Source organism: Platichthys flesus, chromosome 14 (genome assembly GCF_949316205.1).
Source record: "Platichthys flesus chromosome 14, fPlaFle2.1, whole genome shotgun sequence".
Lineage (NCBI taxonomy): Eukaryota > Metazoa > Chordata > Actinopteri > Pleuronectiformes > Pleuronectidae > Platichthys > Platichthys flesus.
Genome location: NC_084958.1, coordinates 1,652,187 through 1,724,275, shown reverse-complemented (window position 1 = coordinate 1,724,275; position 72,089 = coordinate 1,652,187). Strand labels below are relative to the sequence as shown.

At 41.6% G+C, this 72,089-nt stretch overlaps 3 protein-coding genes across 6 annotated transcripts; all 3 read right to left on the bottom strand.

The window, feature by feature from the left end:
* Nucleotides 1-7,197: 7,197 nt before the first annotated feature.
* On the bottom strand, nt 7,198-10,295 carry LOC133968967 (uncharacterized). The gene is made up of 3 exons (XM_062405240.1): nt 8,921-10,295; nt 8,336-8,435; nt 7,198-8,087 (listed from the first exon to the last, which is right to left on the bottom strand). The coding sequence occupies exons 1-3, from the start codon at nt 9,775-9,777 to the stop codon at nt 7,560-7,562; spliced, it is 1,485 nt and encodes a 494-aa protein (XP_062261224.1). The 5' UTR covers nt 9,778-10,295; the 3' UTR covers nt 7,198-7,559.
* Nucleotides 10,296-15,133: 4,838 nt separating this feature from the next.
* On the bottom strand, nt 15,134-22,679 carry atg10 (ATG10 autophagy related 10 homolog (S. cerevisiae)). 4 transcript variants are annotated; one of them, XM_062404661.1, is made up of 8 exons: nt 22,521-22,677; nt 22,252-22,299; nt 17,538-17,701; nt 17,306-17,440; nt 16,391-16,565; nt 15,883-15,980; nt 15,699-15,796; nt 15,134-15,542 (listed from the first exon to the last, which is right to left on the bottom strand). In XM_062404661.1, the coding sequence occupies exons 1-8, from the start codon at nt 22,549-22,551 to the stop codon at nt 15,455-15,457; spliced, it is 837 nt and encodes a 278-aa protein (XP_062260645.1). In that variant the 5' UTR covers nt 22,552-22,677; the 3' UTR covers nt 15,134-15,454. The 4 variants fall into 4 exon arrangements, with proteins under 4 accessions (XP_062260645.1, XP_062260647.1, XP_062260646.1 ...); XM_062404663.1 differs by having other exon boundaries at nt 17,538-17,653; XM_062404662.1 differs by lacking the exon at nt 22,252-22,299 and having other exon boundaries at nt 22,521-22,679.
* A 26,244-nt stretch (nt 22,680-48,923) lies between these two features.
* Nucleotides 48,924-65,742, bottom strand: fam110b (family with sequence similarity 110 member B). Its single transcript, XM_062405124.1, has 4 exons — nt 65,638-65,742; nt 57,844-58,469; nt 55,375-55,787; nt 48,924-54,113 (listed from the first exon to the last, which is right to left on the bottom strand). The coding sequence occupies exons 2-4, from the start codon at nt 57,964-57,966 to the stop codon at nt 53,207-53,209; spliced, it is 1,443 nt and encodes a 480-aa protein (XP_062261108.1). The 5' UTR covers nt 57,967-58,469; nt 65,638-65,742; the 3' UTR covers nt 48,924-53,206.
* Between the last annotated feature and the right edge of the window lie 6,347 nt (nt 65,743-72,089).

The window sequence follows — 72,089 nt, the reverse complement described above, 5'->3', positions numbered from 1 at the left end:
AAACCTTTATCTTGATGATGTCTCCTTTCCACTTGACATCTATTGCACTTCTGTCTGTTCTTGGAGAAGGATCCCTCACATGTGGATCTCTCTGAGGTTTCTACGTTATTTTTACCCTGTCAAAAGTTTTTTTTTGTAGTTTTTCCTTACTCTTGTTGAGGGTTAAGGGCAGAGGATGTCACACCTTGTTAAAGCCCTTTGAGACAAATGGTGATTTGTGAATATGGTCTATATAAATAAAATTTGATTAATTGATTGATTGATTGATTTAACCCATCCATGCTGTCTCTTGACTCGACTTTCCATTTCGTTGCCTCTGTACCTGTACTCTGTGTAATGACAATAAATTGAATCCAATCCATTCCAACCCAAACTTGAGTTTGCTTACTTCCTCCCATTTTAAACCTATCATACCCAAATGGTTCTCTGCAGCTTTTACAATAATCTGTATCTTTTCAGCTTTAGACATGATCTCACAAGTTCCATTTCCCAGGGATTTCTCCTTTTCCATCCCATTCATTCTTCTTATCATGTTTTTCTTTTGCTGCCACTTGCGCTTTGTCTTATCTTTTTTTCAGCCTGTTTTTTATCACTTCACATCCCCAGTACACCACACTGTTGTTCCCTCCACAATTACAGCACTTGGTCTCACTCCCTCTCCACACTTTCCATATTCATATTCCCCACCGCACTTTGCAAATCTTCTTTTTCCTTTGCACCCTTTGGTCAAATGCCCAAATTCCAAACAGTTAAAGCACTTCATTGGCTTTGGTACTCCGTTACATTGTGTCTTGGAAATCTAAAAGTGTAATTTACTGATTTCTGAAAAAGCCTACAAGTTCTACAAAGCAAGCATTAAAAGTTAACCAATGGTTGTGTTTTTGGTATTAATACTGAACTAATTATATAATAAATTATAATAATTATAATAAAAATGTTAATATCAGTCTGTTCGACAAATTGTAAAAATTGTGTCTATATTGCCAGAGACTGACATTTTTTATTCCAATCCTTAAAAGAACAGTTTATGCTTAATTTTGTTGTAACATTGATATTTGCACTGGGGTTTAAGGAAAAATAAAAGCATTGGCTTGTTGGTTTCAAATTTACATATTTTTTGGCATTTTTACTTCTCCCGCATGCTCCTATCGTTTATATTTCCCTATTTCTCCTAAAGGGGATTTAGGAGATACATCAGACATTCTAAAGATCTCAAGAAGATATCGAAATGAGATCTTTTTACTTAATCCCCAGTGCTCCTTATGTGTATGTAGGAGCAATAAGCAAGCCATAAATTAACTCAAAAACATACAATAAGTAGATCTCCCACTATAATCTCATTCAGGTATCCATTTGTCTCACCGAAGTCTCAAAAAATCAGTCTCCTCCTTGCTCCTAAGGTATTTTTAGGAGCAAATGAATGATATGCACTTGAGATCTTAGTTACTACTCTCTCAAGAGTTTAAGAATAGACCATTCTGAGGCCAATAATTTTCCTCTAGGTCCTTTTGGGATAATCTTTTCTTCAAACTCCACCAGGTCTGTTTCAGCTTCCTCTCTCCCTCTTCTTCCATGACTTGGCTGTTTTATCGTCCACCAGCACTCACACTTGCCTCTCATCAATTGATTGTGATTGTGCCAGGTTTATTTTTATGAATAGCTGCTTCATTGCACATGGTGTTGCTGTCTAAGAACAATAATAGCTTAACATAATTATAGGAATTTTAAATAACCATTGAACATGATAGATGTTGTTTTGTAACTCATACTAGTAGGGGGAGGGTCACCTGGTGCACCTATAACTCACTTGAGTACTTGGTGGGATCGCTTTTGATTTGTAACTTCCGTCAGACACCTGAGACTCTCCCATGTCGAACCAGTTTGAGAGAAAGGTGGGAAATTGAGCTTTCATTCCCTCTTTTTACATAATGTAAAATTCAAACTCACTAGATTACGATAGTAGGGTCGGGTTTTGGAAATGTAAAGCATGACAGACAATGAAAACTGATAAGAGAGAAGAGTTCTTAACAGATGATTTTTAATATTAAAACTGCACAAACCTAATGTTGGTCCATTATGGTTATAGATATTTTAGAGAAACAAATACCAGTATTTGTGGTATTTGCACAGTGAATGACCGAATTCCATGACCACTTATCTCTGCATTGTTGTTTATTACTTACTTGGTAGGAGATTAAAGAGATATTAATAACTATTTTTGAACTATCTTAAAGAACACATAAGAAATCTTGATTTGAATGTGGTACAGAATTGAAATGTTATTGGGGTATACTGCTGCCTCTCAGCTAGTGTAAGTCTTGGAATGGGACTAGTCCTGTTCATGTCTCTCAATTGAAGCAAGATTCACTGTGAGCTCAAAAGCAAATTGTACTCTTTGTAGACACTTAAAGATAAAAAATAATCACATTCCATACCACACATTCTCCACATTCTGCCTTCATATTCTAAACACACAATCCGGGGCATTCCAGTTAACAGTGCCGTCTGTTGAGAGTTTCCACTGAGTGTGTCTTTCAGCAGGATAAGCTATACTCTGGCTGAAAAGCTCAACATCTTCATTCTCTACTTGTCGTAATAATCTGACACACTCCTTCATCTCAATACCGTTAACGTTCACTTGGGCCTGTGTTTGTATGTGTGTGTAAAAAGGATGCAGTGTGCATATGGCCTGAGGACAGTATCCTGTCACGGTCATCAATGTGCTCAACGCGTTCACTAATCTTTTTATGATAAGTGCAACACCATACTCTGTGTGTGTGTGAGACAGAGAGAACATGACAGACAAAGGAGACGATTAAGACACAACATAAAAGAAAGACAGGGAGAACAATATTAAATTATGTCTTAATATATTTGACAGGAGTAATGTTTAAATTTTTTCCCTTTATCCCACAGATTTTTCATCAACTCTTACTGTATCTCCTATATGCTCTAGGCTTGGCCATTTTGTGGACAAACAAAGTCATATTTGCCAACAATGGTATTAACACAGGAGCCAATTGGCCTTGTATAGAAAAAAACAATACTTGTCATGATCTTAATTCAAGGTCTAGCTTCTTCTTGCACACATCTCCATGATAACCGAGGTCCGTTAAAAAATACTGTGTCACACTAAAGCTTCCAAGGCCAGGGTTTCAGCTCTCAGGCTCATCAATACTTTAAAGAGTCACTGACCTTTTTCATGTAATGTATTGATGATAACTAGTTTATAATGCCAGACCTTATAATATCTCACTTTAAATTTCCAGTATGTAAGCTTAATTTTGTTTTGTCTCATCTCATTTTCGTCCGCTTATCCGGGGTCGGGTCGCGGGGGGAGCAGCTCAAGCAGGGGGCCCCAGACTTCCCTTTCCCGGGCCACATTGACCAACTCTGACGGGGGGATCCCGAGGCGTTCCCAGGCCAGTGTTGAGATATAATCTCTCCACCTAGTCCTGGGTCTTCCCCGAGGTCTCCTCCCCACTGGACGTGCCTGAAACACCTCCCAAGGAAGGCGCCCAGTGGGCATCCTTACCAGATGCCCGAACCACCTCAGCTGACTCCTTTCTAAGTAAAGGAGCAGCGGCTCTAATCCGAGTTCCTCACGGATGGCTGAGCTTCTCACCCTATCCCTAAGGGAGACACCAGCCACCCTTCTGAGAAAACTCATCTCGGCCGCTTGTACCCGCGATCTCGCCTTGCGGCTCAGCTCTCTTTTCGTTACAACGGTGCGGTAAAGCGAACGCAATACCGCCCCGCTGCTCCGATTCTCCGGCCAATCTCACGCTCCATAGTACCCTCACTCGCGAACAAGACCCCAAGGTACTTGAACTCCTTCACTTGGGCTAAGGACTCATTTCCTACCCGGAGTAAGCAATCCATCGGTTTCCTGCTAAGAGTCATGGCCTCAGATTTAGCTGTGCTGAACCGCAGCGCTCAGCCGGGGATTTATGAGTATCCCCACACCCGCCCGGCGCCTCACGCCCTTGGCAACTCCGGAGAAGAATAGAGTCGTACCCTTATCCAGGAGTACGGTACCAGAGCTGAGACTGTGCGTGGAGGTAAGCCCCACCAGATCTAACTGATAGCGCTCCACCTCCCTCACAAGCTCCGGTTCCTTTCCCTACAGCGAGGTGACGTTCCAGGTCCCCAGAGCCAGCTTCTGCCGCCCGTGTCTGGTCCGTCGAGACCCCTGACCTTCGCTGCCACCCATGTGGCTGCGCACCCGACCCCAACGGGTCTTCCCACAGGTGGTGGGCCCATGAGATAAAGAGAGGGGGGGTGCCACGTAGTTTGTTCGGGCTATGCCCGACCGGGCTCCATGGCAAACCCGGCCACCAGGCGCTCGCCATCGAGCCCTCCGTCTGGGCCTAGCTCCAGACGGGGGCCCCGGGCTTCCTCCGGGCCGGGTCCGATCTCCTCTTTTTTCGCTATTCATTGAGGCTTTTTGAACCATTCTTAGTCTGGCCCCTCACATGAGACCACTCTGCCATGAGAGACCCTACCAGGAGCACAAGGCTCCAGACAACACAGCCCTCAGGTTCACAGGGACACGCAAACCTCTCCACCACGATAAGGTGACGGTTCCAGGAGAGGGAACCGTCACCTTATGTTTATGTTTTAACTAGTGTGTTTCATCTAAATAGTATGAATTATTGTTTTCTTTAGCCTATATAACCCTAGGGTATATAAGTATATGAGGTATATTTAAATACCTTATATAAACATTAAGAGCAGGTCCTCTTCAGAGGCTGCCATGTTTTTTACAGTAGTCTAGAGTGGAAAAGCACCATTTAAGTTTTTATAAGCGACTGAAGGTTTCCACAGGTCCTCCTCCCTGTTTGGAAGGGGAGGATGGGTTGAGGGATATTTAGCTGCAACATGAAAATTCACCACTAGTTATCCTTAAACTCTACACTCTGAACCTCTACAAAAAACACTATGTTGTAACACTGAAATAGGAAAAAACATATTTGAAATAAATGATAAACAAGCAGCTGGTCAGCCTTAGACAAGCCAAATATGCAGATTTGCAAACACTATCTGCTAAATAACAAAAGCAAGGAATCAGGAAATAGACAGATAAAGCGTCAGTGAGAAAGACACAGACAGACAGACCCAATGGTAAATTGCAGTGTTATATCAGCCACATCAAAGAAATCACAAAAACAATCAGGTTAAGAAATAAATGAAAGATAAATTCTGTACATCAACTACAGTGTGTTTTAATTGTTAATAGTTTGGTGAGCAACTGGCTGGTTGGTTTGATGAGAGTGGTATCAATCAATATGCATACAATTTTATTTGACAAGCCCGTATTCAGAAATCACAAGACCTCAGAGAGTTGCAACTGAGGGCTCCCCCTCCCAATGTCATGTATCCAGGATAGTTGAGGTTTTGTTTTGAGTTCTCCCTCATGTTTCTTGTATTTTGTGTTCCTGATGTATTTTGTAGTACATCTCTTGTCTTGATTCAGGTAACCCCCCATCCTGCTCTCCTGTGTTTCCCACTTCCGTGATTACCTGCTGCTCCTTAATGTGTTACGTCCGTGTCCAATTGTCTCCCCTCCCCTGTGTGTTTAAACCCAATGCTCCCCTCCTGTGCCAGAGAGTCTGTGCTCTTTGTGTCAACGTTCCAGTATTATTCTATCTGTGTATGCCTTGGTATTACGACCTGCTTTCTGTACGGTTTGATGTGTTTTGCTCAGCTGATTTTGAATAAAGCGAAACCTTTTGTAGTTACATGTGATCCTGTCGAGTCGTGCTTATCACACTGACACAAACGGTCCCATTTGTGTCAGTGTGATAAGCAGAATGGACAGAAGGTCAATAGATGTCTTATGTAACAGTACACAAAAACACTATTAAAAACATTTATGTAGACCAGTGGTCGCCAACAATTTTAATTCCAAACCTATGCCGAGATCTACCAACCCAATATCTTCCCAAAAAAAACACTGAGGAGGGTCATAATAGTTATTTTTGCAATTTCTGTTAAAGGATCAATGTACGACCATAAATAAACACAAAGAATGGTTGTTATGTAACTTTATCGATTCAATGCACAATATTCACATTAATATCAATTAATATTAACAGCATTTGTTCATTTCACAATACATAGCTTCTGAGTTCAACAATAAGTTCTGCAGAGGAGCTGCTACGGCAATAGCAGCTAAGTGTTTTTACATATAGACTTTGCTTTGAAAATGGCCACAAATATGACTACTATGCGTTTTGCACCCCTGCAGATATTTCACAATAAAAAAAAAACTTTTTTAAACAAATAAACTGATTTATTTTGAAACAGATACAGAAAGTGGTGCAACCATTTATGTTTGTGATATACATTCATCAGATCAACATTAAAGTTGGGGTGAAAGATAATTTTCTCTGTTTATTCGACAGTGAACCACAATGTTTATCTGTCAGATATGTCAAAAGGCACATATTTCCAACACTTCCCAGACCTGCACTCCAGCATTTCACTTTAATTTTCACTTTTCTGAAGCAAATTCGCTCACTTTACTCACAAAAACATTGCATTAGCCTCCACCTCGTTGATGTGAGGGATGTTTTCACAAGTAGTGACACATATTTTGTGTCTGCATTGTAATGCTAACCAGTGTTAAACAAAAGCACTTTGTTTTGAGCTGGCCATGTGTATGTATTCTTCATAACATCCCCAGGTGTTATCTGTGGAAGATGATTATCTGTTTGTGAAGCTTGTTATTAAAAATGCAATAAAATTAATTTAAGCGAAATGTTGTTAAAACACAAACTCCGCCTCTTTCCCACCGCAGTAAGGTTGAAAGCAGGCTACAAGCCAGTTTTAATCGATATGAGCAGTCTTCAGGGCTGGACACCGAATATTGGTCTCTATGCAGTGGCGGCTCCTGACAAATTTCTCAGGGGGGGCAATTGTTTTGCGATGATGGCTAAGATCCACGGTACAATCAGATTGTTTTCTGCTTACCTCATCGAACAGCTAAATGGCAACATCAGACATCGACTGCATGTTCTATATGATTTTTTTGATACAGCTAAATCAAGTTCATAGTGAATGTTAACATGCTTTTGGCTGATGAATGAACTATCCCACTGTGGTCATCTAACGATACATTTTCATCTACCATTTTGCCTCCTTAAATACCTCGGAAAGTTAAAAGAGACTGCTTTACAATAAATCACAATACTCTTTCTCCATCTGATAACATTTATTTTAAGTGCAGCAGTTGTGTTCTGATTTAACAAAAAAATGGATGTAAGCATAGCCTAGTAATTATAATATTTACAGTTCTCATCACACAACTTGATGACAGCATATATAAAAACTAGTGGCATAGCCTACTCATTGCAATATTTAAAGTATTCCTAAAACAAGAATGATCCAAGGTGATAATCAAAACATTGGGTGCTATTTAACAAGAATTTACCCATAAGAAACATGTACATTACAAAGCAAACAAAAAAATTGGCTAATGATATGCAATTAATACAGCTATTTCCAATTCAACATTTGAGTAGTGCAACAACACAACAACATTAAAACAACATTTCTCACTTGTATTGAAATTTTGCTCGTCTCTCTTTCAAAGCAGCAAAGTGATCAATGACCCTCTCATTAAAATCAGGCATGTTCCTGACTAGTTCCCTCTCCATGGAAAGCATGGCCAGAGCATTGAGACGATCCTGTCCCATTGAGTTTCGCAGGAATGTCTTGATTCTCTTTAAGGTCGAGAAACACCTCTCAGCTTCAGCAGTTGTCATGGGAGTGGTTATGAGGATGTTCAACAGAGCCACAGTCTCAGATAGGGTCTCGTGGAGGTTGTTCCTCTGTAGAACCTGGTAGAGTGCCAATGCACCACTGCAGCCCTTGAAATCTGGACTCTCGTAGATAAGGGACAGTTCAGTCTTGAGCTTCGCCTTATTCAGCATGGGGTATGCCTTGGCAGTGGTGTTCAGAGCCTCATCAGGGAACACATGGCAGTACTGCTCAAACAGGTCTCCTTGTAGCAGCGTTGCACTCACAAGGTGGCTTGTGAAAGAGAACCTCTCGTTTGCATGGCCCAAGATGGTGTCACAGACCTGTCAAAATAAAGAGAGTATATCACAAATTGGAAGTACACTATGAGTTAAAAACACTGCCACCATCCATCCTTGAATGTAACTGTAAATACAGAAGGGGTGATTTTTTAACACTAGGTTCCAGAGGCCTTAAAAAGGAGGTCTGCATGACTTTAGAATACAATACAGTAAGGTATGCAATGAAGTGAAGTGAGAGAAAAATAGAACAAAAAAAGAAAATAAACAAACAAAACTACAAAATCATCTACCTCCTTAGACAGCCTCTGCTTGTCTTGCTCTCCAAAGGCCCTCCTTTTTCCTGTAGTTCCTGCTGCTACTTGCTGCTGCTCTGGAGATGAGCTCTGGTCCCTGAAACAGACAGACAAGGAGAGTGTGTGTTAGTATATGAACGTATACAGTATGTCAATGCAATTACCTACAGTTCCTGTCTTAGAAAACCAGTAATAATAGTATGTTTTGTCCTGTTTTAAGATATCCTATACGAGCCATTACAGAGCCTATATTAAAAGGCAGTTAGGAAAAAGGCAAATAATATAGTTTCCCTGAATATGAAACGCTGCCATCAGGCAGAAGAATGTGTATTAAGATGCAAATCAAATCGCTTAAAATGATCATTTGTTCTGGCATCCATTAAGCTGATGCAATAGAACGTGCAATAGAATAATGTGCAATAAATAGGTAAGTACTTAACTTTAGCACTCATACTTTAGCACCTGCACCTTATTCCCAAGTTCTAGTGCAATAGTTATAGTTAATAGTTTTTAATGAATCAATCATTCACTGTGCCCAAGACAAATTTCCCCATGGTGACAATAAAGTGTAACTTATCTTACCGTATGGCTTGAACACTGCTTGTGAAGCTCTGCAGAGCACGTTTGATGAAGACTGCATCAATTTCCTTCTTCTGCAGCTGTTGGTACATAATGTCAACGTGAGGCATGATTTGATGAAATAGATGCAGGAAAAACTTGAAGTCATCGTCCTGCAGCATCCTCAGGTAGCCAGATGCCTCCCTCACTGTGGTGCAGTCAAATGAGCCGTCTGTGCTGATGGCTTCAAAACACTCTATGAGGTCATCTAGGTTCTCATAGACTGTGTTCACGACCCTGCTGTTGAAGTTCCATCTTGTGGCCGATGCTTTTGGCAGCCTCCGTGCAACAACCTGGTCGAGGATGGTGGTGCGTTTGGGTGACCGACTAAAAAAGCTAGAAATGCCATTCAGATAGAGAAAAAAACCCTCACTGCTGGGACCTGAGAAGTGGCTTGCTGCATGATCAAATTCAGCTGGTGTGCATAGCAATGTAAATAATGTGCATTTTTGTAATGCTCTCGCACTTTTTGCTGCACACCAGCCTTCTCTGATGAGTTTACCCCTCTCTTCCTCGGTGAATAGACTGTTCAGTCTCTCCATAATAGCAGTGGCAATCGAGTCAGCCATTGAAGACGAGAGGGGGACAAACTCAAAAAAACGCTCTTGAACAGCATGGCTCCCATCAATGTATCGCAATACCATGACCATCTGAGTCTGAGTCGAGACGTCCGTTGTTTCGTCAGCTTGTATCGCAACGAAGCTGGCTGACTTCACCTCCTCCGTAATGTTGACGCTCCCAAACGCTGACAGTTTTAAGCAGCTGTCAATGTGGATCCTCGATGTTTCATGCTTTTTTATTTTTTCGGACAGATGATGCATATCTTTGAAACCTGTTGTAGTCCAAGGTGTTTCCGTGGTGCAGCCATCAGGGTGAATGAGGACGCAGGGGTAGCAGAAGAGTCCGTTGGCTAGCTCCTATCCTGCTAGCCAGTTTTTCCTCTCGTACCAGCACCGCGAAAATCCCCTGGTGTACGACTTGCCTCCTTTCTTTGATATTTGTTTTATATTTAAATTTGGTCGGGTTGGTCCTAATTGTTTAACAGCCAATTTTTCCTGATTGCTTCGACGACTAAATGGTAATTCTCTAAATGAAATGATGGAGTTGCTCTGAGCTGTAATATTCGCCATGACGATCGTGAATGTGACTGCGGCGGCAGCAAAGCACCACGTGACATTCACTGAAGTGTACGTATGATATGATGGAATCACGTTAGTGCAAGCACTCCCGGAACCCATAGAGAATGCATTGCAGGGCTTGCAGTTTGAAAAAAAAAGCTTTTACATGAAAGTCAATGAGAGCGCTGGGGGCGATTTCCAGCCAGGCTGAAATCGCCCATAGCGCTCGGTTGGTATGAAACACAACTGCTCAGAGGAAAACATCTTAATTTTTTACAAAATGTATTGGTTAGCATCATTATCACTAAAAAATATATACATATGATATATTATTAAAAAAAAATATTAGGCATATTATCTTTTTTTTTTTTTTTTTTTTTTTCTTTTTTGACTCAAGGAGGGCGGCGCCCTATCGCCCTCTATTGGCCGGCCGCCCCTGTCTCTATGTGCAGCTGGCTGTGAGACATGCGAATGGACTGTCTACAAAGTGCACCACCTTAAAGAGATGTTACAAATTTATTCAATAACCTCACTGTAATACGGTGTATTCTCGCCAAAATTACATTACATATCTAAGATCCAGATACACAGTATTTGAAGGAAATTATTGAATACTTTTCAAAATAAAGAATACTAAAGATTAAGCAAAATCCCATTTTTCCATACTAGGTATTGTAGTATAACCAGCAGGAGACACTGGCTGTGTGATGCGATATGAATGTCAGGGCTTGTGGAGACTTGGATGACAAGAGGAGCAGTATGGACGCATGTTATATATTTTTTCTGTTGTTTTTTTTATGTCTGAAAATAAGCCCCTAATATCTTCAGTTGTATTGGATTCGGCCACTACTCTGTTTACCCCTGAAACTCTAGCAGGGTTTTGTGGACTAAAGCACTTCACCCAGCTCTCCATCGGCATAGGGGTGAGGAAATAATGAGTAAAATGGTAAAATATACTTTCTAGGAGAACTATCCATTTAAGGTTGTGCTTAACACAAAATCTTCTAAAATGTATTTCAGAGCATCGCTGGATACCAATCTGCTGCAGCTTGGTAGTAATATCTGCATGCATCTTGCCAGTTTAAAACAACTCTTTAATTAAATTAGCGTATAGTGCCATGGTGTCGAGACCAATTCAAAGGTTATACAAACGCTGCAAATTTGTTGCAAGTTTATCTCGTGCAACAGAAAAAGACACTGACTTCAGGGTTACACAAATCATATCAATTAAATATCAAATTCAAGTTGGCCTATGACTGTTTTTCATTTCTTATTTTTGATCTGAGCAAAAAATCTAAAGTAGGAAAAACAAACCGTTTTATTTGATTTTTGGTATTAGATTCATAAATTAATAAAATGTTCAGATTTTTCGTTTTCTAATTGAATATGGAAGAACTCCCAAATTCCTGATGGTTTTACTGGTAGCAAGGACAATGTCAAAGGACAATTCCCATATCATTAGATAATGTACATAAGGTGTTTAGAGCCTAGTATTAGAACCTTCTTTTTTTTTTATTTAATTTAGCGGGCGCTTTCATCTGAAGCGACTTCAATTAGTGCATTCTACATCTACGTGGGTCCAAAGGACACTTCAGCATGCAGATGGGGATGACTGAGGATTGAACCAGAGATTAATAGGATAAAATTGTATGTCATCCTGGTTTTCATGTCCTTGAAACATTCTTGAAGTTTAGTTAATCGATTACATTGTTCTGGTTTTATTTACAAGTATAACTGTCAGTGTGTCATGACAATGTTTCCTAGTCGAAAGTATATATAATGAGAATAAAATTGGTCCGGCACAGAACCCTGAGGAACCCTGTGGTTAACTTTGGTGCACACAGATGACTCATCATTCATTTGCACAAACTGGAATAGTTCTGACAAATTTGAATTAGGGGTGGAATTTCTTTAAGTAACTTTGTAGGTATCAATCAATCAATCAAATTTTATTTGTATAGCCCATATTCACAAATTACAATTCGTCTCATAGGGCTTTAACATGGTGAGACATCCTCTATCCTTAACCCTCAGCAAGAGTGAGGAACAACTACTTAAAAACCCTGTTAACAGGGTAAAAATACATAGAAACCTCAGAGAGAGCCACATGTGAGGGATCCCTCTCCCAGGACGGACAGACTTGCAAAAGATGTCGAGTGCAGGAAAACATCAGGTATGGGTTCTAGGATACAAGTTGTGGGTATTGAAGTTGAGATTATTTTGGTCAGCACATCGAAGGTGATCAGTGAGAAGCTGTCTGAATAACTGGTAGGATTCTCAGCTTATCCTGACCTCTGTACCTCTGTCCTTGATGATGTATTAGCATCCACTGAGTGCAGGAGATTGTAGATTATATATTATATTTCTAATAGTTTGAATTGTATCGATAAAGTAGTTTATAACGATATCGCTATTCAGGGTTGGAGGAATACTCGGTTTGATGGAGCTGTGAATCTGTCAGCCTGGCTACAGTGCTGAAGAGAAACCTGGGGTGGTTTTTATTAGGTTGCACTTTGAGGTAGGCTACTGTACCAGTGCCTCCATTATGCAGCAAGTGTCAACGCAGTATTTATATATTTGAAGCAATTGGACTGATTACTTCACACATCAATGGGATCCTAACATCCACTCTGGGATATTATTTGGAAATAGAAGTTTTTCAAAAAAATCTACAGGCTGATTTCTTCCTTTCTATGGGAGGGTAAGACATGGTATAAAGGGCCAAGTCATGTTCTTCTACTTCACTTTAAGACTCACTTTCTTCTTAACTGCCTATATGCCAAACCCAATTCACAAGCAACATTATGGTCTTGTTTACTTTACCAATCTGGTTCCAAATCAGGTTTGCTCATGGACTTCAAGGATTGTCCAATCTCTTTCCACCCCTCAGCAATGATACAGCCTTCCCTGGGAACCTCCTTGTGCATTGTACTGCACCAGGTAATGCTCCTCTCCTGTGGAATCATCTCCCAGTTTCAGTTCGGGAGGCAGACTATGTTCTCTATGTTTAAGAGTTGGCTTAAAACCTTCCTTTTTTGATAAAGCTTATAGTTAGAGGTGGTTCAGGTTGGTTTATTTTACCAACAGTTTATTCTTATCAATGTTGTAAATATTGTTTACCGTTTATTTTTCTGATGTTCTCAGTTACACTTGGCATCTATTGCACTTCTGTCCGTTCTGGGAGAGGGATCGCTCACATGTGACTCTCTCTGAAATTTCAACCCTGTTTAAAGGGTGTTTTTACTCTTGTTGAGGGTTAAAGACAGAGGGTGTCCCCCCATGTTAAGCCTTATGAGAGAAATTGTGATTTGTGAATATGGGCTATACAAATACAAGTTGATTGATTGATATCAAGAAAGTAACTATCTGACTTTTTCATGCATAACTATAGATGGGCATCTTGGTCACAGAGAAGGCTTTCGGGTTATAGTTTTAGTGGTACTAGAATTTGAACACAGACAAGATATTTAAGGTTTTAATTGAAATGGACCAGGGCATTCAGCCTGGCTTGATGCAGGGAAATGATGTGGGTGAAGAGCATGGCTTGAAGGCTGGCATGCTAGTGAAAAAGAAAATGCATGCAAAGAAAATGGGTGGATGGTATAGAGTACGCCTTGACTATGAGTACGATTTGGTGGGCCTTGGTTCAGGGAGCTGTGGCAATAAGCACAGGAATGATGAATAGTATAGTAATATTTAACTTTGGCATACCAGTTTTAAAATTAATTCCTGTAATGCCCTCTGAAGATGTATGCATTCAATTTTTTAGTTGTGCCTATATCCAACATTTGATTTTTAATGTGTATCCCATTTGCAAGGTTGGGGTTTATCTAATGCTGCTCTTCACTATTGGTACCCATTTCATTTATCTTGCATGCCACAGTGTAATGGCTGAGTGGATTTCAGTACCTATCTGGGATTGGGCTCCATAATGGTGGAGATTACCTCTTTAACAGCAGGAAGTATCATCAATAATCAATTACGAATCAGTTATATCAATAACAAACATAACATTTTGTTTGCCTCTTTCGCTCCCAGTTTTACAAGTCCACCCGCACAAAAGTAGTTTGGTCTGTCATTAATCAGACATATTTAACCTGATTTGTGGATTTATAATTTTCCTGTATTTCATGAATGACAAATGTTTAAATGAAAAGTTTGTGACTCAGCGGAGTAAACTATGCCTTCTCAGAAAAGCCAGCAGATATTGCTGTGACTTGGTCTTGCTTTAGAATAATGTTTTTTTAAATTGTAAATAATTTATATAAGAAATGCAAGTGAAAGCTGGAAGCTTTTTTTTTTATCTTTTAGCACCACCTACAGGTGAAAATGTACCTTCCCATGAAGGGGATACTGTCTAATGTATTCACACACCCCTGCACTTTTTCAGTTTCTGCATTGGAACTGCCATCTGTGAGTGCTGATGAACAATGATGATAATGAGCAACCTGGAGTAACAACTGAAAAAGTTCAAAGAGCTAAATGTACAAGCAAAATCTTCCTATTAGGAAATAGAGGGAGAATTTTTGCTTTATAAAAATTTACTGAGGTTGAGTGGGAAAGATATTTATGGTTTCATGAGCTATTGGACAACAAGCTGGTATTTAAGGGACACTTCACCGAAACATTTGTATTCAGTCATTACCTACTCACCACTATGAGTTTCATGGGTAAACAGTGTTGCAGTCAAATCAAGTAAATGGGACTCGTTCTTCAAAAATAAAAAAATTAAAAAAATCCGATGCCTCCATACTGCTCCTGTGGTGTCATTCAAGTATCCATAAGCAGAAGTATGAAGGCATGTTATTATTTTTTTTACGTATGAATAGGGGGTCCCCAGTCTCTTCAACAATTGTATTGGATTTGACTACAACGCTGTTTACCCCTGAACTTTTTTTTTTGTCTAAAACCCTCTATATATAGTGGTGAGTGGATGAGTGAATACATATCTTTCAATAGACTCTGAATGAATAAATTCTCCAAGGTCAAACCTGGATAAGGAGCAAGCAGAAGCGCATCACTTTTCTTTATGAATCATATTTTAGGAGTCCAGGCAGTGTTTGTATCAAAAATGCAGATCTGAAATTTATTTAAATAGTTTGAACACAGGCAAATATACAGATGCTTTTATTCCAAGATATAATTTCTATACTGATTTTCAAAGTCACATCAGGTAGGCTATGGATAGATAGCAGCAACAGAAAATTGCGCTAAATGATAATGTATAGACTACAAAGGTCAAAAAATGTCAGTCTCCTTGATTATTCAATGCCCATCTATAGATGGAAGCCACTGTCCACTCCATGGCAATGCTTACTGACAGAGGCAAAGAACTACAGCATCAGTTTGGCCTGGGGTTGCTGAGTAAGGCTTGGCTGGGTCAGAGCAGGGTGAAGTACATCAGAGGGACATCCAGACCAACCAGAGGACCCACCACACTGAGCCATGTCAACACATAATTCACTGGCCTGCCCAGATATACACATACACACACACAGACATACAAAAAGTGAGTACTTTGAACTTATTATGGGATATACTGAGGTATGTAACACATCATAACAGTATTTTGATGCTCAAACCACATGAAACCTTCATGAAAAACTTGCTAACAGTGATATTACCTGTTTTGGTCCTGAGCCAGCTGTAGCACAGGCTTCATGAACTCTTCTGTTTTACAGGGATGGAGCATAAAGAAAGGCTGACCAAGCAGTGGATGCTCCTGAAACACGAAGAACAGATCTCAGTGGAGCACAGAGAGGCACATACTGATAACAAAGCTGATAGTTGTATCGTCCCAGCTTTTACCTGCTGAGTAATTGTATTGAGAGGACTGTTTTGAAGTCGAATTCTAAAGTTTGGATGAACAGAGCTCCACACCTCCTCCAATGAGAGGCTCCTCCCCTCTATTAGAGTAACATGTCAGGATGAAGCAGAGACATAATATCACACAATATACTCATGACAGACTGACATGGATAAAATATGTAGAGGTTTATACCACCTCTTCTACTGCAGCAATACTTCAGAAGAAACAAATGAGAACATTCGTCTGATATCCACATCTTAATATAATGTTTTAAAATCATGGAAAACTCCATCTTTGGTGGATTGCATTGCATTCCAGTAATGCTGTTGAAAAGATGAGGTCTGGCTGTCTGCGTGGAAGATAAAGATCAAGCATGCGGTAGCGAATAATAGTGCTATAAATAGAAATTAGAGATCTCTTATGTTATTATGAGAAGTATGAAAAAAACCTTGGGGTCATTAGGAAACTGTGGTGGGACAAATTACAAGCAAATTACATGCAACTAACCAAGAGTGAAGGCTCTGAAATAGAGCACAGGAGTACTATAGCTGCAGGAGTATAGGATGTGATACTCGTACTGAAGCACCTTTCTGCTGTCTTTAGACACTGCACAGAACCCACCATCATCGTCAGCTATGTCTTCTTTGATGCTGTCAGCATCATATGTGGCAACAAAAGCAGACTGTGGGGGAAGAGAGAGTGGAGTTCCCCATGTTAAGCAGATTCTTCTGGTACTGTAGATCATTCATTTAAAGACAGTGTAAAGCAAAGTCAGTCATTTGTCTCTTAGCCTGCTATACATATAAGTAAGTGATAATTGAAAATGTGTAAAGATTGGGAACTATGTAGTAATAAGTTTGACCGTTTTAAAGCATTCCTTGGTTCCTGAGAAGGAGAACCGCACATCTTCATCATAATTCTTATTTGTTGACATGCATGACGAAGTGCTGCCCTCAGTAGCAAAGCCCACCCGTATGATTTTACTGACTAAGCTGTAATTAATTCAAAAAATGTCAAAAAAAACCCTTTGCTTTAGTTAATGGTGCAAACTGTGTACACCAGGAAACTTAATCTTGGGTGTACTATGTCTGTCCGGCAGCCGTGGAAGCCAAGCCCAGTAAGGGCGAGCTATGTAAGAGCAGCAGAATACTGCTCACTTTTTTATTATTTTGAACACTATTTATATATACTATTAATTTTAAGTAATCAAGTTTGCTTGGGTGGTTGATGAAACTGTGGTGTGGTATTCAGATAATACATTTGTATTGCTTTACACAGCCTTTTAATTAAATGTTCATTCAAATACAACTGAAAGTTAAAATAAGTGACTGTGAACATTCAGTGATATATATATATATGTAAATATACAGCTAGTAAATAAGGTACATGACATGAAATGAATGTTGACTTGTTCACCTGTACCTTTTCCTGTTGCTGTTGATTAGAGACAGTGTGGGATCCTGAGTCCGAACTGGATCCCACTTGGTCCCATACAGAGCTCGAATTGATGTCAACGGACCTGAGAACAGTCTTCTTCAAGTAGCCCACCTGTGAACCCTGAAGCCATATCAGAAACTCAAATTAATTACATCCTGCAGCAAACTGGCAGGGTCTGTCTTCCTAGTCTAATGAGAATGACAGCATATGTTCTCACCTGGACTGACTCCAAGCTCCAGCCATCTCTCAGCTGCTCTGACTGCTGCAGGAGGAGCAAACAGCAGTGATGGAAGGTCTCCTCCTGCACACACAAGTCCATCACTACAAGAGAACCTGGTGGAGGGTAATTTCCAGATTGCAGATCAGCAGTCACCATACAATCTAGAGATAATTAAAATTCTGCATTACTAACCTGAATTATTTCTGTGGAGTGGCTTTCTATGCATACAGTTAACCCCAAAAATAACCAGTAACACCAGTTACCAGATAGATGGAGTGCTGTACAATTATACATCATATTATATGAATTCCTTTGGTTCATAATACAGGAGAGATGAAAGAGACATAACTAAAAATTACTTAAGTACATCAGAATTCAGTATAGTTTGTTACTTTGCTGCTGCTCTTTGATGAGCAGCTAGTGTGTGTATATTCAGTGTCATCTGCTACCTCTGTGCCACCTGGAATAACACAACCACAGCCTCTGCAAACAAAAAGTTCCCATACATCTTCTTGTAGTAGATACACGATATCTATCTGTCTTATTAATTCCACAAAACTGTGTGTGTGTGTGTTTCTGTCAGTGGAACGACAATGTTAAGAAATGTTCATCTAATCAGTTTAACACTTGACATGTGCAGTGTCTAATTGGTTGGTATGATTTTGACACAGAATTTGTTCCATACTAATATAATTTCAAATAGCCCCTTACAGCAGTGGGGAAGCAGCTTTCGTCTGAGTCACTTTCCAAAGCAACATTGCCCGTCAATTACAAGGAACAAAACGCAAACAATAGACTAAACCCTGCGGAAAACATGGCAACTCACCCCCTACAGTCATCAAGGTTTACCTATTATAGGGTGCATCACACCACTACAGAAAGGGATCTATTGGCAGAAACTGAATAGAAAACAATCCTAGTCATGTTTTCACTTGTGTGTTTCATCTAAATTATATAAATTGTTTTCTTTACCCTAGAAAGAGGTAGCCTGACGTTGTCAGACTCACAATTCTAGTCAGAATGTGACTCTGAGACCGCTCCATTGGGCTGTGATTATGGGGCGTGTTTCAACTGACCAGGAAGTAAAATTCCTCTTCGCTCAATTGGATAGACCTACAACCAATCAGAGCAACGTAGTATGTGACGTATGCTAAGCAACGCATTGTGAGTTATTTACTAACGCCGGGTTCACACCGGACGCTGCAGCGCAGCGCCAAGCCTTAAATAACAGCTGGCTCCCATCCACTCCCATGTTAAAACTTTGTGCCGGTCACACCGGAGGCTGAAGCACCGCAAGGCAGCCTTGGCGCAGCGCGGTGCTTCAGCCTCCGGTGTGACCGGGCCAAAGCCGTGCAGCGATCTACTGGATCAATGGGAGGCCCTATTTTAAAACGAAATGATTATTAGGGCCCGAGCAACTCCGGTGGGAGGTCCTATTGAAATTGAAAGAATTATTATTATATGATAACTAGGGCCCGAGCACCTCCAGTGGGAGGCCCTATTGAAATTGTAAGTATGAGCATAGTGAATGGGCTTTTTGAGGGCTTCAACGTGCTCAAAAAGTTTCTTAAGTTTGCAGTAGATTAGAAGGTGGTGAAAATGTTCGTATTCTGGAGTATTTGGAAATGGGTTCAACAAAATAGCTCAACAGCGCCACCTAAAGAAAAGCCCCTCATTTAGCATTCAGTGATTCTCACGAAAATGAGGACGGTTGTGTATCATGACCAGATGCACAAAAAAGTCTCTCAGTGTATTATGAAAAACGCAACAGGAAGACCGCCATTTTGGATTCAGTGGCCATTTTGGCCATATTCCACATTTTTACTTTGATGTACTTGTCGTAGAGCTTTAATCAAATCAACTTATAATTTAGTTGAGTGTCATCACAACAAGATAGAGATCTAAAGTTATCAAAATTTCAACTTATCGTCATACCATGTGACCGTGGCGTCAAAGTTTGAATCAACGTCATCAAATCACAGGCTTTTGTATCTCAGACATATGTTATCTACACAGAAATTTTGACTTAAAAACCCTAGCGCCCCCTGGTGGCAACAGGAAATGTCTTGTTTTTGGAATGTCTTACACTTGGAAGTATTCCTCCTCATCCACTTTGACAAACCATGTCAAAATGTATCAAATGAGTCTCAAGATATTGATAATGTAGGCATACGATTACTGTGACTATTCATCATGCGGATTATTAATGGCGTGGCATCAAAGTCAAAGTCATCAACTTGCCGTGAAACACGAAATTGCTGTAACTTCCGTGTTCATGGGTCCATCTCACTCGAACTACATCCGTGTGTTAACATCCACCCAATGAAGATATTCATATGGTTTAAGGGATGGGCGTGGCAAAAAAACTGACTAGCGCCCCCTAAAGGGCAGCTCCGGCACTACGATTGGCCGACATGTACAAAAATTGATTGGGGCATTTTTCTTTTCATAACAAACAAATAAGTCTCTTGGGTAGATATGCTAGACCAAACAGGAAGCCCGCCATTTTGGCTTAAGCGGTCATTTTGGCCATATTCACCATTTTTACTTTGATGTACTTGTCCCAGGGCTTTCATCAGATCAACTTAAAATGAAGATGAGTGTCATCTCAACAAGATGGAGATAAAAACTGATTTTGAGACCGATTTTTCGTCACACCATGTGACTGTGGCGTGGCGTCAAAGTTTAATTAAACACCATCAAAATACGAGGTTCTGTATCTCGGACATACATGGCCCAATCGAGTCCAAACCAGACATGTAAGACAAGAGTCCCAGCCTGATGACATTTACACAGAAATTTAGACTTGAAATCACAGAGCCTCCTGGTGGCAACAGGAAGTGACATGTTTTATACTTTAATGAATGCTCCTGGCTGCTTTACAATATACAGCTCAAAAGAGCTCATCAAGTCATTGGATCATGGTCAGAATTGTGACATCTCCTCAAACCGTGTAAACATTGTTGTGCGGCGAAGGATCATCCTTTGCCAATGGCCACGATGTTGTCATAACTCCAATGTTCATAGTCCTATCACTACCAAATGTCTGTCACATGATAAGAGTACAATCCTGAACAGCTTTATATGTCAATATATCCTCAGTGTCAAAGCGCCGCCTACTGATTTGCCATGAAACAGGAAGTACTTTGTTAATCCACTCTGCATTATCAAACCCATTCCAAACTACTGACCAATGACCACCATCCTGAACTGAATAGCTCCATATATAAATATTAGTTCAGGGTCATAGTGCCACCAACTGATCAGTGTGAAAATTAAGTTGTGGTAACATTGTCCAATTAACACACAATTGCTTTTGTTTAACTGATTTTTTTTTAATTCACCATATCAGACTGACACAGTATTTCATAGATACTATGTCTGCACCCGACCACCTAAATGAATTAAATCAAAAATAAACAAGAGAGGAGTATTACAAACAAAACTAATCAAAGTTAAAAGCACTTTATTGGTACCAAATATTAGAAAGATAAAATGGGGTTTATTAAATATCAGGTTACCTTAATCCAAAATTCTGACTCATTAATGATATGATTACTGACCATCAGTTCAACTGACTGTGTTTAACTAGACCTGGCTGCAAAAGATGAATATGAGAGTATAAAGGAAGTGACACCCTAGATTTATCATTTCTTACTGTATATATTGTTGTCTTACTGTATATATTGTTGTTTTATGTTTTATGTACAGTGCACTAACCACACCAAAGCAATTTCCTGTACGTGCAAATATACTTGGCAAATAAAATAATTCTGATTCTGATCTGACTATGGATGTGTTTGCTCATCTCTGGAACTGTTGGGTTTCTGTATAATTTTTACTGTCTTGACCATCTATGTTAAGTGCCTTGAGATAATGTATATTGTGATTCGATAAATTTAATTGAAAATTTCATTCAATAGATGCCCCAGTGTCGCAGATGCATATCTCCATCATGGCCTATGGCAGCAATATTTATAGAATCACTTTGTCTACAAAATAATAGCACAACATTTGTTTTGTTGTTGCCATTCATTATATCAAGCTGAAGATGAAGCTGAATACCAGAGCTTTTAGAGGAGGGCTCACAAATGCCAAGGAATAATTCTGAAGTAACCTCTGGTGTGTATAAAAAATAAGCCGTTCTGAAAATTTAAATAAACTTGTATTTTCACAGAATCTACTTATTTCAGTAATCTCTGTCTGTGTCTCACAAATCTCCAGAGCTGTCCATCTTATCAGCTTTTCATATGGCATGTGTACTGCCCAGGGAAGTCCAGTGATGAATGTATAGCCTCAGAATGAAAAAAGCAACCAGCATTGGCATTGGGGAAAGCAAACAGCCCTTCCAAACACTCAGGGCTACTTAAAACACAGGTGAATATAAAGATTCAATAGCGATTCCTTTAACATCAAAACAAAATTTTGCATGTAAACTCTGAGAAACTTCTTCATATACAGAAAGTGACCTACATGATGACTCATTTGAGTTTCCTTAAAGTATGTAAAAGTGACAAAGAAAGAGTTAACAATGATCAAACTGTCCAGTGCTGAGACACATTCTGCTCACTCATCTTGTTGTTCTTTTAATACTTGAAAAAAGGCAGACTCGCGAAAAAAAACATATTTCACAATAAATGCCAAGAAAATTGATGGGTAACGTTGGATACGACATAATACATGTGTTAACTAAACTGGAAACGGGAAATACCTTTCATAAAGTGTCCTTTTCCTTTCGTTTGGTCCCTTTTTTTCCCCTCTGACAAACCAAAACGAGGAGAAATTATTGTTGTTTAAGCTAAAACCTGAAAAAACATTTAGTCTTCTGTTGTTTTGGTTCAAAACGAAATAATTGAACGAGATGATACGATGATACACAGACCATCTACTTTCCGCGTGTTACGCATGACTGTTCAGTTGGACACAGACTCAGTCTCTAACAACTTCTAATGGTTTGGAGGAGAGCCATGAACACATTACCAGCTTCGCTTCCAGTGGACACCTGGGTCATCCGACATGACTCTGGCACTTTGATTACAAACCCAGCAGATCCGACACAGACCCTGTGCAGATGCAGCGAGTGTCGATGTTTACACTTTCTCTTCCCTCGACGACTATTCCTAGTGAATTATTGTTCCGGGTTGCAAGATCACGTGATGACCACCATCGTAACCAAAGGGGCGTTACCCTTTATCGCCCACTCTCTCAACATTCCCTGCTTCACTATATAGTGACTTCTATATAGAGAACTATATAGTGACCTCATATGGAAAATAAAAAACGCTTTCGGACTCTACTCAATGCAATTTATCTGCACAGCTAATGACTTCATTGTCGCAGGATTATGACATCACAACATCATCATCATTTACTGTCTGACACAGAGCCGGTCTTTCCCATAGATATATGGTCTTTCCCATAGATATTTCCTACAGGCGACATAGGCGGTTGCCTAGGGCGCCACTCAGAGGGGGGTGCCAAAAACTGCGCAGAGCAAATAATCAAACAAAAAAATGTTTACGCCCCCTCTTTATGTGATATGGCCCAAAATATTGTACTTACTTACTTTGACAGTATTTTAAGTAGTTCATTAGAGAAATCAGTAAATGACAGCAGCACTCAGGATGAACATTTGGCTCGGGAGCAGTTGCAACCCGTACTGTCAGATGCAGTCTGGATAAGGAACTGAATGGTCCGTGTCTTTATTGCTGCTGCATTCATCCTGTATTCTACAGGTTAGTAGTGGGTGAGAGTCACCTACGTTAGCTCCTAAAGCTTCGCTACGTTGGTGGCTCAAATATCAGTGAATAGGAATTTGGCGTTGTATCCATGTTGTGCATTCTGGTGGTTTTTGGGGCCCGAAGTCGTTGATAGGGGCGGCCTACTGGAGATGGACAACATTGGTTACATTCTAAGAAGCAAAGACATAGCTGAAGGTCCACCCCCAGGACATTTTGGTTTAAGTAGATGTTATTTCCTGCATTCTAGTGGATTTTTGGGTGGTATGCTAAAGATGTGCAATACCTGAACTTATTCTGATCCATGTTCCTCTGATCATGACTTGTAGGGCCTTCTAGACTTGAGCTGAACATTCAACCAGAAATTATTGTTGTGCCTCAATGACTTTCTATGTGCCACAATATAGCTGAATTAATAGACCTTTGTTTTAAATTTGACCAAGGTAGATTGATTGACATTTTGATTACAATGGTATTCAACTAATTCTTAACTGAAACCTAAGCTATATTGTTAATAATTGTATTCTTAAGTGCAGTTAATGATTTATGTTCAGCAAAAAATTACACAAGATTAGTTAGGGAGAAATATTTTCATTAATCAAAGCCTCCCACCACATGTTCAAAAAAAAAGGTGCAACAAATAAAGTGCTTAAATGCTTAAACAGTAGCCTTTTTAAGCAATACAATGGACCCTCTTCCCCCAAATAAAATTTGTCTGGAGCCGCAAAACATATTTGATAACAAAGCTAAGAAAGTTTTATATAAAGTTATACTATACTAAACTATAGTTTGTTGCAATTATGTAATTATAGAACAACAATAAAGAAAACTGTTGACATTTTATTGATATGTTTACCTGTTACAACAAAGGAAATCAACAAACGCAATACACAGGGAAGTGTAAGACCACTTTGAAATAAAATAAACGCAGAGCTATGTAGGGCTATTTGAGTCCTCCCCATATTTATGGAAAATGTTTGAAATAAGAAGTACCCTATTTTTAAATAAATAAAAACATATAGCTGCAGCCTAATAGCTTAAAAATGTTTTTTAGTTGGCGAAATATAAAAAAAAAAGCGAGAGCAGGTCAGAGTGGAGGCGAACACAGAAACTGAGGCTCGATAGAAATCAACTGCAGCCTCTGATCTGATTAAGAAGCTTTCCATAGTTAAGAAGCAGTGAGTCACTGAGAGGCTGCTCCACGAGAACGCGCTCTGCTTTCACTGTGTCTCTCTGAGCGAGTGCGCGGGGCGGGGGGCGGAGCCAGCCAACGGCCAGTGCGCTATCTGGGAGCATACACACACACAAACACAGGCACACACACTCGCCCGCTCCTGGTACTTAATGACGGCCTGATAGGATGTTTAAAAAAATTATCGTGAGTCAACCACCATTATTTTCGTCTCGTCTCGTCAACAAGTTAAAATAGATTTAGTCATAGTTTTTATTTTCAAAGACCCGTTTTTATTTGGCGTGAGAAATTGGATGTGTGGCGTGAGTGCGTGTGAAAACATGCAAAAGCGTGTGTCACACGGCGAAAGCGTGAGAGTTGGCAGCTCTGCGAGTGTCAATGAGACATGTTGATGTTGTTTTGATTGTCTACTTAGACTGGTAAAAACTGAGAAACTCGTTGGGCAGTGAGGGGAGGCACTCGCGCACTAGGTGGGCGGGGCTACATTCGCCTGTAAGGGCGACCTGCCTGCAAGACGACTGCACGTCGTCTTGCAGGCGGGTCGCAATAGTGTATTGTTTACTTTACAGTGTGTAGTTCAGCTCCGACACACACAGACTCTGTAATTCATGTATTGTTATTGTGCCTTATAAAGACCAGTTATAAGCTAATGGTCAATAGGTCTATATTGTAAATGTTTATATTTCTTTATGAGTGATAATGTATATTAAAATGTTTCGAGGAAAGAGACACCACAATAATTGAATGTATGTTTTATGCACTTAAAATGCAGTCACTCAGTCAAATGCTTGAACTTGAAATTGTGTTTAATTTGAATAAGATGCAGTCTGGATGAGGAAGTGAATGCTCCGTGTCATTATTGCTGCTGCATTCATGCTGTATTCTACAGATATACTTTGCTGCTGTGTTATCAATTTTGGGACCCATAACATATATCTCCAACCCGGCGGGGCGCCAGGAGTGAAGCTTGCCTAGAGCGCCAAATGTGCTAGGGCCGGCCCTGGTCTGACAGTACTATTTTAGATGCTTATTTTACAGTTGGTATTAATAATTTGATGCAAAAAACACATTGAATGATCATCTTAAAAGGTAGAAATAAACTTGTTTCCGCAGGTTTGTGCTGTGATGCGCTGCTCGTATTTAAATTTATAACACGGGTCAGGCTTTTACTGCTGCTCTCGCTTCTCTGGTCTCTAAACCGCGGGCAAAATGCATTATGGTACATATTGCTCAGTTTGACGTAGGTAAATAACCATGAGTTGTACACATACAGTCTATGGTTGTACACTATTTTGCATGATGCATTATGGGAAACAATTAGTGCACAATATAGGGTATAAATGTAGTGGTCGAAATGTTGATGTGACACCAGGGGTATAGTCCTTCATTTCAATAAAAAATAACATTAAAAGATGGTCTAGACTCTAGAGCAACTCAATTTACATTTGTTTTAATCTACTGATTAGAAATAAAAGATTTATCATAAAGAATGTACCTTCACTATCAATATTAAAATCAATTAAAAGAAAGAAAACTTACTTCAATGTTATATTCAAAGGAAAGATCCTACAGGGTAGAATCTATTATTTAAGCGATTGTATTTTTGAAATAGATTCCTAATAGCTTTATTAACAGGATGCTCGGTTGAAAAGCACAGACGATCAGTATCAGAAAAAGTGACAGAGTGAGTCAACGGCATAAGCGGCCAAGTGAAGAAAACACCCCGCATCAGCATTATTATGCCTAAAGGAATTGGATCAAATATAATTGCATACTCCTTAAAAAGGACCAGTTAAGCAGCCTGCCATTCGGATCAAATAGTTGACCAAAAAGTGTGATATTGTATTTGAACAAACTTTCAAGAAATAAAGATAAAACGTTTTTGAGAATGCCCTAATTATTCCAGATGCAATAATTATGTGGAGAACAGGAGAAACCTAGCCAAAAGCATCAGCATATTAATTTCAACAGTTTGAATGGGATTTTACTAATATTATAATTACACAATAAAATAAACCCCAGGCAACCTATTTCGGAAAATACATATTTACATATAAAATTACATGAAGAAAACGGTTAACTAATAAGTTGTCACAGCCAATTAATCTTCAATGTGTTTTAATGTCCAGAAACATCATGCTCCTACACTGGCAGGTAAAATCTAAAAAAATACCAACAATTGTTTTGGATAAAGTAGAATCAACATACAGCTATTTGCTGAGGTTTGTTCACCCTCTTCCAACAATTTTGTTATAGAGCAAAAGTTTTTATAAAGGGCTAAAGGTGCATGATTCATAAGTCATCCAAATTAATTGGATGACTAATTAGTTAGTCACTCTCATCATCATCATTCATCGTCATCCGCTTATCCGGAGTCGGGTCGCGGGGGGAGCAGCTCAAGCAGGGGGCCCCAGACTTCCCTTTCCCGGGCCACATTGACCAGCTCTGACGGGGGGATCCCGAGGCGTTCCCAGGCCAGTGTTGAGATATAATCTCTCCACCTAGTCCTGGGTCTTCCCCGAGGTCTCCTCCCCACTGGACGTGCCTGGAAAACCTCCCAAGGGAGGCGCCCAGTGGGCATCCTTACCAGATGCCCGAACCACCTCAGCTGACTCCTTTCTAAGTAAAGGAGCAGCGGCTCTAATCCGAGTTCCTCACGGATGACTGAGCTTCTCACCCTATCCCTAAGGGAGACGCCAGCCACCCTTCTGAGAAAACTCATCTCGGCCGCTTGTACCCGCGATCTCGTCCTTTCGGTCATCACCCAGCCCTCATGACCATAGGTGAGGATAGGAACGAAGATCGACCGGTAGATCGAGAGCTTAGCCTTGCGGCTCAGCTCTCTTTTCGTTACAACGGTGCGGTAAAGCGAACGCAATACCGCCCCCGCTGCTCCGATTCTCCGGCCAATCTCACGCTCCATAGTACCCTCACTCGCGAACAAGACCCCGAGGTACTTGAACTCCTTCACTTGGGCTAAAGACTCATTTCCTACCCGGAGTAAGCAATCCATCGGTTTCCTGCTAAGAGTCATGGCCTCAGATTTAGCGGTGCTGATCCTCATCCCAGCCGCTTCACACTCGGCCGCCAGCCGATCCAGTGAGTGCTGAAGGTCACAAGCCGATGATCCAATGAGGACCACATCATCCGCAAAAAGCAGTGACGAGATCCTCAGACCACCGAACTGCAACCCCTCCCCACCACGACTACGCCTCGATATCCTGTCCATGTATATCACAAACAGTATTGGTGACAAGGCGCAGCCCTGGCGGAGACCAGCACCCACTGAGAACGAGACTGACTGGCTGCCGAGGACCCGAACACAGCTCTCGCTTTGGGAGTACAGAGATTGGATGGCCCTGAGGAGAGACCCCCTTACCCCATACTCCCGCAGCACCTCCCACAGTTTCTCCCGGGGGACCCGGTCATACGCCTTCTCCAGATCCACAAAACACAAGTGGACCGGATGGGCATACTCCCAGGCCCCCTCCAGGATCCTTGCGAGAGTGAAGAGCTGGTCCGTAGTTCCACGTCCGGGGCGAAAACCGCATTGTTCCTCTTCAATCTGAGGTTCGACGATCGGCCGAACCCTCCTTTCCAGCACCTTGGAGTAGACTTTACCAGGGAGGCTGAGAAGTGTGATACCCCGGTAATTGGTACACACTCTCTGGTCCCCCTTTTTGAACAGGGGAACCACCACCCCGGTTTGCCACTCCTTTGGCACTGTACCCGACTCCCACGCGATGTTGAATAGGCGTGTCAACCATGACAGCCCCTCAACACCCAGAGCCTTTAGCATTTCTGGCTGGATCTCATCAATCCCTGGGGCTTTGCCACTGCGGAGATGTTTGACTACCTCAGTGACCTCCACCAGGGAAATTGACGACGAAACACCATCAACCTCGAGCTCTGCCTCCAACATAGAGGGCGTGTTATTCGGATTCAGGAGTTCCTCAAAGTGTTCCTTCCAACGTCCGACGACCTCCTCAGTTGAGGTCAACAGAGTCCCATCCTTACTGTACACAGCTTGGATGGTTCCCCGTTTCCCCCTCCTGAGGTGCCGGATAGTCTTCCAGAAACACTTTGGTGCCGACCGAAAGTCCTTCTCCATGGCCTCTCCAAACTTCTCCCACACCCGCTGCTTAGCCTCCGACACGGCAGCAGCTGCAGCCCTTCGGGCCTGTCGGTACCCTGCAACCGAGTCCGGAGTCCTCCAGGATATCATATCCCGGAAGGCCTCCTTCTTCAATCGGACGGCTTCCCTGACCACCGGTGTCCACCACGGTGTCCGAGGGTTACCGCCCCTTGAGGAGCCTAAGACCCTGAGGCCACAGCTAGCCACCGCAGCTTCAGCAATGGAGGCTTTGAACACCGCCCACTCCGGCTCAATGCCCCCAACCTCCACAGGAATGCCAGAAAAACTCCGCCGGAGGTGTGAGTTGAAGATACCTAGGACGGGGGCCTCCTTCTGACATTCCCAGTTCACCCGCACTACTCGTTTGGGCTTACCAGGTCTATCCGGAAATTTCCCCCATTCCCTGATCCAACTCACAACCAGATGGTGGTCGGTTGACAGTTCCGCCCCTCTCTTTACCCGAGTGTCCAAAACATGTGGCCTCAGATCAGATGACACAATCACAAAATCGATCATTGGTCTTCGGCCTAGGGTACTCTGGTACCAGGTACACTTATGAGCACCCTTATGTTCGAACATGGTGTTTGTTATGGATAATCCATGACTAGCACAGAAGTCCAATAACAAACGACCGCTCGGGTTTAGATCAGGGAGGCCGTTCCTCCCCACCACGCCTCTCCAGGTGTCTCCATCGTTGCCCACGTGGGCGTTGAAGTCACCCAGCAGAACTACGGAGTCCCCTACTGGAGCCCCATACAGGACTCCATTCAGGGTCTCCAAGAAGGCCGAGTACTCTGAGCTGCTGTTTGGTGCATACGCACTAACAACAGTCAGAGTTTTCCCCCCTACAACCCTTAGGCGCAGGGAGGCGACCCTCTCGTCTACCGGGGTAAACTCCAACACCGCGGCGCTCAGCCGGGGATTTATGAGTATCCCCACACCCGCCCGGCGCCTCACGCCCTCGGCAACTCCGGAGAAGAATAGAGTCCAACCCTTATCCAGGAGTACGGTACCAGAGCTGAGACTGTGCGTGGAGGTAAGCCCCACCAGATCTAACTGATAGCGCTCCACCTCCCTCACAAGCTCCGGTTCCTTTCCCCACAGCGAGGTGACGTTCCACGTCCCCAGAGCCAGCTTCTGCCGCCTGGGTCTGGTCCGTCGAGACCCCTGACCTTCGCTGCCACCCATGTGGCTGCGCACCCGACCCCAACGGGTCTTCCCACAGGTGGTGGGCCCATAATTAATTAGTCATCCAATTAATTTAGTAATTGTGTGAAATAAATATCTCTCCCCATCAGAAAGAGCCTTGAAAGAGAGTGGCTAATTGTGTAACAATGTTTTCTTTGGTTGCTCTTTTTTCTTTGATTAAATCACGACCAAATTTCCTGAGAAACTTCCATAACCCAAATTTCAAGAGCTCCCAATTCCTTTCACCAAATATATGAGTTACTGATTTGCACCATCAGGCATTGATCAATCAATCAAGATTCAAGATTCAAGAGTTTTATTATCAAATGCACAGAGTTAAGCAGTTGCTGGCAATGAAATGCTTGAGTCACAGGCTCTCTTCTAACAATGCTCAAGAATTAAAAAAACAAAACAAAATTTGAATAAAATAGTATAAAATAGAAAATCTAAAATCTAAAATATGAAATAAAATATATATATATATAAACATGTATTTGTACAGCTGAAGAAAGAAAAAATAGTAGTGCAATCATGTGCAATAGTGCAAATATGCCATGGTGCTTGTTACAGTTATTGCAGTTTAAAAGTCTTATGGCCTGGGGGATGAAACTAAATAATGTCAAGTGTAAAGGAGAACATCAGAAAGATCAGGGTATTTGATCTGATCTTTGATTTGCAGTTTGACCTGCTCATTGTCAGGAAGAATTAGGGTTAGGGAACTGTTTAGTTTCCCTGGTACCTGGGTAGTGATTTGTGGGCTGGTTAGAAATGTTGTCAGACTTTTTCCGGTGCTGCAAAACATCACCAGGTCACATGAAAAACATTGCGGTTCTGAGCTTGCTGCAATAAGACTTCCCACTTGCTCTCCTGTTATAAGAAGTAGGCCTGTCCTTTTTTTTGCATTTTATATGAATTATTTTTTAAACTGAATTTGCAGCAAAAATGTGCTATATCATGATATGTATTGTTATTGGGATATGAAATTACCTACATTGGTTTATGATATTTTGGTAATATCGCACAGCTCTAGCATTAGTTCTGAGAGAACCGGTGGGTTCAGTTAATAAAGCCACAGGTCTGTTCCGTTTCCAACTTTTTGAGATTTTTACCACTAAATGTTGGAAATCTGATACCAGAGGATGAACCATTCTGGAAACTTACACTAGACTTGAAGGATGATGTTGATTTGGTAGTTAGCTCCATTCATACCAATGAGACAATTTCATACTTTGAGAGTAAAATATATAAGCACCGATATAGGTACCGAGAACATTTCCCAGAAAGAAGACTGCTCCCAAAAACAGCATCTGGAACATTTTGCCACATAGGTCCACTTTTTGGACAATGAGATTCTAAGCCAAACATCTTTCTTTTTTAATGTTTGGAAATGTTGTTAGGAACTGTGTGATTGATCCATGTAGCAGAGGATCAATCAGCACAGTTCATGGGAGGACACACGTGGGAAGCAGGCACAAATGAGACTGATGAGGACACAGCACAGATCTATGAGCTGAGCAGGAAACCTGAAAAAGTGTGGGGCAATTTTTTTGCTCACGTGTGGTGAAGATTGAAAGATGCTGAAAAGCAACCTGTTCATCTCTGGCTGTGTTTGGGAGACCCGCTGCTGTAAAAACTAAACCCAATCTTTGACCAATAAACATCAACTCATGATTGGCCATTATATGCATTCATCAATCTGTGAAAGACCCTCTCTGGAAGTTGCAGGACTCTTAGCTGTACCTCCCGAAATGGAAGGTAGCACTTGAAAAGTAAAAATATATAAAAATGTACCACAATTCATGAGCAATTTCTTATTTGCATTAGTTAATTTTCATTAAATTTGTATTTATTATTACTCTTGTCAGTTTCAAGTTATTTCAGTGACCATTGTGGGTTTTTCTTTCTTTAACGGAAGGGTACCAACTATTTTGTCCACGTGTGTATATGTTATACATTCTGCATAATGTAAATGGTAAATGGTTTTGTATTTATATAGTGCTTTTCTAGTCCTGATGACCACTCAAAGTGCTTTACAGTACAGTTTTACATTCACCCATTCACACACACATTCATACAGTGCATCTATTCGCAGCACTTTGTTATTCTATGGGGGGCCATTCAGGGTTCAGCATGTTGCCCAGGGACACTTTGGCATGCAGACCTTCAGGTTGGAGGACAACCACTCTACCCCTCAGCCACAGCCACCCTGACATGAAGCTTAGCATAAGGTCAGGAAGACTTAAACTGCAAAAAATCAGCTGACTACATCTGGTCCGCCAAACGACTCAATTCCAGACAGGCCAGGTGGGCTTTGTTTCTTACAATTTAATTTCTCCTTGTGATATCGCCCTGGTTCCAAGAATGCTAAAGTAGATGCACTGTCTCGTCTGTTTGACCCTGGTTCTTCCCAGAGGTTCCCCTCTAATATCTTGCCTCCATCCTGTGTGGTAGGGGCTGTTACCTGGGGAGTTGAACAAAGGGTCAGACAGGCAAATATTAATTGTCATGTGCCGGACGGCTGTCCCCCGAACCGGTTGTTTGTGTCTGTTCCACTTCGTTCCCATGTCATCCATTGGGCTCATACCTCCCGGGTTTCTTGTCACCCTGGGATACGGCGTACTCTCTTTGTGGTCAGACAACGCTTCTGGTGGCCGTCCATGGAGGGTTAGGGTCTGGTCTTCTGCAGCCACTTCCTGTACCCCATCTCCCCTGGTCTGATATCTCTCTGGACTTTGTTACCGGGTTGCCTCTCTCGAAAGTTAACACCACTATTTTAACAGTTGTTGATAGATTCTCAAAGATGGTTCATTTCGTTCCCTTGCCCAAGCTGCCTTCTGCCAAAGGAACTGCGGAGGCTTTCCAGTTGCATGTTTTTCGCATCCATGGGTTCCCGAAGGATGTGTTGTCAGACCGGGGTCCACAGTTTGTTTCCCAGTTCTGGAAGGCGTTCTGTTCCCTCCTCGGTGCCAAAGTCAGTCTCTCCTCCGGATACCATCCCCAGTTCAACAGCCAGGCGGAGCGGATGAACCAGGAGCTTGAGACCGGGCTACGATGCCTTGTCTCCCATTACCCAGCCACCTGGAATAATCATCTCATCTGGCTAGAGTATGCACACAATAATTTATCCAGTGCATCTACCTGCTTTTCTCCATTTCAGTGTGCCTATGGCTACCAACCTCCACTGTTCCCCGACCTAGAGAAGGAGCTCAATGTCCCCTCTGCCCAGAAGTTCATCCATTGGTGCTGTTGGATTCTGGAGTGGGGTCTGTGAAGTTCTCCTAAGAAGCTCACTCCGTGCAAGAACAGCGGCGGACGAACGAGTGACCCCTACACCCACGTACCAACCTGATAATAGAGTTTGGCTGTCCACCCTTGATATTCCCCTACGTGTGGAGTCCCACAAGTTGGCCACCCCGGATTATTGGTCCGTTCCCCATCTCCAGGATCATCAACACAGCTGCAGTGACGACTCCAGTTTCCCAGGTCAATGAGGGTGCATCCCACCTTCAATGTGTCTCGAATCAAGCATGCATTGGAGATCCCATTGGTCCCTCCCACCAAGCCCCCTCCTCCTCCCAGGATCGTCAATGGAGGTCCGGTGTACACAGTCAAACGCCTCTTGGTAGTTTGCCGCCTTGGTCGCAGTCGCCAATACTTGGTTGACTGGGAGGGGTATGGTCCTGAGGAGAGGAAATGGGTGTCAACGAAGAACATTGTTGACCCGGCCCTCATTCGAGACTTTAACCGCCTTCATCATTACCAGCCTGGGTACTGTTACGTCCAGTCCTGGTTACTAAAGTTAAGTTGGCCTGATATTTATTGTTTATTTTTCTGTTTTGTGTTGTGATTGTTTACTCATCTCTCCTCTCTTTTCAGACTCCTCACTCTCTCCCTTGTGTGTACTTCACCTAGTTGATTGTCTGCTCCTCCCCAATTGTTTGCACCTGTTCCTCATCATCTAGTGTATTTAGTCTGTGTGTTCCTGTGTAGCTTTGCCAGTTCCTCTTTGTTTCTCCGTGTCTCAAGCGTCCCAGCAATTTCCATGTTGGTTAATCTTCTAATGATTCTGATCCCCGCCCGGTGTAATCGACTCCACTTGTGCTTCTTCCCTGTCTGTACCTCTGCCTGCTAAACTATTGTCTACCCGTGTACTGAATCTGGACTGGATCTTCACCGAACCCTGCTACTGCCTGACACTCATTGGAATATTGTGTTTATTCCTATTCAAGACCTTTTCCAGCATAAACACTAATCGTGCCAGGACCAGTGGACCTCATGGGGACCAAAAGAGGCAAGACATGATATCTGACCTCCTGGATAAAGTTTCTGGTGGGAGATGAATTTAAGTTGGGTTAAGGTTATGTTATAGACATGAAATGTTCATAGTTAATGTTAGAGGTAATGTTTTCGTTTAGGCTACACGATATATATATATGGTTACGGTTTATCATACCTGTGTATATGACTTGTATGTTGTTAGTTCACTTGTATGCTGTGCAGAGACGGATGGATATAGTCGGTGCTCATGTAAGGAATAAATACGCGATGCTATACTTGCGCAAGTCAAAAAAGCTAAAAAAAAAAGCAAAAGAAGAAGCTAGAAGAATTTAACCAGATGATAAGATGGCTAACCGAGCAACAGGAGTTCCAGCACCCCCTTAAGTTCGATGGGTCTGAGGAGAAATTTGACCTTTGGGAAACGCGGTTCCGAGGCTGCTTGCACATTCAGAAGTTAAAGGAGACTATCTTACAAGAACCAGAAGCGGGCCGACTGCTATGCCGAACTGGTAAGGCTAATAGACGATAAAAGCCTATCGCTAATCAGACACGAGGCTGCCGGTGATGGCAGGAAAGCCCTGTGTATAATTAAAGAACATTATTCAGGGAAGAGTAAGCAACGGATTATAAATATGTACACATCATTAACCAAGCTTCGCATGGCAGACTGCAAGACTGTTACTGACTATTTAATAAGAGCAGAGAACATCATTACAGCATTAAGAGAGGCAGGAAAGACCATGAGTGATGGACTGATCGTAGCCATGCCGCTAGGCGGCCTACCAGACTCGTTCAAGCCGCTAGCCGTCCATGTGATGCAAAATTAAGGTTGCATTACGTTTGCAGACTTCAAAAGAAGACTACGAATCTATGAGGAATCAGAGAATATTTAAATGACAGAACCAACTACAGATAATGTGATGAAAATGTATACTAGACAGGGCGGAGGCCACAGCAAGCCAAACAGTAACAGAAAATAAGAAGATGGCAACATTACTTGCTACAAGTGTGAAATAAAGGGACACAGGGCGAGAAAGTGTTACAGAAAAGTGTGGTGCAATTACTGTCAGAACAATACGATTGCATAATCACTTTGGAAGAAAAAAGGGGGAAAAGATGGCATCAGAAAAGTTGAAGAGGAGCAAGGTGGCGACCAAGACCACCTCTTCATGGCCAAATATGTTAAGAGTGATAGACCACCAAGTAAAGAAAATGAAAGGCATTCCCACATCGTGAATGACATCAACAAGTTCCAGAGCTTTGACAACTCGTTCCAGCCAGAGACCCACTCAGTGGAGTTAACAGACGGAAGCGAGTGCAGTGGAATAGCACAACGGAGAGGATCGGCGGTGATACATCTTCTAGACAACACAATGCGCAGCTATGAGATATGCTCTACATGCCATCGTACCCACACGACATCTTCTCAGTGGCAAGAGCAACAAATGGAGGAGCGACACTCGCTTTCAAAAAGGGGAACAGTCACATGGTCACCAAGGATGGTAGCAGGAAATTTGTATACTTACCAACAGAAGGATGTTGATCAATGTAAAGTATGTCATGATATGCAAACGTGGCATAAAAATTTGATTAAATGCCATCAAAACATAAGGTTCTGTATCTTCGGCCATACATGGTCCAATCGAGTCCAAACTAGATTTCTACACAGAACTTATGACTTGAAATCACAGCACCAAGCTTTGGACATCCTAAAGCAATTCGGCCAACTCTCTGGCAAAAAACTCAACTTTGGAAAGAGTGAGTTATTTGCAATTAATAACTTGTTGATTTGCCACACAACATAGTTCCCTTTAAAAGAGTGGATTTCCGTTTTAAATATTTGGGTATACTTATAGCAAGGTCTCTAACAGTTACTTTCAATGAAAATGTTGTCCCATTGCATGGCAGAGTTGAGGAGGACTTTCATAGATGGTCTACCTTGCCTCTATCGTTGGCTGGTAGGGTGAACCTCATCAAAATGACAGTTGTTCCAAAATTCCTTAACCTTTTCCAGCATATTTCTGCTCTTACCTCAAAAAAGTTTTTTGCTAAACTGGATAAGGCAGTATCAACATTTCTCTGGGTAGATAAACCTGTTCGTATGAAGAAAAGTTTGTTGCAGCTTCCTGAGAGCACAGGGGGCCTTGCTCTTCCCAATTTTTTATATTACTATTGGGCAGCTAATATTCACAAGTTCATGTACTGGACTGACAAACCTACCCCCGACCAGCCTGCCTGGGTCCATATTGAAATGTCATCATCCAGGGTCTCGCTGCGGTCATGGCTGTGTTCCCCACTTCCTGTGTCAGCCACTGAAGCCAGCGATAATCCAGTAGTTATGCAGTCATTTAAGATTTAGTTACAATTCAGGAAATATTTTGGCTTGCAGGGTTCCTCTATTCATGCCCCAGTATCCCATAATCACAGTTTTAAACCATCCATTATGGACTCTGCATTTCAGTTGTGGTCGGAAAAAGGTGTGGCAGTCTTCAATGATTTCTACGACAATGGTACATCCATGTCCTTCGGTGACCTATCGTCTAAATTTAATCTCTCATCTCACCTTTCCGTTTTTTTCAAATTAGAAATTTTGCCGAGAATTTTTTTTAATGCAATGGATGCCATCACCTCAGTTTTCCCACAACACACAAAACATTTGTGGGAACAGGATCTGGGCCTCAATTTTTAAGAGGATCAGTGGGATAATATCCTTAAGTTAACCCACAACTCCTCTGTCTGTGCCCGACACGGGATGATTCAATTTAAACTCATACAGAGGACTTACTACACCAATAATAGACTGTTTAAATTTTATCCCAATGTAGCTGACACTTGTAATCAGTGATGCCTAGTAGAGCGTTACTATAATCTGACCACTTTTTTCAGTAACGAGTAATCTAACGCGTTACTATTTCCAAACCAGTGTTGGGCCACAGTCCAGAGGCTGAGCACCAGACACTGGAGCCGACGGTGAGGACAAAGGATTGTAAAACTTTTGGAGGGAAAACATTCTCAAGCAGGCCTGAGAATCTCCCCCTGGTGGTTGAGAAATGTCCTGAAGAGCCTTCAGGACCCCCGCTGAGTTCCAAGCCCCGCCCACTGAGGTCCAACTCTGACACTCAATTGGCTTAAAGCCAGCATCATCCTATGACCAGCACCTCAAGGAGGCAGAACCTCTCAGGTAGAATAAAATCACTGAGACATCAATAATCGCTGCCATTTTTACCCTGCTCTGAAGACATCACGAGGCCCCTTCGGGGCCACCCAGCTGTTTTAGTTGCTAAAGGGGGCAATCTTAACTTTTAGTTTAGCAGCCATTTTCCCTGCTCTGAAGACGTCAACAGACCCCTCCGGGTCTTTCCAGATGATTTAGTTATTTTCTTTCATTTCTTTCATTTTCTTTTATCTTAAGTTTGATCTTACTTTGATAGAGACTATTTTTGTTTTTAACTTGAAAAGGCCGTGCACAGGAACTCACTCGCTCGCTGGCCGAGCTCAGAGACTTTCTTTCCAAATCCACAGCGGTGTTACCGCTGCTCATCCCTGCAGAAGAGACGAAGCCGAATTCCGTTCCAAGAGCAAGAGAATTCGCTCTATTTCGGCCCACCGGAGCACCGCTTAAGAGGCCAGGACACTTATTTGTTTTCCAGGAATCCGCCCGTTCGCACGCATCCTGAGGTTAACGACAGATTCACTGGACTTCCGGGAAATCCGCGCCCAACGCGCAAGCAACACCGCGGAGGTCACAGTAAGAGGCTTTATTGTCTGGGCAGAGACTAGTTTAAATACTTAGCGTGTCATTTGTTTGATTGTATGTGTGTTTGTAGATCGCTGATCTGTTTTTAGCCGTGCTACACGGCGGGCCGAGACGACACATCCGGTTCCTTTGTTTACTGTGTTTTTGATAAGCGCGCGGTACAGAGCCGGCGCTTCCTTTTTGCGTGTTACCGTCAGAGATATTGTGCGGAGATTTACATCTGTTAAAAGATAAATCTCACGTAACTGGTCTGCTTCGCTGGAAGTTTGTCTCTGACGATGTTTTGAGAGCTTTCCTCTCTCTCTCTCTCTCTCTCTCTCTCTCTCTCTCTCTCTCTCCTCCTAAACCTGTTTTTACACACGTCCCGACCTACATTTATACATTTCATGTTACATGGAGAAATCTAGATTTAACGAGCATTTATACATCTCGACGCCATTCGGCGCCAAAACCACGAGATAAGAACGTGGCTTTTCGCAACGTGGCTTCACTAAGGTAACCTCCATCTTGAAAGTACGTGAATGTAACATCACCTTGAATTCGGCCAGAGGACGTCACCACGTCATTACGCCATAGCCACTCCCCTTTCTCTTTCTTACACACACACACACACACACACACACACACACAGATAGGCAGACACACACGACCACACACACATAGATACTCCGTATTACATGTGTGACAATTGTGATAAGTGCTGCTGCTGCTGTTACCATCTTTGAAATATTGGAGTTTGTTAAATGAAGAATCATTGAAATAACATTAACTTTATTTCCCCTTTTTAATAAATACTTTTGTAATTAAAGTATTTGTATTTCTGTGATTATTTGTGCATATGTATGTGTATACAGCTGGATTACTATAGCCTGTGTTCGAACTTAAAACCCTTCATTGTTTATTATATAATCATTAATACTAAATATTGAGATTATTAATATAACCTATATCATTGAGACTGATATTTAAAGATTGAATTGTTGGTCCCTGTAACCAGGGTGGTGCCCCGCGACAATAAGCAATGATTACAGATTTTAATTATTCTTAATTGATAATTTTATTGTTTTCATTAATTATTTTAACTATTATTAATGGATAACTGTATCATTTCTAATTAAATGTGTTACTATTCTTAATTAATAGCTTTATCATTTTTGATTATTTTTAAGAAATAATTGTTATTTTAATAATCATATTTCATAATTATTAATAATTAGCCAACGTCAATTCTACTCCTACTATTGCACAACACCAGTAATCAGATCAAAGTTACTTGTCCAAGTCGCTGTGCGTTACTATTTTTTCATTAATAGTAAATTATATATATATACGAGGAGAGCGTGGCCTAGGGGATAGAGCGGGTGTTCTGCAACAAGAAGGTTGCTGGTTCGAATCCCACTCTTTCCCATCTGCATGCCTAAGTGTCCTTGGCAAGATACTGAACCCCTTAAATGGCCCCTCATAAATGCTTAGTGTTCTAAAAATGTAAGTTGCTTTGGACAAAAGCATCAGCTAAATGACATGTAATGTAATATATTTGATTTCTTCTTTAGCCCAGTGATTTTCAACCAGCGTGCCGCTGCACACTAGTGTGCCATGAGAGATCGTCAGGTGTGCTGTGGGAAATATCTAATATCTAGTGTTGCAGCGATGTATCAACCGAACATCAGTAGCGGCTCCGCCAGAGGCTTGGTGTGGGGCCCGCCTCGATGTTTTTTTGGGGGGTGGGGGGAGAGGTCCTTGTCCGCGGTACCTCACAGCGTCGCTGGTGCGGGGGCTTTCTTTCTCTTGGGGCTGTGTCCGTCGGCGGTAGCGACTCTAGACGCGTGTCAGGCACTTCTCGCGGATCACCTCATCTATGGCGCCCGCTGGGGGAACCCTCCGTTCGCGCGGTTTCTAATAAAGTGAGTGTTGGCAAAACCGGTTGTCATTTTTATGTTGAGGCGGCGGGGGTGTTGTCGGCAGCTGCTGAATGTAACTAATAAAGTAACTTGTAATCTAACTTAGTTACTTTTAAAATGAAAATAATCTGTAAAGTCACAAAATTACTTTTAAAATCAAGTAATCTGTAAAGTTTTTCAAAGTAAATGTGGCAACACTGATAAAGGTGTAAATCATACATTTAGTAACTGAAGAAAAACATAGACTTGACAAAGTAAGAGTAAGTAGTTTTAGCTTGGCCTGTGTTAGGATTTAAATTGTAGCTGGTATGTGGGTCTGACTGAACTCTTAACGAATAAAGACGGGGGGGGGGGGGGACATGAGCAGTGTGAGCCAGATAAGGCCTTCACACAAATGATTTCTAAATAACCCTTGCTGCATAGTGTTAATAATTAATATTTTAATTGTTCTAAATTCTAACTTCTGATTTTACTGGGAGAAAGTCAGGTTGACATTGTTTGGTTAAGTTGTTTTGAATGTCTGTACAAACAGAACGTACAGCCGAGGGAGCAGGAAAAAGCTGGGACAAGCTGGTTTGGAGTTTGTTGCTGTTACACACACACACACACACACACACACACACTATATTCAATATTTGAGTTTGAATATAAATCTCAATATGATTGAGATTGCCGGCTGACTGTTGAAACGAAGGCTTTGTGTTGACGTTTTTCATCTTTTTCATGCTTATACTTTCACATGCTCAGGCAGGTCTTAGCAGGATGACCACTTCTGGGAAGATTCACCGCTGTCTCACACAGTTTCTCCTCTCGTTCACAGTTGGCCGGGGTTCAGTGGCGCCCCACAGCTTTTGGAATGACCTTGGAAGCGTTTCCAGACTGACAGGCGTCAACGTGGGCCCTCTGGGTGATGGTGGGAGTGTGTTAGATTGCGATGTGATATGGTTCTGAAACCTGTGTGATGATTTAGCTTCTCTCGTGAACGAGGCCAAAGTTTGTCAGACGTCCAATCGGTTGAGTCTGGTCCAGATCAGTCAAGAGAGCTGCCACTTTTGTGAGAAGAGTTTAGAAAGACTTTGGTCAAACAAATTGGCATCAAGGAATCTTCTCCCACTCCCATTAAACTGAACAGACTGAACATATAAGGGAAAAATAAGGGAAAGTTTGAATATAATTAAATGTACTGTTTTGTGAAATATGCTTTTTTATATTGGAGAGTTGGTGAAGATCTGTACCATTTTTCAAATCTGTCCTTTTATCACCTTGCTCCAATAACAAGGTGAATAATAATAATAATAATGATAATAACAATAATAACAAGATCTCCAGAGTCCATCCGGTTTTAGTAAAAGTTCAAACTAAAGATTCAATGCAGAAGTACAACTATATTTTATTTATGAGGCTTGATATGTTGATGCTATCTACAGTAAAAAAGTCTGATTCAACCTCTGGACTAAATCAGTGTTGTGCAAGTTCACACCACTCATGAACTAGTTCAAAGTTCAGTTCACACAAGTAAATATGAATAGTTCACGTCATAGTTCACCATTTAAATTCTGAACTAGTTCATAGTTCAGTTCATTTCATAGTTTAAGGTGCAAAGTGAGCCATTTTTGTAAGAGGCCAGAGCTGTTGTGTTACAGGTAGGGCCTGCCCCTTTAAGGAAAGTTTGTAGTGTGTGACGTAGTGTACCTGGGTATTGTGGTAAGAGAAGTTAAAAGTGTGTTTATAACGAGAAGTGACGGACCACCTAGAGGTGATGCAAGTGTTGCTCCTGCTGTATATCCGAGAAATAAAGTGGCCGCATTCCAAGTAAAGAAACATCTCCTCCTCCTTCTTCACGGAGCGGTCCGGACGGCTGGTTACCGGCCAGACAGCGAGCCAAGATAACCCGTGAGCCGAACTCCAGACTACGGCTCGGAGCCGAGACACTGGCCAGAGAAGAAAACACTTGGAATACGTTGCTTGTTTGGTGTGCATGTGTGTGTGCGATGAATCATGGGTAACATAGTGCAAAGTCGAGTTACTCGGTTCAGGTTAGGCTACATCGCGGACATTTTATGGGCACTGAGCAATGACATGGTGCAAGCATTCGATTTAGCGTCTCTCCTCAGGAGAAGGAAAACATTCCGTAACGTTTTAGCTAGACCTCAGATAATATTGTAACGGACTGGTAGTTAGGTTTATGTTCTGTTTGACTGCTATGTGTTTGTTATGACTTATGTTCAGCTAACTACACCATGTCAATAAGTATTGGGATTTCCAGAGGGTCAGTGAACCAGTCGGGGATCAGGAATGTTAAACTTTTATTTCTAGAATGTTTTTAACAAGATACTTGAATAAGCTGATCAACTGAGACACCTCTAAAGGCAGAGGGCGGATCACCTGAGAGAGGTACAGACAGATGTTGGGCTCCTCTTCATCAATGTCAGCAGCTGATCTATGACGTCTTCCGGCACTTGAACTACCTGCTCTGCTGTTCAACATGTTGTATAGAATACAGTAATTTTTCATTGGACACTATCGCAGGATAGCAGCTTCAGAACTAGTATCCAGATGTAGCAAGACGTTCTGTTTTCCCAGGGAGTGCGGTAACAAGTCTCTTTTCTAGAAGTCATTGTAATACTGTACAGGCTGCAAGTTTTCAAGTTGCTGTGTTGGGTTGGGAGGGGAACTGTTGCAATTTGGATTACTGTAATTCCAGTTGTTGTCTTGCAGTGCGGTACTGCTTGTATTTGGGGAAGGGTATTGTGGGGAAAGGCTTTTTCCTTTGCATTTTGCAGTGTGCTGTGTCCTGTGTGCTTTCCAATACCCAATATCACCAGGAACTCCTAAATCATTTTTTGTACAAGTTCCCTTGCGCATCAAGCATCACGTAAGGTCACTTGTATTTATTAATATTTCTAGTCCATCAGGAGAAATATAATGGACCTTCATTGATTCTGAAGTAAAGCTTATGGGTGTTGTGCAATAGTACGTAAAAAGTGTTACCATAGAATGGTGTGCCTTTAGGCACTCAATAACTTCGGTTATCAAAATAAAATATAAAACATTAATATTTAAAATATTAATATTAAATCATAACTTTAATTCGTTAAAGTTCTCGCGGGGCACCACCCTTCATAGAAGGGGAAAAGATAGCCAATCCATTGATTAAGATCAGTCTCATTTAGATCTAGTTCAATTAGAAATCTCAATATTTTAACATTAAAGATTATATAATGAACAATGAAGGTTATGGATTTCTTAACACTGTGACGGTTGGCAAAATTCACTTATGCAATATTAATGACAGATCATTTGTGAAAGAAGAACATTTATTATGAACATAATAAAGTATAAAAACACAAATTACTAAACAATCAAACTGACGCGGTGTGTGAGTGTGTGTGTGAATGTAAATTAGCATGCTTTAAAGAATGGTCCCTCAGATAAGAGCCCCCCCCTTCTTCTGAGGTTGCTTTACGGCCGTTGCTTTACGGCTGAGGGGGAAGGTTTAACTAGGTGAGATACTATGCGTGTCTGTGTGGATGTTAATCAGATAATGATAGTCAGGGACATGGGCCTGTGGCGAGCCTAACTATTAACCTTCATTTAACTTATGCCTACAACGTCACAGCATATATCAAACTTGTAAACACACCGAATTGAGTAAACAGTCTTGCTTAGTCCGAGGGAAAGAGGAAAAGAAAGTTGCTGTTCAGTTTGCAGTTCTGTGACGTCTCCTGGCTTTGTGGTCGTAGAGTTCTGCATTCGTGATTCTGTCGAGCCGTGTGCTCAGATGCTGGTTGAAGTTTTCCTGCAGGACATCGCGTCGCTACGAGGAGTTTTGTAGAGCTTGAAGGGCGAGGATAGAGAAGGAAGCTGGATCGGAGCTTGAGCAGCCTTCCGCCCTCGGGGAGATGGAAGAAGAGAGTCTGTAGCAGCCTTCCGCCCTCGGGAGGATTGTAGAAAGAGAGGCTGGACAGCCTGCTGGCCTTCGAAGGATTGTAGAAAGAGAGAGAGCTTGGGGAGACCTCTCCTTATATTGGCCCCGGTGACCTCACAGGTCTTGGACCAGAGTGACCAATAGGAGTTGACCCTGGTGGTTCTTGACACCTTTGTGTGACATTGCCCAGACCCCAGGACATGCAGCATCCTGTTACATCCTTGGGAGACTGAGTGGGCAAGGATATCAATGGTCAGTTCTACGATTACCTTGGGGGCAAAGGGGGTGTTTCTCATCACCTCTTGTTTGATCTTGCAGAACAGTCCGAAGGAAGAATGCGGTCTACGTGAGACAACTCAGGAATTATCTCAACCAACATGCAGTTTGAACAATGGGATTCAGGTTGCTTTTTGATCAATGGATTGAAATGATTAGCCCTCAGCTGCTAGCCATTGTGCAACTGTGCAGGTGGTAGGTTGCTCATATTAAGACCTTGAAATTGCGCAACAGCCTTCCTCAGTAGCTGAGTTTTGGTCTAAAATGCAGTGCAAATGTGTTGCAGTAGTTTATATTGCTATTGGGTTTGGTTGGGTTTATCCCTGCACTTCCCTTCACATAAATAATAGTGCGAGACTGGCTCAAGAACGAGTGAAGTCCTCTGACCTGGAGCAGGTAGTAAGGTGCTGGCTTAACTATTCATAATGAACTTTGTAGTTGAAAAATTACATCTTGGAACTGGCTTTATGTTAACCTCAAATAATTAGTAGCAATAATACTTGCATATCTCCTTGGCAACAGGGCCTCCTGACCGAGATAAATCCCTATGTGGTGACAGCATAATAAAGCAGCCAGGTGCTGCGTGGTTTTCTTTTCCTAGGGGAACAAAGTCTTGGTTTTGTTCCTCGAGGTTTTGCTTTTGCCCGTATTACAGCAAAAACAAAAAAGGCACTCCTGACTTTGTCAGGACAGGGTTCAATTCCCTACGGTGCCTTGCTTTCAAGAATGTTGTGCAATGGGAAGAACCCAATTCATTTAGGGGCCGATTCAGATCAAGGATTTTTTTTTCACGTTCTTTTACATTGAGAGAATATTCCCCGGAAATACTTCATTGATCTTGATGAGTTCAGGGAACTGATATCTATGAGTGTTTGAAATTTGTTGCAGTTTGATTAAATTCTGAGCCTTTGCTAACAAAGACTCAGAAGCTAATAAAACCTATTTATTAGCATCACTAAAAGCAATTTAATACCACATGAGATCTTGTTTACAAACTCCAAACCACACACTGTGGTCAGGGTAGGTTTGTCCAGGAACAGTGAGTTCCTGATGTCTTTGTGGATTTTGTTGCATTTGAACAGAACCAGATTCATCTTCTCATATAACTCTCAGCGAGATCACAAATAAACATATTTTCATAAAACTTTGAACTATTTACAGATTAGAATTAGTAGGCACGATATTCTGCAGAAACAACATAAATACTTACTTTTTATGATGAAGAAAATAATAGTAGTTGTAATAGGCCTCATGTAAACTTATGTATCCATTTGTGTGAGTGTTTGTGTGTTTGTTCGGGTGCAGGCATGTGTTTGGTTACATTTGACCAGAAGCACTTTAAAAGCAGCCCTGTGATGCTGCTGCTGTTTGACATAGTTATGGAAATTCCATCTTATTAGACCTCATTATCATTCTTCAATCTGTTTCTACTTAATTGAGATCCAGTAACGAGTAATCTAACGCGTTACTATTTCTAAACCAGTAATCAGATTAAAGTTACTTTTCCAAATCACTGTGCGTTACTATTTTGTCATTAATAGTAAAATATATATTTGATTTCTTCTTGCGTCTCTGGGAGTGAAGTCATGTAGCCCAGTGGTTTTCAACCAGCGTGCGTGCCGTGAGAGATCGTGCTGTGGGAAATATCTAATATCTAGTGTTGCACCGATGTATCGGCCGAGCATCGGTAGCGGCTCCGCCGGAGGCTCGGTGAGCGGGCCGCCTCAGCGCCTCAACGGGAATTCAGTCCCCTAAAATCGTAGAATACTGAGCACAAAAGTATTTTCATGACGTTTAAATACAGACTTATAAACTCTGGAGCGAACAACAATCTAAATTAATAGATAAATTAAATCATTCTTTATATTAAATCGATTCGTTCAACTCATCGTTCCCATAAAATAAATGCATAAATTCAAATATAAATAAATAAAAATAATCTATGAACACGTTTACTTGCACGTTAATACACAAACTATCCCCAGTGGCGAGATTATAGGTACACCGCGATCTGATCAAGGTGCAAGCGCAACAGCTGACTTAATTTTAAATTGTCAGACGCGTGTTCCTGAGAGGTCCTGCGGTTTTCATCTGCTGGATGATCCCCCCCCCCCCCCCCCCCCCCCCCCCCCCACACACACACACACACGATAGTTCAACGGAGTCAGGCGCAGCCTCTTTAACTAAACGCTTCAATCATTCGGTGTCCCGCAGTCCGAATTAAAATAAATAAATCTAATTGTACAGCATATTCGTGACATAAATCCTCCCATGCAGCTAATACGCCACAAATAAGCGGCTGCTGGCCGTGGTGGCTTGTGATGGGTCCTCCTGGTGGGCGGCGATGGACGGTGACTGAGGACTGAAGTGGCGTCTGGTCTGGATGGTGGATCGTGGTCTAGATGGTTGCTGAGCATGGACTGTGCTTCATCAATGCTGCTAGAGACTTTGATTATTGCTGATGTTCTCCTGCACGTGGCATCTATTGCACTTCTGTCCGTCCTGGGAGAGGGATCCCTCACATGTGGCTCTCTCTGAGGTTTCTACATATTTTTACCCTGTTAAAAGGGTTTTTTGTAGTTTTTCCTTACTCTTGCTGAGGGTTAAGGACAGAGGATGTCACACCCTGTTAAAGCCCTATGAGATGAATTGTAATTTGTGAATATGGGCTATACAAATAAAATTTGATTGATTGATTGATTGCTTTCCTCAGCACTTCGCGGTACACATCATCTCTCATGAAATTCCATTAACTATTCCATCCAAGGGACTCGGAATGTCACGCATAGGTGCCGATCCGACCTGCGTCTGGCCCCATCTGCACAATCACATGTCACAATCACAATCAAAATAATTAAAAATAATAATATATTTAGCAGTGCATCTGACTGATTATCTGCAGTTATTCACAAATGTACTCCATCTGTGAGTTTTGGGGGATTTTTAACGACAATGGTTTAGCCCTGGCCTTCTCCATTCGTCCCGTATTCCTCATTTTGGAAACCTCCTCTCTAAAACAAAACAGTTCTTCACCAGCATAAACAAGTTTAATTAAAGGAAACTCTTGCCTGCACTCTATTCAGCCATGCGTTCAGAATAGGAAATGCAACTTCTTCAGCCTTCGAAGGTATTCCCTTGGCTCACTAGAACAACCGGGAAGAGTATCTTTTGCCTTCACTCCCTATATCCGTCCTCGCATAAACACATTCCTTTTGAATCAAAGTTTGAAAAAACCTGATGTCTTCAAATGCATATAACTGGTGGTGGTTCCGGATCATCTGCTCATTCTTTGAGTGACGCTAGCTATACAGTTAAATTCTCTTTAAATCAGAATCAGAATTATTTTTATTGCCATGTATATTTGCACATACAGGAAATTGCCTTGGGCACTCTCCTCACTACTACACCTGGTCGGATGACCCCATACGTGCGAGCGGCGTATGTGCACCCTGTATTTTACTTTCGGTCCAGCGGACCTTATTTTCAGTTTTGTCATATGGCTTAATTTCTGTTACGGTGGCAGTGCCAATTTGCATTTCTGTTGACATTTAATCTCATTTGGTCTTGGACCGTAATTCTTTTGGTCGAATGACCTTTTTATTTACGTTTGGTCCTCGCGACCGTTTTTTAAGTTTACATTTTGCATTCACCATGGCTTTTACTCGGTCAATGGACCTTCACTTAAGTTTGCCATGCCACTTCATTTCCGTTGGCGGTGTGCAGAGCCGCTTTTAATTTCTGTTCGTCATGCGACTTAATTTCTGTTGCGGTGTTCAAATTCTGCTCAAAATCGTATCTAATTTTGGTCTCTGCCTTATTTCAGCTGTTCAAATAACCTTTTTATTAAGTTCTACATCTAGAACCTGCACTCACCACGACATTTTACCTTCAGTCCAGCGGACCTAATTTTCATCAAGCAACCTTAAAATGTTTGTAGCGGTCGCTTTATCGACATGTAATTACCGTTATATATTTTTGCTTCAGTTATGTTTTACATTTTAGATCCCTGTTTAAACTTGTGAATACCTCTTCATTTACCTCATATCTTGTCCACTCGGGGGCGTAGATGCACTCCAACGAGTCATCTTCATATTTTTTTGGATAAATGTATAACTATCGTCGTTTTCCAAAGTATGTATTATCCTCTAGGATTCTTCAACACAAGGTAAGACTCACCACTATCTCACTTCCCCTAATCTACATTCTTCGTCTTCCTTCTTTTGGGGGTATACCTGTAACACGATCTGCTCCACCCCCTTCTAATCCTGATGACATCACACAGGGGTCTAAAATGCCAAAGACTATAAATATTCGCATTCTCTGTGCACTGTAAAAAATAAACTCGTTAAAGTAAAAACCAAGTCTCTCCTGATTGAAATAGCCCCTGCTACTGATTCGAACAGGAAGTTCTTTGTTAATCCACTCTGCATTATCCAACCGGCTCCAAACTACTGACCTATGATCACATTCCTGACCTGAGCAGCTCCATATATAAATATTAGTTCAGGGTCAAAACGCCACCCACTGATCAGTGTGAAAATGAGGTTGTGGTAACATTGACAAATTGAGACAAAATTGCTCACACTACATCAGAGCACCTACTTGAACAGATCTATATGTCTGTATATAATAATAGTGATCGCACCACCTACTGGAAACAGGAAGTAAGCTTTGTTTTATAAATATCATTCAATTTACATAACATTTTCACAGATTGATCTGCCATTTGATAGCATGGACCGTAATGAGCAATTGGCAGGCAAGGATCGACATCGCGTGACGGACGCAGGAAGTGAAGCATTTATCCTTGCCGCTGTGCGCAAAACTTACGCGGAGACGTGCGCTTGGTCATCGATCGCTCTCTCCACCGACCGATCAGGCTTCAACGTGAAAGGCTCAGGCCTGTCAGTGCTACAGCATAACCCTAGTTTGTTATAATGCCACATTTTCCTTCAAGTAATTACATGAAAAAACGCAACATTGACAAAAGTTGGCAATCAAAAACATTCATTGAAATAATGCAAAATAAACTGAACATTGAAATGTTTTCTCTTTTCAGTCAGGCAAAAACTTGCAGTTCCATGTTGAAAAACATAGTGTCATATTCTCTGAAACAATCCTGCCCCAGTTTGATCTGAAACGTCTGTAGTATGGGCAAACATCAGATTTTTTTAATCTTTTTTTCTTTTCTTAACATAGACCTTCAGACAGAGAAAAAATTTAATCCAACGCATGGCTTTATATACATTTTCTTACAGCATGTACACACAAGAAAAAAGTTCAACAAAGCAGGTAACAAAAAAAAAACTGTCAATCCAAGCCAAAATAACACCAGTGACTGTGAAGCATGGTTATACTGCCAGAACAGTACAATGTTGTTATTAATGCATATCCCGAGAAGCAGCAGGATTTACTGGGGTCCGGCCGGGGGTTTGAGAGGGGGGGGTCCAACGTGCAGGCACAACCCTAAGGTCAGAGTGAGGAGAGGGGGAGACTCTCCCGGCTGGCCACTTCACTTCCACTTGAGTCTAATTTACTGAGAAGTTTGCATTCAAAGTGAAATTTCATGACATGACAGCATTTTTGGAACATGTTAGATGTTCTCTTGTTTTATTTCAAGGCCATACTTCTACTAACCTTTCCTTTTCATCAAATGATGAGCATATTACTTTTGGTTTCAATGATGGATTAAAACTTTCATTTAACAAATATAATTTCAATAATTTAATAATACAACTGGATGGTTTGCTCTGCCTTATCGCAGTGCTGAGATGAATGTTTCTAGTTTCAAATTAGTTGAGATGTAGCCAAGCTGATAGTTATGGCAGAAAAGTCAATAGTCCATTTAACTAAATTGTGCCTCATCTTTCCCTGCTATCTCTTACACACTATGTAATCACCATATGAATTCCAAACCATATACCTATAGTGAGGTGAAGTAAGGCAAACCCAGAGCTGTTACTGTTGATGAGGTGACGGAAGGTGGTGGGTTGACAGATACACTGATGGTAAATTGTGACTGAGGCATTGCATTCATATCGATATAACTTCAGACTTTGAGGTATATCAGTAACTTACAGACATGGATACAGATGACAAAGGTAATAGCGGAGGCAAATCTGCAGCCCACCTCTCTTTATTATCGAGTAACACACAGGGGCTTTTAAAGCTAAACATTCTGTGGCTGGCTTTGGGGACTGAATTGCCAACAGAGAGAAAGCAGAGCTGAGAACATCAACATCAACAAGGTTTTTATGATGAATGCTGCCTACAGTGTTATTTTGACATACAGCAGAATCTCTGGGGAAGTTTGTGTGTTTGCGATTTATAGGACAAGCTATTATAAAAAACTTTGGAGAGAATGCTGACATATAACATGACCACAATCACCCTTTCCGTTTATAATACGTCCTATATAGTGATAATGAACAGTTTCACAAGTATTACTTTCAGTCTGCATGTATAAGAATGGTGGTGTACATTATGACAGAGTTTTACGGACATTGTTTTGAAAGGAGAGTTTTGGTGTCCTGTAACATTACTATTGAGAATTGCTGAGTACTGTTCATCTTACCTGACTGCCAATCTTTGTTGTGGGCAGTTATGCTTGCGAAATACACGACTCATTGGATGTGCTCAGGGATTCTGTAGCTTTGCACGTGATATAAAAGTATATTTTACCGAAGAAAAGTTATATTGACAGTGTCATATACTTTATAACAGGAGTTCAGATTTCACTGTTTTACGACCCACCTGTAGTTTGGTTGATTTAGTTTTCACCCAATGACTTATTACTGACATATTATAATTGAACTAGGAGAAGTAAACATGACGCCATATGAACAGATCAGTGAGCCATTGATTGGACAGTCTGGCTGATCTCCTCCTGCATTATCATCAGAGCAAGATGGACCCACAAATGACAAAAACATTTGGATAACAGAAACCTGATTTGTGTATTCAATTTACATTGACCTTGACTGAGGGAGACTGCAACTGGACTGCGTTGTTCAGATAACATGAATCAGGGAAATTATCATATGATCAGGGTCAAACCTTTTAGACCCTGGTAGCCTTACACATTTAAGAGCAGTTTATCTTTAAATGCCATGCTATTTTCATCATATATCTACAATGTCAGACTGACCAGAAGCTAAGTGGACCAAAAAAGTAAAGTGAATCACTAAAGTAGAGCCTTGAGTGATCCATTACATTGTAAACAATATTTTCTACTTTTAACCAAATTGTGAATGAATTCTGAATATTGTCAGTGTAGTACAGCCACTGAATAACAATATCTCATCATAGGACACTAAAACTCTCCAGTGCAATGTTAAATTGCTTAAAATTATCAGGTTGATAAGAACATTGTTAATAAGTATTGTTTGAGATATTCGATTTTATATCATGTGTCTATCTGTCTTAACCTCTCACTGCATCTTTTTTTCTTTGTCACTCAATCACACACTTTAAAGCATTAAATGAGTAATTTTGATATCTATATTACCAGTTAAAAGTAATATAGTTAAAGGACCCATCATATGCCCATTTTACCACAGTTGATATGGTTCCTTGGGGTCTTAATGAAATGTCTGTAACATATTTTGGTCAAAATACCACAAGGATAATTAAAACAGGACCTTTTTAATCTGTCTAAAACAGCCCTCTTCAGATTTATCTGTTTTGAGTGCCCCGCCCCCTCACCCTCTCACCCTCAGTTAATCATTTAACAGTCACCTATAACAACTATCTAGTAGCTTCCCAAAGCTGTCTTTCCAAAGTGCTTTCTAGTTTTTGACAGATAGAGTTCCATATCCGTTTTTCTAAGAGTGCAGGACCTTTTCCAAGTTTGTAGTAAAATAAGAGATTTGAACACTATGACTAGCATTTTCCAAAGTGGACTTTTTGGCATGTCATTGCAAGAAAAGCACAAGTGGAACTAATACCCGTTGCTCAGTCCAACAACTGGACAACATCCTTGTAATTCAGAAGGGACAAATCGCACTATACTTTAGCTCTATTACTCTAGTATGATGTACTGATGATGCTTCTAACACACAACAGACGCAAACGAAACGAAACAAAACCATATATGTCATGATTAAGACAATGAAGACGATCAAGCAAGTTCGTGGTGTCGATGTACTGTATACAAAATCTCCTGAACTCCATAGCAGAATGAACGTGTTACTTACTGCCTCTGCCTCCAGCCCCACCCCTGAATCCTGCAGAGGATTTTTTGTTGTTGTTAACGGGTCTGAGGAGAGAACTCCCCCTGCGCTGATCATGTGTGAAAGGCTAATCGTGGAGATAGTCCGGACACAAATTTGTCTGAAGACAGCTTTGAACAAGTTAACAAACAAATAAAAAAAAAACATGTTTTCACTTGGTCATTATGAATCATTAGCTGGATTAGTACACTGACAGTATATTTTTTATTCAATCAACAAAACACTAGAAAAAATTCCCAAAAAGTAAGGGGTCTGAATTCTTCCTGAAGCCACTATATTTAGATGATGTCTCTATTTACAGTCCCACTTCAAACGCTTTGAATGGTCACCCATTTCTCCAACTGGGGAAACAGCCGTGAATGTGCAAAGAATCAGGGCTATCAACTCACAGAACGCATCAAAGATATGGGCAATGATTGTATTTTGAAACAAATTTAGAAACCAGCCTGCAACTAAAATGATATTTATATTGCGCTTTTCTATTTTTGCGCATTACAGTTTAGTTTTTGTCATTTACCCATTCACACACACATTCATACAGGGCATCTATTGCAACACTTTCTCTATGAAAAGGGGCAATTTTGGGGCCCAGTATCTTGCCCAAGGACACTTTGGCATGCGGAATGGGGAAGGCTGGGAATCGCAGTGCCAACCCTCTGTTAGAGAATGACCGCTCTACACCCCTCTACCCCTGTCCGACCAGCCAAAATGTACTCTGTGAGAAAGGCCTGTAATCCATTATGGTGAAGATGTGGTTTTATAGGTCCTAGGACTTATGTGTCTGTCGGTTTAAACTGTTTACTTATTTATATGTCCTTTGTTTATTTGTTTGAATATATGATTATGTTCCTATCCATCCATTCACATTTCCCTACATTTCCTTGGTGTTAATCTAGACCTTGGATGATAAGAGTCTGTTTCTAAATCTATTCATTTATTTCTTCACCTAGTTTGGATAGACCAGCCAGACTTTCTATTTGATCCATTCAATAATCCATCTATCCATTCTGAAACACAGCGCAGTTTTTCTGTAGTGCTTGTCCTAAACATGTGACACTTTTTGTGTCTCTCTTGCCTGTTTGATACTGTAAAGCCACTTTATGACTCTTGCATTACGTTCCACAGCTGAGATCCCATATGGCACACGCTCCCCAGCCTCCTCCTCCTTGTCCCCACCCTCATCCCCATCTGACAACCCATCATTGGAGGATTGCCGTGAGCGGTCGCATTCGGAGGAGATCATAGAAGCTGATCGGAAGTTCAGGCTGACAATGTCTGAATTGGCTCGTGCAAAATTCTCTGGACCAACTGCCTCTAGCTCCTCTGGGTCGAGGCCACAGTAGTTAAAAAAGCGTTCCACGTCAGCTCCAGCCCGGGCATACCGGTCTGACAGGTCTGATTTAGATCTGTGTAGTGAGGAGCGACAAGCTACAGATGAGCCAAGCTCTACCTCCAGATGGGGATTGATTGAAGTATTGGAAGGGTCTCCAAGATCACAAGGTAGCGATTGAGGGGTGGTACTGTCAAATGGTGATGCAGATGGATTGGGTTGAGGCGGACGCAATGACAAGGAAAGTGTGGGAGGAGGAAGGGATGCAGGGTTAGGTTTTGGAGGGAGGGGAGGAGCTGAGGAGCTGCTGGATCGGGCAGTACGGAGGGGCTTGCCATTGCACAGTCGCAAGAGGTCAGAGGAGGAGTGGGAGGTGAGCAGAGGCGGTAGTGGAGAACGAGAGCGATCAACGACTCCCTTGCCTCCTCTTTCATCCAGGACTCGTCTGCTGAGGTTGAGGTTTCCTCCTGGTTGTGGACTATGACGTCCCCCGCTGTTGACCGGGGGGACCTTCAGGGAATGGGAGAATGAGCGGAGAGAGTGTGAGGTGCTTGGACTGTGACCTGAGTCTGGAGGTCGCTCATTAAGTGTCATTGTAGATCGGTATGCTAATGGGATCCTAGGAAGAGAAAAAAGAAAAATATATAATGTAATTCTGAGGAGGTTATATGCCTTTTAGCTTGGACATGCCCTACACATATAAAAAAAATGAACAGGGTTACCTCAGAACCACTAATACTGCCACCGTACCATATGTAAATGTTCCTTGAGATAATGTATGTTGCGATATGGTGCAGGGCAAATAAAATTGAATTGAATGCCCGCATCTCTTTTAGATCACTGCTCCAGAATCCATCCAGACTTCCCCACACAACAATATATCAACGATTGACCGGAGTCAAGATAAATACTTGTTTCATCGGGCCTCATTCATCAATATATTCTAATTAAGTGTTGACTCATTCTTCAACTGCAGATATATTTGCATTTCTGTTCTTATTTTGATGAATGCCATGTGCTTGTTAGCTGGTAGCACGTGTCAGTGTTTCCTAATTGCCATAAGTAAATGCCCCACCAATGCCCATAAAAGGCCATTAGACTGCAGCGCTGTGTGCACACATATATCACAGAAATTGAAAAGAGCATTTGAGAAGTCAGGAACGTAAATTTGCTGTTCCATTTTGCAGTTTTAGCAGTGAATATAAACACATGTTCAGTGAATGCTGTATCATGAGAAAGTTGTATAATTGAAAAAAAAATGTACGTCAAAATAAATATTGCAAACTACAGAGGGGGAAGGAAAAAAGAAAAGAAAGGTGCAGCACATAATTGAAAACTCAGCACTGAACCTTTAACTGAGCGTCTGTGGTTCCTCGACCTGGGCCTGATGGGACCTAGTAAGACCGGACATACTGGGCCAGGTTCAGACAAGATGTTTTGAATAATATGCAGGTTTAGGTCCCACTTGGTGCGCAGTTCACACAGGGAGCCCTGAACCCACAGACCTGGTTGGACTGCGCACCGTGTGGTGCAGTTACATCTCCTGAGCAATCTCTCGTTTCAGAACAGAAATAAACTCTACAGAATTAACAGACTACAGTGTGTGGACAGAAAATTTTAACTAAAAGCTGTATGGTTGGTCAATGAGGCCCAATGTCTGTTTCAACCCAGAAATGTCTCTCAAATAAAATAAGAACTGACTGTTTTACTGACACATGAAAGCAGCGACTAGGTTTCACATGTATCTACTGCTAGCTGCTTAGCTTAGTGAGGCTTAAGCAGATGTGGCAGAGGCAGTGAGACAGTGTAGTTTCCTACAAAACTGTAGCAATGATCTGAATCTAGTAATTTACACAATACAAAGGAACTGCAGTGTTTACCCTGATGGCATCCAACTCTTGGCCATTTCCCCCGATGACCTCATCAGTACAGCACTCTTAGCTCCACCTCCTAGTCCTTCAGGTCCAGTGCCTGAAGAGGACGATGAATTTAGGAGATTTTTGAGTATCTCCAGGTTTAAATTCTCCCGTTTACTGCCGCCACTGCTTGTTGCACATGTGTCTGACTTTGCATTGTTATTCGACGCTTTGAAAGGCATCCCGCCTCCATTTCCTCCTCCACCAATCCCAGAGCCTCTCTTGGACAGCAGTGGGTGACAGACAGTAGGCTTTGCCAGGACGGGTGGTTTGATAGGCTCTTGCTTGGCATTGATAACTTCCTGGCTCTTGACGTACTTGGCTTTATCAGCTTCTAGTCTCTCAACAGCACTTAGGCGCTTTGGGTTAGGTTCCACCTGAGAAACAGATTAGGCATAATGTATTTTAATGATTACAATACTCATCCATCTTTTAAAAACACATATATTCTATCCATACATGTCCAGAGCAAAACCAACTTGCATAAGGGTAGAGCTATACAACAGCACTCAACCAATGAGAAATCATGCTAACAGAACCAGAACACTCTGCTTTACTACTGGAGCTACTCTCATTTATTTCACGATGGCTCTCATCAGCAAATACCGGTCTAATCTGTTGTATCAGTGTAAGTACTGCTACTGATCTGAGGTTTAATAATCAGGTATCAGTTATAATATAACTGCTCAACATTAAACTCCAAATTGTATATGTTAGTTGATGGCAGTAGAGGACACAGCTAAAGAAAGGATACCACAATTTGTTGATTATAGTTAGTACAAGAGAAGTGGAAATGCAATCACAAAAGGGCTAAAGCAGACCAGGTCCATGGTAAACTTTAACAGAGCAGGACAGAATTAACTCTGACTTCAATTAATCCTATGTTTAGCACTTCGTCTTAGGAGACTGCTCAAAAAATTTAAGAGAACTTAAATCACACATCAGATCTTGATGAACAAAGTATTTAAGTTGAAAGTCTTTACTGATGTACATTGTATAATTGTTGAGGACAAAATTACATAACAACAGTCAGTGGCAACCCAAATCATCAACCCATTGAGGGCTGTTTTTAAAACCACACTGATAATCGAAGCAAGAAATTGTGATCACAAGCTGATTAATCTTGTGTGAATTTGTAACTCATAATGTGACTCAGAAGTGTGTATGGCCTCAAGACAACATCTGGGCATGCTCCTGAGGACTGTCCTGATGGTGTCCTGGGGGACCTCCTGCCAGACCTGGATCAGGGAATCAGTGAGCTCCTGCACAGTCTGTGGTAGGACTTGGCGGCGTTAGATACACTTATGCCTAACGTCCCATAGTTGCTCAATTGGATTTAGGTCAGGGGAACATGAGGGCCAGTCAATGGCCTACACACGCTGGCCACATGAGGCTGGGCATTGTCCTTCACCAAGAGGAACCCAGGATTCCACACTGCACCAACATAAAGTCTGACAGTCGATCTGAGGATTTCATCCTGGTACCTAACAGCAGTCAGCTAACCGTTGGCTATGATACAGAGGTCTGTGCGACCCTTCAAGGATATGCTGCCTGTAACATCATCCAACATGACCAGTTTGTCAGTGGGTCAGTGAGGGTCTGGAGAAGCATATCCTTGGAGGGTCGCACAGACCTCTGTGTCATAGCCAACGTTAACCTGACCACGGTGTCTCCAGATACTTTCACGCCTGTCACATGTTCTCAGTGTGAACCTCTTGTCATCTGCTAAGACGAACCTGCAAATTCTGGTGTTCTCTGGCAAATGCTTATCGAGATGATGGGTGCTGTGAGCACAGGTTCTAATAGAGGACGTCAGGCCTCTTGCCACCCTCATGGAGTCTGTTCCTGACAGTTTGGTCACGAACCTGCACATTGGTAAACTGCTGGAAGTAATTTTGTCAGGCTTTGGCAGTGCTCCTCCTGTTCCTCATACCACAAAGGAGCAGTTACTGATCATGCTTCTGGGTTGATGCCTGTCTATGGCCCTGTCCAGCTCTCCTCGGTTACAGGATAAGGAGAATGCAATTGTCTGTAGACGCCACATGTCTTGCTTTGCCTCTCCATTTCACCTGTTGACAATTTAATTTGCACCAAAGCAGGTGTAATAGATTCACAATTACATTGGCTTCCTGAATGGACAGATTGATATAACTGAAGTTTACATGACTTGGTATTCTACTGACACAATTAAGTGATTCCTTAATTTTTTTGAGCAGTGTACTTTGCATTGCACCATGTTATACAATTCATACAAATATTGTGTTTTATTGTATTTTCAATCTTTTGTTTTTTATTATAACACATACACCCCCCCCCCCCCCATATTATTGTACTTTGATCTTAGTAAGAACACAGAATGTGTTTGCCAGCTCTTTACTCTGACACACAGAGACAGAGAGAGTTTCAGCAGATTCCAGAGTAATGTAACAGTACCTGTCTTCTGAAGTAGTCAGGGCCCTTGTTGAGTATACGGAGGGGTACAGCCGAATTGAAGGCCGTTGCGGGGCCAGCAGCCTTGCTATCTGGCAGGTCTTGTGGCAGTGTCTCTGTCGGCATGGCAACAAGGCGACTGGGGTGGCCGGCCGTGGTGGCTGGATGTGTGGGGGGTTCGACGGAGGGCAGGGAAGCCGCAGGACCCCCAAAACATGAAGACTCAAGGTGGAGAAGAGAACGTTTAGAATGAGATGAAGCTCCTGACCCTCCTCATTGCCTGAGCCAGACTTACTGGTACTCCAGTCAAATATTCTACTGCATTGCATGTGAAGGACAGTTTCTTTCTGTTAGCAGCTCTTCACTGGTCTTTGATGAGAGGTCTCTATTAGTCTGTGGTTCTTAGGTTTGGAACTTTTCATCAAGCAAGATGGACAGAAAGATTGATGAAAAGAGAGAGGGAGAGCAGTTACACCATGGAAAGGAGGTTAGTGAGTACTGAGAAGTGAGGACAGTCGTGTGGATGAGTGCTTCCACAGGGCCCTAGGAAAGGCAGAGGATGGCAGGAAATGAAAGCCTCACTGCCTCTTCTCAGCCCCGTCAACTCTCTTTTCAGTTCGCCACACAATCTGAAATCAGGAAAGAAAAAAAAGAGAGAAAGATAAAGCCAATGGGGTTTAATTCAGATTGTGACATCATGCACCAAGCAACCATAGCAGGGAGAGCAATATCACAAACACACTTGAATGCCACAGTACATATACACACTCATACACACAGGTGGTGTAAATAACTGATGCCTTATGATTATTAACTAAATTAGAATTACCACACAGTGGTTGTACCAGCCAACCAGTGCAGTTTTACATTAAATTAAATTCACAAGGCAAGAAATATGTGTTGTGAGGTCACAGTGATATTTACCTTTGACCTTTGCCTACCAAAATCAAATGGGTTAGTCCTTGAGCCTAAGTGAATGTTTTCGCCAAATGTGAAAGGATTCCTTGATGGCGTTCCAGATATATCACTTTCACAAGGCGAAAAAGGTGCTTTGTGAGGATACAGTGACCTTTACCTTTGACATTTGATCACCAAATTCTAATCAGTTCATCACTGAGTCCAAGTGAATATTTGTACCAGTGTTGAGGCATACAAATGCCTTTAATGGGCCTGATTCATCAAATAAAGTGTGTTTTTTCTGAAATCTGTTATCGAGAAAGTTTAGAAGAACTTGTTTTTACCTGTGTTCTTATGGTTCATGAATGCGATTATATTCTCAAATGAAAAGTATCTGCTAGTTATAGGTAGGTAAATGCCTATTCAACATGTTCGTGTGCACATAGAAATTGAAAATAAAATGATACATGGGATGCATTAGACATTCAGCAAAAGTTACACAGTTGATGGAATGAAAGACGGGTTTGATCTAAAATCTGAAATAAAGCCATTTTCAGACATGACCTTCGAAGGATCTCCGGAAAGTAAGGTCCAGACTTTATCCATAGATTGGCTTTCATACATAAACAATGCAGTGGGAGATTATTTGCTCAGATGAGATGGTGAGGTAGTGGAGCAGGCAGAGGAAGGTGTTTAAATTGTTTTTGTTTGTAGCACATTGACCCTGAGGACACACCAGGGAGCCCTGCACAGCTCCTCTCCCCCAGGCAGCACAGAGGCATGGACCCAAGGACCCCTGACAGCTCCACTGCACAGGCCAGAGTGCACTCAGCCCGGCCATAGCACCACCAAGCCTTATGCAGACACCAAGGGAGCCGTGCACAGCTCCACTAAGTCGACGAATAGTGTTAATTTGGGGTCTTTTCATGCATGATGGCCCGTGAAGAGGTTCAGTTTTACAGTTTTACCGGCTCTGTCGGTAATTTACTGCTCCTCTCTGTGTCTCTGTCATTCACACTGCCAAAATTTAGCAAAAATGCCCCGCCATCTCCTCCGGCTCTCCATACATTGCCTACGTTTTTTTTATTCTGTTTTTTAATCAAGTCTGAGTATACACTTGTCTGATGACACTGTTTGTGTGTGTGCGTGTGTCTGGCCGTTTGTGTTAAGCGAGGGAGAGACAGAGAGGAAGATATGTAGGAAAACCCCTAGCAGTACTCATATTTATTATATATTAATATATTTTGACACTGAGAGAAGTCGAGATACTTGACTTGGACTGTTATCAACAGCACTTTGAGAGATTATCACCTTGAATATTACAGATGAGATACAAAGACATTCCATATAATTGTACAATATGTTTATTTCTTTCAGTACATCAGTTCTGGCTGAGGTAACCTAGTATCATCACAGTGTGATGCTTCCACCTGCCTAATACAGAATAAACTGTAAACACCAGTCTTGGCTGCTTGACTTGACACATCTGATATCACATATGCCAAAAGGCCAGAAAAGTATTTACAGTCTTCACCCTTTGTAGTGACTATTTGTTTTCATAATTTTTTTTATTTAGAGTTTATTTTTTGTCATCACATCACCACATGCATCTCCAAGTCACTAAATCATGATGGCAGGAATCTTTTTAGAGTATACATAAATGTATCACCCAGTGATACATAATAAGAATCATGACATATATACATATTTACATGTGTACAAAACAAACTGAAAATCAACATATACTGAATTTGTTTTAATTCAAAAAGAAAATTTTGTTAAATAAAAAAAGGAGAAAAAAGACAGTAGAATGCTTTACTTTAGGTAAGGTAGTAGTCCACTAAGTGAATGTCATGGAGCATCACATTCCACAAATTTGTATTCACTTGTCATTTAGACAATCTCTTTTCAAACAGTTTTAAGTTCCCCCTCATTTTGTGAGTTGGATATTCCATTTGAGACACTTGCTGAACCGTGTCCTGCCATTTCTCTGTTTGGGGACACTTTCTGGAGCCAATTTCTTGTTATCTGTGCTTATATGTGCAGTATCTTTAATAAGTATTTATCAGGTTTGTTTTGTATTTGTCTTCAATTTTGCCAAGCACCCCAAGATTTGTGTTCAGTTGGATAACCCCTTTTAGAATAATATTGATTGCTCCCTGATTTTATTCCAGAATAATTGCACTGATGGGCGAAACCAAAAAATATGACTAAAATTAGCATAGGATTCGCAACACTCCCTCCAGCAATTTGTTGTTTTTCTTTTAATTATATTTTGGTTGCTGTGTTGAGGTAACAAATTAGTGTGTCTATATGTTCAATGCATATTCTCTAAGCTAAGGAGATACTGTAGTTGTATGAACATTACAATTAATTTCCTTCCAACTTTCCTCAGATATATATATATTGTAGCGTCCCCGCTTACAAACAACACCAAACTTTTTCTTTGTTCAGTAACTTTTATTATAGTTAACACGAACATGTACACTTCTAATTCTAACTGCGTCACATCACACCCCAACAACTCCCTCCGTCACCCCAATTCCTCATTGACCCCTGATCCCCAACAAAACCAGCCAATGAGAGTCTGACATCCCCACATAACCCCATCCTATTGGTCTGGTCCGGCGTCGTAGTTCCTCTTCTGCCTTACACCAGCTGTCCCCTGGCAAACTTGTGAGCGGACTCCAGGCGATCCTTTAATTTCCTGGAATATTTCGGCCCCGGAGGATCCAGCGGGGTGTCCGGAGGACTACCCATCAACATATCAGCCGGAGTCCGGATTTCCCTGCCTAGCATGAGTAGGGCAGGGGAGCAGGATGTGGAGTTCTTGGGTAGCAGAGGGGGAACATGGGTGTCCCAGTCCTTTGGTGTTTCGCCGTCACTATGGCAAGCTGTTGTGCCAGTCAGCGGTTTAGGGCTGCCACAAACGACTATTTTCCTATCGATTATCTGTCAACTATTTTACCGATGCGTATATTAATCTAAACGATAAATTTTCCTCCCAAAAAATCTAATTCACCTTTTCATTTCATGTCCAAAGCTCCGCGCCGCACCGCACAGTGCCAAGGAAAGCCAGGCGCCTCTTATCCATCCCCTTGTTAAACCTTTGTGCGATTCACATGGGCTGCGATGCGCCTGGCAACTGCCCCGATGGTTTCGGCGTCGAGTCTGTAGAGTTTGCCTTATAATGTGTGAGACTGTGTACTAATGTTGACACCTTTATTTGGGTCCTCACTTCCATGTCTGACCCCGCTCCCCACATTCATTGCCTGATCCTATTGGTCCAGAACATACCAACATGGGGGCTTCCTATAAGCTAAACCCACATGTCAATCTACTGATACCTCTATTTTTCCGCTCGCCCCAAGCGTATCGCGCCAGGAAACACATTGGATTTTAAACATTAATAATGCCATATTTTATATGATATAAGTGATCAAGTATGCATCCCATACTTCCCCTTCTGTTGTCCTGGTGTTTTAATTTCCCCAATTTTCCCAATCACATAATTAAATGACCCCCTCTGCCCATCCGCTACAAGCACAAAAGCAGATAGACAGAGAGAGAAAGAGAGATGGGGGGGGGGAGCTATCATCAAGACCATCATCATTTACCCCCAAACCAGTACATTGAATGGGTAACATACAACAACAAGCGGAGAAAGCAGAATCATTAGCTGACTAGCGCTGAGAAATGTGCGTCCTGTGTGGACAGCTGGGCACCTGCACGCTTGAGACACACTCTCTGTGGGGAATATCAGCCAGCCATCATCCATCAGCCTCTCGAACGTGGCAGGGGCATTGCAGAGGCCAAATGGGAGAACCTCAAACTGACACAAACCTCCGTTAGTGATGAAGGCATCTTTGGAACTGGCATCAGGGGCGAGGGGGACCTGCCGATATCCGCTGCACAGATCCAGCGAGGAGAACCAGGAAGACCCCGCCACTGCATCAAGGGCCTCATCAATGCGCGGAAGGGGATAGGAATCCTTTTTGGTCACTTTGTTGAGGGGCCTGATTTCCACACAGACGACTTTCCATCGAGTCGTCCTTCTGCTTTTTGGGGACCATGACTACTGGGGAGGCCCATGAGCTGGAGGAGGGCTCAATGAGTCCACCCATTTGCAACTTCCGCAGAGTTTTGTCTGCGGCTACTTGTCTGGCCAGGGGAAGGCGTCGTGGTCTCATCCTAATGAGCTGTGGCTCTCTAGTGTCGGTGTCGTGTTTGATGAGTTCAGTCCGACCAACATCGTTCTCTGACAAAGAAAAACAGTCCTTGAACTGCAGCAGAAGTTGTAGTAGTAGACTCTGTCCATTGTGGTTTAGTCCCTCACAGTTGTTCTGCCAGAGCCCTTTCACAGTCCAATGCCCCAAGAACATCCAGCCCCAGTATGCAATCTTCGAGGTCTGCGACCCACACTGGACAGCGGGCAACCCTCATCCCCAACCCCAGAGTAACTAATATTTCCCCCACCATAAGTGTTCGCTCCCCGGTGACTGTCTGAAGTTTCACCATGGTGGGGAAAATATTTGTTTTATTCTTCACCATCTCTGATTTCACCAGCGTAGATGAAAAGCCTGCGTTCACCAGCGCAAAACAGTCCGTCCCCTCGATAGTCAATGGTGCATACCAGCAATCTCCAATCCACGTTTGGCCCAGCAGGATGAGCCGTTCGAGCTTGCCGTCAACCTCATCTGCTGATGGTAGCACTCCCACCTGATCGGCGAGATCCCTCAGCAGCTCCCCAGGTCGAAGCTGTATTGCACAGTTCAGAGCGAAGCAGGCTGGCTGTAGAGCACAATACGAACCATCTCTTTAGAGCCCCCAGTAATGCATCATAGTCGCTCCCATCAGCAGGGCTTAGCAGCAACAGGCTAGTCAGAGCGTCCCCAGTAAGGCACATTGCGAGCTGGAGGGCTTTCTCCTCCACACACCACTTTCCAGCCTGGGCTTACAGTTCAAATTGTGCATGGAATGCTTCCCAGTTAGCTTTCCCGTCGTATCTGGGGGTTTTTTCCCGTCGTATCTGGGGGTTTTCATTGACTACGCCCGCGAGTTGTGGCCTGCCATTCGTCCGTCGAACTGACCCTGACTGAAGCCAGCCCCTCCGGCCATTCTCCGGGTCATTTCTCTCACCCTCTCTCTGTTTTCGGCTGCACTCTGTCAGCGCTGTTAAAATCCGGACGGTCGGTTTCCTTCTTGAGCTTCTTTAAACTCATCTTGATAAAGTCACTGTAGCCCGCTCTGCGCTCGTAGCGGAAACCGATGGCAGACTTTAAAAAAAAAAAAATGTATTTCACTTCTGACACCAATGTAGCGTCCCCTCTTACAGACGACAGTGAACTTCTTCTTTGTTTAGTAACTTGTATTAAAGTTCACACGAAGATGTCCACTGCTAATTCTAACAAACAAACAAAATTCTAACCGCGTCACATCACACCCCAACAACTCCCTCCGACACCCCACTTCCTCATTGACCCCCGCTCCCCAACAAAACCATCCAATGAGAGTCTGACATTACCACATAACCCCATCCTATTGGTCCAAAACAGTCACATGTCCCACCCCGACCTCCTTCACTGACCCTCAGGATATCAGAACGCTCCTTCAACAGGTTGCTTTAATGCACATACGTCAAAACCATACATAAACATAAACATAAACCCAATCGTTACACTATATTAATTCTTCTTCCCATTTTAGTTTTGCCCTTGTATCTTGTTGTACATGACTGCTTTCTAAGATAGCATAAACTGATGAGATCATGTGATACTTAAAACATTGTTGCAAATCTTTATTAACAATTGCACAAGTAGATGTAAATCACCATTGGTCTTCATTTCTATTTTGCTAGTGTGACTCTAACTTCTCATTTGTAGGTAGCAGAAGTAGAAGTAAGAATGTGACAGGTTCCCTTTTTTGCCTTATAAGGTCAGTCCCTTTCTTGCCAAAGTATTAAAATCTGTAATTTGTTTATTTGGTCCAAATTCAGGGCCTTCCTTTATCTCTCTCAGATCATCCATCCTCTCACAGTATCTCTTAATTCTATTCCACACCTCCAGTGCATTATTGTATTGTCAGTTATTTGTGTCATTCAATGACTGTCTTTACAAAAGGGTAATGTTTATAATGAGACACATGCTCTTCTCTATCAGCCTTCACCTAGCTTCAGAAGTTTCATTTAACCAAGTGCGAATTGATTGCATTTGGGCCGTGTAATAATATTACTTTTCTTTCGCCATTATAATTGTAAACTATTTTTAACTGATCGTTTTCAATCATTCCTTACCAATGTAGTTATCATTTTATCCAAATATTAAAAACCCTTGCACTCCAAAAACAACGTCTTACTTTCTGTTCACCTACACAGGAGGGTACCTGACAATGTGCAAGATATTATTTAGTAATAACTCCAAGGCATGATAAGTATAGACAACAAGTCAAACTAATTCAAAACGAGCTGTAACCTCAGGAATGAAAGCACAACACACAGGATCATGAGCAAATGCGTGCATGCGCGCTGGTGGTGGTGCAATGCAATGCCAAACCCCCACCGCAAAAGCAGCACAGCCATGGGTGTCCCGCAGCCAGGAATATGGTGTTCCTGAGCCGGAGCCAGCGCTGTGCCGACTCACCGGAGCGCTGCTTACATAACCGAGGAGCACGCAGCCCCTGACAGCATCACTAATCAGCTCAACAGACAAACATTGCGGTGAATCAAAGGTTGCTGCCCGTCTCACACTAATCCGAACAATAGCCATATTTTCGACATGACAGAAAAAATTGAGAAAAACGCACGTCCGACACATCGTTAACAGCGTCATTCCGGTGCCAGTCTTTCAAAGTTCAACAGGCGGCCAATTTGGCATCACAGCTTAGGCAGTTCGACGACCTTACCTGAATTTGCTGCTCCTGAAAACAAAGGATGCTGCTGCGGATTTTCTCCGTTGGATCGTTGCGTCTGCTCGGCCTGTCAGCATCCTGTTCCCAGCCAGCGGCACCACTGTCACGCCGCATGGCAACAGGGCTGCATTTCCGGTCACTACTTTCACAGTAACGGTCAAATGTTTACGTCGTGTCTTAATAAAATATGCCCAAACACCTGAAACAGTGTTCCTGTTGTGTACTGTTTGTAGTTTAAATATAAGAAACTATAAAATATGATATAATACATTCTATAATTATATATACAATGTAAAGTGTACTTTTTTTCAATTCAATAGTGATGTCTCAAAATGAATGTTAAGATTTAAAAAGAGTCATCGATCGAGACAATTTTTTAAATACAAACGCGATTGTTATTTTACACACATAGCAGTCACTTCGCAAGGGTAGTTTGCTCCCTCTTTGGCTTTTATTTTGGAACGATCTTTTTCCTGGTCAGTGTTGTTCTAACGCTCGCTGCCTTGTTGCAGCTCCCAGCAGCTCAGTATCCTCACCAACACACAGGCAGCAGAGCGGGTGTGCAGAGTGCGGCTGAATGTACCCTGACTACATTCGATAGCAGCTCTGTTCATTTACAGAGTCACACGCAGACTCTGTCTATGGTCTCCTTCAGTATATCTCCGTTAATCGTTATACTAAAAGAAGTATTCGTCCGTCTGAATGTCAGCCAGCCAGTTCTCCCCTATGAATATGAATGGAGCGCTCCATTCCTTAAAGGGCCAGTGCGTGTCTTGGCTTTAGGTACGTCGAGATGGACTGCGACTGATCGACAGGCGTCCACCTGCAGACAGCAACTGATAACAGATTTCTACATCACGTCCTAATTTGTGATTGGGTCATAAAACCTAGTATATTGTCAGTTTTAATACTACCTGCCTATGTTGCAAGTTGTGGCTGACAGGTTTAAAGATTATCCTGAGATATTTAAGGTAACAAAATCTTTCTTTTAATGTGAGTTTCTTCTGACACATTTCAGAAGGGATCTTACAGGTGTCATCTCAAGTTCTTAAAGCTTGCATATGTATTTTAAGACTGTTGAGTTTTAATAAACATTTAATCACAGCTTTGACTCTAGTTTTATTAAACTGGTGACGTGAATGTAGCAATATGAATGATTATGTTGGATTAATGGCCTGGGCTCATTTGAATGGCAACTCTAGTTGCATGTAATAACTCCATGTGTGTGTCAACAGGTTAGTCATATGGTTTTAAGGAATGGGTGTTGCAAAATAATTGACTAGCGCCCTCTAAAGGACAGCCCCGGCACCACGTTTGGCCGACATGAACAAAAATAGATGGGGACATGTGTCTTTTAATAACAAACAAATAAGTCTTGTGGATAGATATGCTAGACCAAACAGGTAGCCTGTCATTTTGGCTTTAGTGGTCATTTTGGCCTTATTCCACATTTTTACTTTGAAGTACTTGTCCCAGGGCTTTCGTCAAATCAACTTCAAATTAAGATGAGTGTCAACACAACAAGATGGAGATAAAAATGGATTTAGAGATCGATTCTTCGTCACACAGTGTGACCGTGGCGTGGCGTCAAAGTTTGATTAAACGCCATCAAAACACTAGGTTCTGTATCTCAGACGTACATGGTCCAATCAAGTCCAAAATAGACATGTAAGAAAAGGGTTCTGGCCTGATGACATCTACACAGAAATTATGACTTGAAATCACAGCGCCCCCGGTGGCTACAGGAAGTGACATGTTTCATATTTTGATGAACTGCTCCTGGCTGATTTACAATATACAGCTTAAAAGAACTCAGTCAAGTCTTTGGATCATGGTCAGAATTGTGACATTTTCTCAAACCCTGTAACCATTGATGTGCAGCGAAGGATAGTCCTTCGCAAAAGGACAGGATGTTGTCATAACTCCACTGTGCATTGTCCTGTCACTACCAAACTTCTGTCTCCTGATCAGAGTCCACGTCTGAACAGCTCTATCTCACATTATTTCCTCAGTGTCATAGCGCCACCTACCGATTCGCCATGAAACAGGAAGTACTTTGTTAATCCACTCTGCATTATCCAACCGGCTCCGAACTACTGACCTACGACCACATCCTGATCTGAAGAGCTCCATATATAAATATTAGTTCAGGGTCATAGCGCCACCTACTGATCAGTGTGAAAATTAAGTTATGGTAACATTGTCCAATTGACACAAAATTGGTCATGCAACATCCGAGCACCTACTTGAACAGATCCATAGGTCTGTGAGTGATAATAGTGATGGTGCCACCTACCGGCAACAGGAAGTAAGCTTTGTTTTACAACTATCACTCGATTTACATACAATTGTGTGTGATGTGCAATTGATAGCGTGGACTGTTATGATCGCGTGATGGACACAAGAAGTGAAGCTTTTATCCTTGCCACAGTGCGCCAAATGCATGCTACGCAGAGACATGCCCTTGGTCATCGATCGCTCTCTCCACTGACCGCAACAGGCTTCAACGTGCGGGTGCTCGGGCCTGCCGGTGCTACAAAGTATCTCTAGTTTTATTTATAATTCTACGATAGAAAGACAAGCCTTTTTCTCTCTCTTTTTTCTATATGACAGAGTGGAGCCCAGTAAAGCAGCAGAATCGGCCCAATTTAACCAACATGTGTTTTCCAACAAGGTAGATCTGAAGATGGGGGAACAGCAATTGGAAGAGCTGCACAGCTTTTGGGAAATCTGATACTGGAAGGAAAAAGTGAGGGCCTCAAGAACAAGAAATTGACAATTTGGGTCCTTCAATTTCGTTTTTTTAGAGCAAATAAGATATGTGGTAGTTCTTAATGTAAGATTTATATGCTAAAATGTTCTTGGAAATGTTGTGTTCCCCTTGAAAATTATTTCTGATTCTCTTATTTGCCCAGTAACTCAACGCCAACCAAAGGAGATCTGTTCAGAGATCCCAACAATTGATAGAATAAAATGTTTGTGTTATGCTGTGTTGAATAAAGTGCGACAGAATGTTTGATCGTTGTGTGTTCTGATTTTGTGGAGGCAGCTCGTCAGAGCACCTTCAGCTGAACCAGGGAGAGTTAAGTTGTACGTTTCTGGCTGGGTTTGGAAGACCTCCCAGACAGCGGTGATGTAGGGTTTAAAATGTAGGGTTTCAGATGCTGGGCCAGCATAGACTGAGAGGCATAATCAAGTAGGAGAGTGTATAGAAACTTTGTGCCGAAAATGGACTAGATGTACACAAGTACAGAAGGGACATTTCACTGAAGGTGGTTAAGAACAACAGACCTAAAATCCTTTGGGACTTCAGAAGAACAACTACAACCTATGTCGCAAGTGAAATCCAATGAGATCCCCGTGCTTGTAGGAGCATTAAGAGCTGTAACCCCTATCTGGGGGAGCAGATCCCAGATCCAACATCTGAAGCTTCTGTCCAGAAGAGTTTATGCCACATTTTTGCCAATAAGGCCATCATATCACCAAATTACTACAACAGTACTTTACTTTTTTTGCCATGTTCATATGTTCAGTATTTGCTCTTTTCTAAATACACGTTTTTGTTATTGCAGGTTGAGGGTCTCACTTTTATGTTGGGGAGGATCAAGTATTCAAATCCTTTACTTAAGATGTGTGACAATATCATATTAATATATAATATAAAGACACATTTCATTAATTAAGTCCTGCATGAAAAATCCTTCCTGAGTATAAGAACACAAGTGTTAGCAGAAAATGAGCTTGAGTTTTATCCCCCGCCACCCCAGAGTATTAAATATTAGTACAAATTTTATCCCTGTGAACGTTTATTAAATATGACATTCAATGATTAATATCAATCAATCAAATTTTATTTGTATAGCCCATATTCACAAATTACAATTCGTCTCATAGGGCTTTTACAGGGTGTGACATCCTCTGTTCTTAATCCTCAGCAAGAGTAATGAAAAACTACTTAAAAAACCCTTTTGACAGGGTAAAAATACCTAGAAACCTCAGAGAGAGCCACATGTGAGGGATCCCTCTCCCAGGACGGACAGAAGTGCAATAGATTCTAGCTGTAGGAAAACATCATCAAGATTAAAGTTTTTAGCAGCATTGATGAGGGTAAACATCCCGAAGGACAACTCCAACATGACATGCCAAGCAGTCCCGCTGCAATCATAATATAGCTATGTATAAGTAATATTTCACTGTTGTAGCAGCTGCAGCTAGAGTAAACTGTATGTTGTATATAGGCAGGGACACTAGAGAAATATGAGGGATCATCAGATTATTAATGGGAAAGGAAATATAATCCCTGTTTGAAGAAGAGTAGTCAAAATGTAAATTAGCAGTTTGTAATCAAATTTTCTAAGAGTGATAAGACTTCTGTTTTCTATAACTACTGGGTCTTTGTTAGGTTTTGGAATTGAGATAGTATTCCCATGAAAATCTTTTATATCTTCCAGTTATTGCATTAAGTTCTGCAATTTTAATTTCTTCAAGATTACAGAAATGTGATTTTTTTCCCCATCCTCTATCCATTTAGATCTAAATAAATGCCCCTTGAGCTTTTTGAATATACATTTAATCAAATTTAGTCTGAAGGTTTAATACTTTCTATCTATTCTCTTCAGTAGGGTTAGGTTTATTGTAAATCTTTTTCAATAAATAAAATACTGAGTTGTTGTATTTCATATTTTTCAAGAACTCCTATTTTTTTGACAGGTAAATGATAAATGGTTTGTTATTTATAAATCTTTTTTAAGCAGACAGGATTTAAACTTGCAATGCTTGTTTGAATAGATTCTTTGGTTCTTAGGTTTAACATGTGATTTGAGTTGAATCATTAATATTTGAGTATATGTAGATATAAATATCTCCATGCATCAGTTAAACTTTGTACGTTGCTAAAGTTAGCATATATGATATTTGGGTGTCTCAAAGGATTTTGCTCATAAAATGTCTCATGAACTAGGTTGAGATCACCTCCAATACAAGATTATCAGTTACTCGAGATATTTTCAAATGATCTAAATACGTTTTGCTTTCCTGTTTGTCATTGTATGTATACATTTTGTTTTTTATGAATTTCAAATCATCAAGGGTCATTATTATAAGAATTAGCCAATTACCATAAATATCTGCTACATGGGACACGATCTGCTCTTGAACGTTTTCGGTAAGATGGCGACCCCTGCTGAGCATGAAGTGACATGACTTAAATAATCTTCTTCCCATTGTTTTGACCAAAACACAGTATCTTCAATTTTCCAAAGATTTTCTTGCTGAAAAACAATATTAGCATTTTTTCCCGAGATCTTATGCAAACCGGTTGTTGTTAGAATTACATTTCATCGATAGTAACATTAAGAATTATCAAGACAAACATAACAATACATGAAACATTAATAATGCCAGGGAATTATGATGAGTAGAAATAAGACAGTGAAAATATCATAGAGGGAATATAATTTCAGTGCCTTCAGAGCTTTTTTTGTACTTTAGTATTTAATTAATATATTGTTTGACTTCACTTACAAAAACTAAAATGAAAAGTTAAAAATTTGAAAATTTAGATTTGTTGAGAGATGATTTGACAGTAGTAGGATCAATTTAATAATGCAATATTGATATTTTTTCTCAGGCAGGGGTTTGTTGTAAAGCCAAATAATATACAACATTTTTCAAAAAAACAGTAGAGTGTGGATGAGGGGGTAGAGCAGTCGTCCTCTAACCACAAGAATGGTAGTTTGATCCCAGTCTTCCCCATTTGCATGCTAAGTGTCCTTGGGCAATCTTATAGAAAAAAGTGCAGTTATGGTAATTAAGTCTTTCAGAGTATGGCATCATATTATACACTATAATTTAACATTTTTGTAGCCAGAAAAATACCATGGACAAACCAATTGTTCAAGAATAATAATTTGTGATTATATATTATGTCTCTATTATTACAGATATAATATTTGTGTTTGTTAAGACCAAAAAGGGAGCATTTCTTTATTAAGCTGGGTTCATTTTAAGATAATTTTTTCAACAATATAGTTGCCCAGCAAAACAAAGGAGGAGGGCTGTTTTAGACCAACCCAGTCTCATCAGAAAACATTCAGTGGCAACGTTGGGCCACTCTGAACGACGTTACCATCTCACAATCTGGCCTCTCAGAGTGTGAGATGGTAACATTTTGTCAGCCCATTGTTTTGCATTGGCGTGTTCTCACGTCACGTGACTCACAAGCTCCCGTCTGCGGAGAGGAAAACATGGCGGATATATCCTTGTTTTTTCAGATAAAAATATAATTTTGTAACTTAGTTTGGGCATAAAAATACATTCTGACACCATTTCTAGCGAGAAATGTGCTCTTTGCTTCCACAGTCTTCAGCCAGTTCGTGCTTATGATAAATATTTTAATAGTTATCACAAATGATTTTATCGTTGCTATGAGGGTTGCTATGACGCTG

What these genes read in the sequence shown, in the direction of transcription:
- LOC133968967 (XM_062405240.1), bottom strand. Translation starts at nt 9,777, where the DNA reads ATGCATCATCTGTCCGAAAAAATAAAAAAGCATGAAACATCGAGGATC. An exon ending in AGCAGTGTTCAAGCCATACG is followed by an intron (nt 8,436 to 8,920) that starts GTAAGATAAGTT and finishes TGTCTGTTTCAG; the next exon opens with GGACCAGAGCTCATCTCCAG. An exon ending in AGCAGAGGCTGTCTAAGGAG is followed by an intron (nt 8,088 to 8,335) that starts GTAGATGATTTT and finishes TTATTTTGACAG; the next exon opens with GTCTGTGACACCATCTTGGG.
- atg10 (XM_062404661.1), bottom strand. Translation starts at nt 22,551, where the DNA reads ATGACCCAGGTGTCCACTGGAAGCGAAGCTG. An exon ending in ATCAACAGCAACAGGAAAAG is followed by an intron (nt 16,566 to 17,305) that starts GTACAGGTGAAC and finishes CTTCCCCCACAG; the next exon opens with TCTGCTTTTGTTGCCACATA. An exon ending in CTGGCTCAGGACCAAAACAG is followed by an intron (nt 15,543 to 15,698) that starts GTAATATCACTG and finishes ATATCTGGGCAG; the next exon opens with GCCAGTGAATTATGTGTTGA.
- fam110b (XM_062405124.1), bottom strand. Translation starts at nt 57,966, where the DNA reads ATGCCGACAGAGACACTGCCACAAGACCTGCCAGATAGCAAGGCTGCT. An exon ending in CTGACTACTTCAGAAGACAG is followed by an intron (nt 55,788 to 57,843) that starts GTACTGTTACAT and finishes TCTGTTTCTCAG; the next exon opens with GTGGAACCTAACCCAAAGCG. An exon ending in AAGAGTTGGATGCCATCAGG is followed by an intron (nt 54,114 to 55,374) that starts GTAAACACTGCA and finishes TTCTCTTCCTAG; the next exon opens with GATCCCATTAGCATACCGAT.